This window comes from Rhododendron vialii, chromosome 2a, assembly GCF_030253575.1.
Source record: "Rhododendron vialii isolate Sample 1 chromosome 2a, ASM3025357v1".
In the NCBI taxonomy this organism is placed as follows: Eukaryota; Viridiplantae; Streptophyta; class Magnoliopsida; order Ericales; family Ericaceae; genus Rhododendron; species Rhododendron vialii.
In genome coordinates this window covers 18,549,410-18,621,498 of record NC_080558.1, presented here as the reverse complement: position 1 = coordinate 18,621,498, position 72,089 = coordinate 18,549,410, and the positions used below count along the sequence as shown (strand labels likewise).

At 36.8% G+C, this 72,089-nt stretch overlaps 3 protein-coding genes and 1 non-coding gene across 8 annotated transcripts in view; 2 read left to right on the top strand and 2 right to left on the bottom strand.

The window, feature by feature from the left end:
* The first annotated feature begins 27,036 nt into the window (after positions 1-27,036).
* LOC131311981 (uncharacterized) lies at positions 27,037-36,361 on the top strand. 2 transcript variants are annotated; one of them, XM_058339666.1, is made up of 17 exons: positions 27,066-27,342; positions 28,401-28,573; positions 28,708-28,815; positions 29,198-29,233; positions 29,465-29,575; positions 30,351-30,434; positions 30,535-30,653; positions 31,004-31,105; positions 31,677-31,793; positions 31,883-31,948; positions 32,186-32,252; positions 33,199-33,252; positions 33,500-33,589; positions 35,043-35,069; positions 35,226-35,252; positions 35,799-35,944; positions 36,098-36,361. In XM_058339666.1, the coding sequence occupies exons 2-16, from the start codon at positions 28,514-28,516 to the stop codon at positions 35,940-35,942; spliced, it is 1,212 nt and encodes a 403-aa protein (XP_058195649.1). In that variant the 5' UTR covers positions 27,066-27,342; positions 28,401-28,513; the 3' UTR covers positions 35,943-35,944; positions 36,098-36,361. The 2 variants fall into 2 exon arrangements, with proteins under 2 accessions (XP_058195642.1, XP_058195649.1); XM_058339659.1 differs by lacking the exon at positions 36,098-36,361 and having other exon boundaries at positions 27,037-27,342; positions 35,799-36,046.
* Positions 29,882-29,989, bottom strand: LOC131318215 (small nucleolar RNA snoR100). The gene has a single exon (XR_009197551.1). It is a non-coding gene; the product is annotated as a small nucleolar RNA snoR100 (small nucleolar RNA).
* A 3,701-nt stretch (positions 36,362-40,062) lies between the features above and the next one.
* LOC131311971 (secretory carrier-associated membrane protein 3-like) lies at positions 40,063-50,111 on the top strand. Its single transcript, XM_058339647.1, has 13 exons — positions 40,063-40,439; positions 41,676-41,732; positions 43,594-43,689; positions 43,798-43,860; positions 44,806-44,839; positions 46,001-46,126; positions 47,732-47,794; positions 47,906-47,999; positions 48,331-48,376; positions 48,469-48,536; positions 49,093-49,141; positions 49,240-49,305; positions 49,645-50,111. Exons 1-13 carry the CDS (start codon positions 40,380-40,382, stop codon positions 49,732-49,734), a joined length of 912 nt encoding a protein of 303 aa, XP_058195630.1. The 5' UTR covers positions 40,063-40,379; the 3' UTR covers positions 49,735-50,111.
* A 14,901-nt stretch (positions 50,112-65,012) lies between these two features.
* LOC131311948 (internal alternative NAD(P)H-ubiquinone oxidoreductase A1, mitochondrial-like) overlaps positions 65,013-72,089 on the bottom strand; it is a 10,253-nt gene continuing 3,176 nt past the window's right edge. For all 4 annotated transcript variants that reach the window (XM_058339635.1, XM_058339618.1, XM_058339613.1 and 1 more), the window contains 7 exons: positions 71,016-71,229; positions 69,942-70,102; positions 69,755-69,820; positions 69,513-69,676; positions 69,211-69,325; positions 67,997-68,176; positions 65,013-67,368 (listed from right to left, as the gene is read on the bottom strand). In XM_058339635.1, the coding sequence (XP_058195618.1) occupies positions 67,216-67,368; positions 67,997-68,176; positions 69,211-69,325; positions 69,513-69,676; positions 69,755-69,820; positions 69,942-70,102; positions 71,016-71,229 (1,053 nt within the window). In that variant the 3' untranslated portion in view covers positions 65,013-67,215. The remainder of the gene's footprint in view (positions 67,369-67,996; positions 68,177-69,210; positions 69,326-69,512; positions 69,677-69,754; positions 69,821-69,941; positions 70,103-71,015; positions 71,230-72,089) is intronic.

Sequence of the window (72,089 nt, the reverse complement as noted above, 5' to 3'; positions counted from 1 at the left end):
TAAAAAAAATCCAAATCTGTTGTAGTTGTTTCGCACGCCCCGTGTTTCGAACCTGAGAAACCTGGTATCCACACCTGCACGCCTACCGCTAGACCAACTTACTCTTCCGTGGATAATATAATAAGATCTAATATATATCCTATATAGCCAGTATATATACTATTATATTATATCTTCTGTAGTAAGTTTCTACTATATTTGCATATATCATATATTTACATCCTCTATATATATACTACATACGAATATAACACACATATATATACACAAAACTTCTTATAAGGGCGCCATTAACCTGTTAAGTTAAGGACGTTTTCTTTTCTGATCGAATTTCGATGTTCCAAGCTTTAAAATTCGATGTTCCAAGCTTTAATAACGTTTTTTTACCAAAAACTGATTCGATCGAGCCCTCTCCAGTAATTTTTTTTTTCGATTTCTCTCGGATACTCTTAAAATCATATTCTAAACACTTAGAACTTAAAAGAATGCATTTTTTTAAAAAAAATCAAACTTTCTTTTTTGCAAATTACACTATATATAGCGAATTACTCTTTTGCCTACAGACAAATTGTGAGACAAGAGAGGGTATAACATATATATTATATGTATGTACACTATATATATAGGTGTACTCTATGTAATATACATATCATACGTTATACTATATAGGAATATGGTTTCAAGCGATATAAAAAATACACATAAAAACACAATATCTCAGCCATTGAAATAAGTGATTAAGATGGTGTATTTTCATGTGTCCCTTTAAACTCCCTTATATACACATATATAAAATGTACATATAATTATACACAAGATCTATACTGTATACATACATATATGTTATATGTGAATACGAATAATTGCCAACACAAATATTTCATCGCCGAAAGATTTGACTTTTGCCGATGCACATTGTGTCGCCGAAGGTTCCCCGCAAGACTATTGCCGATGCAAAAATATCGTTGCCGAAATATTCAACTTTTGCCTATGCACAATTCATCGCTAAAAGAAAGTTTCGTCGGCAAATATTTCCCGGGAAAATATTTCCCACCAAAATTACTTTTGCCGACAACATTTGCCGACGCATTTATTTTTGTCGCCAAAAAGCTTACATTTACCGACACATGCTACTTTTTCATCGGTAAAAGCTTACTTTTCCCGACAAAAAATACATTGTGTCGGCATTTCGGTCGCGCTTGGTGAATTTTCTTGTAGTGAATCTACGTTCATTAATAGAAGTTGGTGTTTGTGTTGCTCGATCAGTTGTGTTGCGTGATTAGTTTACAGAAATCAGTTTCTAGATCTGCTCTCTCTCCCTCTTTCTCTCTTTCTCTTGTTTTATTCGGTTACCCGTACGGTTCGGGGATTACCCGAATCCCGTTTGGTTCGGTTACGGTTCATTCCTCCCCTCCCCATTCGGGTATCGGGGCGGATTTGGTTCAACTTTCGGTTTCGGGGATCGGGTACGGATATGCCAATATCCGCCCCGAATGCCATCCCTAAAATAAACCTAATACCTACTGATCAGTCAGAGCCCTGGAAAAAAAGAGAAAAAGCTGCGCACAAGGGGGTCCTCTGGAAAAAAAAGAGAAAAAGCTGCGCACAAGGGGTTCCTGGCGTGGAAAAAGAAAAAAGGCTGCTGCCGTGGAACAGAATTAAGGGAGGCGATCCAGGAATTGGTGTCGGCACGGGGCTGCCATTCTTTGGTTTGAATATTGTTTAGTTTCTTCCAAATTTTTCTTCTTCAAGTTATTTATGTTTTGCTTAATTATTCGCACTCCGGCATTTCGTTTTAATTGATGTTCTTTATAAAAGTTGTTTGTTAGTTCTTGTTTAATTTAGATCTCTTATTTATTTTCTGTATCAAGCAATAGAAACATGTTTCAAATTAGGGTTTCTTCTATTTCTTGCATAATGATTAGTGAGTAGTCGTTTAGGTAAGGTCGTGGGGTAATTAGCACACTGTAGTTAATTCGAACACTGCTCCTTTTATTAAACTATTAAATTAAACAATTTTCGATTGGAAAATACTTCGCGCGGACGAACCCGAGCATCGTCGGAGCTCATATGAACGGGGGAATGGGAGTCCAAAACTCATTCTTCGCTGCGCATGGGTATACGGCGACCATAGGGTCTCGCATCTTGCGGGGTATCTTTTTCAATCTAAAATTAAACGTTTTTAAGAACTCTAAACGGAGCAGGTTAATCCGGACTAGTTACAAGTGCTATGAACCCTACGACTGTACCTTCCTTCTATTTATTTGAAAGAATACGTCAATTTGTTAGTTTTTATTAATCTCAACCAAATCGACAAGGGGTGGCTACCTAAGAGCCAATTTAATTAGTAACAACCCGAATTTTTAGTCAGCACACATCACCGTCTTTGTGGATTCGACTCTGGTCTTACCGGATATTGTGCTACATCGGTCTCAGCCCTACGCTTGGGGCAACCCATTAATTTAGAACTTGAAATCGGTCAAGCACAACACAAAGCGCAACCCGTAACTGCGAATGAAAATTAGGCATTGCCAATTGAAAATGAAAGCTCAAAGTACATAACAATGAGGCCTTCTATTTAAGTGAACATAACAATTTGGAAGGTAAATCTAGGTCTATGGGGCTTTTTGAGTCTTTGACGCTATTGCCATATGGGGGGGAAATTGGGCATGATAGATGCAGGATTGCAAATTGTGAATGAAGGGTTTAACAATTCATGGCCGAGGCCCTGGATAAGGGAAACACTCACCCTTGAAATACTGTTTGGTGAAAGTACACGGATACCCCCTCAACTATGCCTTTTTTTTCACGTAGTCCCCCTAACGTTTAAAACCGCCCATACAGACCCCATCAACTACATGAAATGAAAACTTGGCTAACTCTGTTAACAGAATGAGGGAAAATGACAATTTTATCCCTAAAAATTTGCCCACACTGACCACCGCATCTATAGAAATTGTCCACATTGATCCCTTTATCTTAACGGTCTTTTTGACAGAAAGGTGCTAAGTGGTTGACAGTTATGGTTGAAGGGATCTGTATGGGTGATTTTAAACGTTAGGGGGTCTCTATGGAAAAAAAGTGATAGTTGAGGGGGTCTTCGTGTACTTGCAGTGTTCTAAAACAAGGAATTAATCATTGGCAGGCCTATCCGATTATGTCTGACTAATGATTAATTGCCGATTTCTAATTAATATGCACCTATTAATCCAATTAATCGCTCGAATATGGCCGACCGTCCGACTAGCACCTAGCGACTTCTAGAACATTGGTTACGCGGCGGAATTCACAAGAGACTAGTTAGCATACTAGTCCAAATGAGATAAACAACTCGTCGCAATAAGCAAATCTTGCGCACAAAAAAGAAAGAGAGAATATCTGCAATATTATTGATTAAAAGCTTAATAATTGAATATGTTACCACCCTTATTTATACTAGTTGAGAAATCCTATCTTAGGTAGGAATTTAGTAAGACAATTTCTTGCTAATCAAGAAATTATAAAGAAGAAAATAAAATAAAATAAAAGACTTGTAAAATCCTAAAAGGAAAGAAAATAAAATTCCTAGACGAAATCCTAAATCATGCCAAAACAAGAAGATTAAAAACTTGCAAAACAGGTAGCACAAATAAGATTTCCTAATAATATAATTTCAAAAATAAAATTCTAATTTTAAATAAGATTTTAGATTCTTATTTTTATAATTCTAGAATCATAAAAATAAGAATAAAATCTTTCAGAATCTTGTCCTACATCAGTCTCTTTTTTTTTAAAAGAACTCGATCTCGAGTTATCGTTGGAAATCTACCATCTTTCATGCCAAAGAAATAGATGCTTCAAATACTTCAACACCTTTCTTAACTTCAAATAAAAATTCAAGGAAAAGTGTACTTGCAATGATCTTTTTTCTTCATGCTTCAACTTGTTGACAAAATGCACTAAACGAATATTGGGAACCCAATCAAATTGTTGCACTCCAAGAAAATCGACTAAAGCAACATTAATTTTGTTATGCCAGCAATCATGATTTGAATCCATTCCGTGTATGTATACTCCAATTTGATTGTTGGCCGATTCTCTTGAATTTATGTTTTCGAACACCAATTTACGGGGGCCGATTCTCTTGAATTTATGTTTTCGAACACCAATTTACCGGGGGGGAAAAAACACCAATTTACCTTCACCAATGTTGCTGACCAAAATCTCCTCTTTGACATCAATATTAGTATCAAACACCTCCAACGTACAACTATTTTGGTCCTCAACAACTTGATTACTAATATCAATATTATTATTTTTAATATCAAACTTCAAATATGACCTTATCCACGGCTTCTATATTATTCGTCTTATCACCGACCTCCGTTTCAATTTTTGGTTCATCAACTTGAATCGATCACAACCTCTTTGACAACTTCTTCAACGACATCTTTGACAATAATGGTTGTATTTTGTTGCTTTGGCCCATATTTTTCCTTCAGTAATTCCTCATAGTTTCATGGCAAAAATCTCTCCACCAAAAGTCGTTTAATTCTCGACCATTCATGAATTCAACGCTTGCCCAATCGATCTCTTGACGATTGTAATTGTAACCACCATTGTAGTGCCGGGCCCGTACGCTTCAATAACAAAAACCTCCACCTTTGTCCGGAAGGAGTTTTCGTACACTCAAAAAAATCATCAATGTCCAATATTCAATCCAAACGATCTTCAAAAAATTCAAGACCACTAAATTTTGGTAACTTATCGTAATACCTGAAATTTGCTTGTCGCTTTATCGACTGATAATCATCATGGTTCTCGAATATCTCACTTTCAAATTCATTCCTATTATCGTAGTGATAACAAGAATATCCTCCGGAGACATTTTGGTGAATAGGTTGGTTGCCAATAAATCCCTTAACGCGGTTCCTATTCTGGTTAGGAGGTTGGCGATGGGCAAATCCCAACGCGCGATCCTTCTCAACCCTTTCTGGCCTTTGGCGATTTTATAGAGTTAACCCCTGTAGCAACTCACGGATCTCTGCGAACTGAGTGCGCGTATCTTGACGAATCTCGACTAACTGAGTGCTTCGCTCATACAACTGTGTTCAGTTATCCTCCATAATCTTTCTAAGGTCAGCAAGTCCACGACCAACGTCAATGGGTGTTTCTATAGCTGTGTTTAGTGCCATCGAACCAGGAAAAGCATGGCTCCGATATCACTTGATGCAGCGAAATTCACGAGAAACTAGTTGGCTTACTAGTCCAAACGAGATAAACAACTCGTTGCAATGAGCAAATCTTGAGCACAAGAAAGAAAGAGAGAATCTCTGTAATATTATTGATTAAAAGCTTAATAATTGAATATGTTACAACCCTTATTTATCCTAGTAGAGAAATCCTATCTCAGGTAGGAATCTAGTAAGACAATTTCTTGCTAGTTAAGAAATTATAAAGAAGAAAATAAAATAAAATAAAATAAAAAACTTGTAAAATCCTTAAAGGAAGGAAAATAAAATTCCTAGAAGAAATCCTAAATCATGCCAAAACAAAAAGATTAAAAACGTGCAAAACAAGTAGCACAAATAAGATTTCCTAATAATATAATTTCAAAAATAAATTTCTAATTCTAAATAAGAATAAAATCTTTCATAATCTTGTCCTACATCAGGGTGGCAAATTAAACTTAAACCCATTAAGAAACCCAAACCCATCTACTAGAAAACAAACCCAACCCAACCCATTTATTAGTTGGATTAGAATGGGTCTCAACCCATCTAATCCATTATTAATTGTATCTCAATTGCATGTTAATTCGGTCAACTTAAATGACCCAATAGGTCATGAACATGACCCACCAAAGAAAGCCTTCATCAGTCACTACTCACAAATTACTCCCCGTTAAGTCCGTTTCCAATTCAAAGTCATATGAGTTTTTTCACCGTTAATGACAATGTCAGCTAGGGCTGTAAATGAGCTAAGTCATTTGCGAACTATTCGAGGCTTGGTTCGGTAAGAGCTCGTTCGAGTTTGATTCGTCTGCTAAACGATCTGAACCTGAACCTCAATTCTAGGCTCGTTCCGCAAATGAGCCGAACCTGAGCCTAACGGTATTCGGCTCAGTTAGGTTCGCGAACCTATACTTAAAGTTAATTAATAATTCAATAGGGGTCTATTTGTAAATGTAAAAAATTTTAAAGTTGTGTATATAATTCAATACTTATTTTTCTCTTAAATTCTATACGATCAATGAGAGAGTTTGGGTTCGTTTGAGTTTAATGAGCTGAGTCGAATTAAACCTGAGTCTTGACAATCTCAATTCGAGCTTAGATTCGGCTCGGCGGCTCGATTCATTTGAGTTTTACGAGCCAAACTCAGCTAAGATGTTCAAGCTCGAATCGAATCCGAGCCGAACTCGAGCCAGACTAGTACCTTAACGAACCCAACCGAGTCGAACCCGAGCCTTGAAAAATTTTAACGAGCCGAACTCGAGCCAAGTTGTTCAAGCTCGAATTGAACCCGAGCCGAACTTAACAGGGTTTGGCTCGATTCGATTTGTTTACAGCCCTCCATGTATACTACTCCCCCATCCCCAATTTTTTGGTCCTAATTAACTTTTCATTTTTCACTGTCCAAAAACATTGTTCATATTTCAAAGCAACGGGCAAAAAGTGTCATGATAACAAAACCTCGATCCTTAACGACATCAATTTTTTATTGCTCAATTTACGAAATGTGTTTTTTGTGTGTGTGTATTCGACTCCCAATTTTCTGGAAGAAAAGAATAAAAAAGTGAAATGAAGTGAATAAAAAATAAGCAAAAGCAAACAAAAAAATGAGCCAGAGAAAAAATAGATCTAGCTTGAGAAAGCACCAATGATTAACAATCAATTTTTTTCCCGTTATTAATATGTTAATTTCTCATTTATAGGTCAAACTTTGTTACATTTTGACATTATTATAAGATAGTTGAAAAGGTAGCAAAACTTAGGCTCCGTTTGTTTCGATATAAAATATTTTTTTAAAAAAGAAATTTCAAATTTTTATTTTCCAGTGTTTGTGTAACGCCCCGATTTTTGAAAATAAAATCGGAGGTTTTAAATATTGATTTCGAAAAATTTATTGAATTAAAATTCAAAATCCAAACCGGATAATACCCTAAAGTTTCGTCTATTACAAATTATCGCAGAAATACTGAAAATAGTCTTTGTGGTAATAAACTAAACAAAATAACAGAGCCATCTTCTAAGTTTGATACGGATCCCAAGCATATCCTGGCTCAGCTCCCACCTCTGGGTTCTCTTCAGCATAAAACTGTTCACCTTCAGGATTTGGTGTCTCTTCTTGATTATCTGCAAAATCTGGCACGGAAGCCAGGCAATCCGTACCTGAGTGAACAAGTTCACCCCGAAGTATAATCCAACCCAACTACCCTTCTTACTTTACAGTTAGCATGTAACAGAATAATAATAGTGCGAAAAAGTAATACAGAGTTTGTTCCACATAAATCAGTTTATTACTATCCATTAACTTGACGTGTAATCTAAGATCTCCTCCGCGGGATCTTTCCTCCCCAACCGCTAGCTACACCCTGTCCCATGAGCTCACTTTCTTTTGTTGTCGCGGATTGCACTTCAGTTATGTACCTAGCGTGTATCCCTCTCATTACAACAAAAGAAAGCTTATCATGCCCGAATCATAACTAGGGTTCGCTTATCTTATATACCACTTCACAATCATCACTGGGCTTACTTTGCCAGTATCAATACATCATTCATCATTGGGCTTACTTTGCCAATCATCATTCACCAATCAACACTGGGCTTACTTTGCCAGTTTCAAACCATCACATTCAACTCATCACATCTCAAAATCCCGCCTGCAGGCATTCTAAAGAAAACAAAACTTTCCAATTCATCCATTACCTAGCATCGTCTAAGTGAACTCTATTCGCATACCATCCCATGTCTCTAGGGTCCAATCTAGCATTCAATTAAGCAGTGATGCAATATACCACAAATCAATAATAATTAAAACAATTACTAAACAAAGTAATCACGCAACTTATTATGAACGGGCCGTTGCCCTTAATCTTGTATGGTCACGCTGTCAATAATAAAGTAAGATATTTAAAAGAAATTAAAAGGAAAAGTTTCTGGGCTCTTATTAATTAATTCTAAGGTAATAGATTAATTCAAAACTAATTAAATACATTAATTAGATAAAAATATTGAAAAATTTATCATGACCTTAATAAGAGTCCTACAGGTCCTATGCAACCAGTTGAGTGTCAAAAGTTGGGTTCGGAAGGTCACGAGATTAATTTAAATAAAGACGTTTAAATAAGGTGGCCGAAAGTGAAGTAAATGGATAATAAATAGTTTATAAATTTAAAATATGCTACTGTTAACAAAACTTCATCTTCAGAATATAGAGAGTCTAAATAAAATTATTCGGGCATTTATAATAAGGTTATAAGGTCGTAAAGAATTTTTAATCGGAAAGCACTGTAAAAATAATAATAAATAGTAAATTAAATAAAAAAAATATGCAATTAACAAGATAACATCTTTGAGGTGTGAGGAATCAAGGAAAAATAGTTTGGGTGTTAAAAATATTATTTGGAAGGTCGCAAATAATTTTCGTTTGTAAACTTTGATGGATAACGAACAAATAATTTAATAAATAGATAATTAAATAAAAAAAATATGATCTTAACAAGTTATGATCTTTGGAGTGTGAAAAGTCTAGGAAAAATAGTTCGGGGGTCGAAAACGATGTTTGGAAGGTCGAAAAGTCGTTTCGAACCAAAACAGTGAAAACCGCAAGGTTGGACCGGTCAAAGGTTGCGGCTGGGGCCTCCACCGCAAGGTCAGGCCTGGTTCTTGCGGCCCGAACCTTGCGGCCGCAAGGTTGAAGGCAGAAAGCGTATTTTTTTGTTTTGGGCTCGATTTTCGATGCATGGAGCCATAAGGGCTATTGGGTTACGCATAAAAACACTAAATATACTTAGAAGAATGTTTGGAAGGGATTATACTACCTTGAATTGGATTGAATTGATTTAAAACCGAAACTTGAACTTTTGGGGAAGATGACTTCGGTTTTGGCGATCGGGGGACCTTGGGCTCGAATTGAACGATGCTAGGGGGTGCTTGGGGTTGAGGGAAGTGATTGGAATGATCAATTCGGGTTTCGGGTGGCTTTGGAATGCAAACCCACTTTTCTCTCTCTTTCTTTCTCTCTCTAGAACTCCATTGATTGGAGCTCCATTTTCTCCGAATTCTCTCTCTCTCTGGACTGGTGGGGCGTGGGGAATTTTTTGTATGCCCTAGGGTCGGATTAATGGGGTATATATAAGAGAATTTTTTTTATAAAAGTTGATAAAATTGAGTTTAAAGAGGAATCAAACTCTAGGGCCTGAGATGGACGAAAAATAGGGTTAGGGAGGAAGTAGAGATTGAGTAGGAGAGGGAGAGATGGAAGGAATTTCGTAATTATGCATGCATGCAATTAAAAGAAATTAAAATAGGATAATTAGAATAGGATAATTAGAATAGGAAGATTCTTATTTGTATTAATCTTAAAAAAAAATTAATTCCCTTATTAATAACACTAATTAAATGTCATTATTATTAATTAAAATTTTCGGGTTGTTACAGTTTGGTTGGCACTTGAAAAATATTTTCAGAAATCGACAAAATAATATAAAGAGGGGGGGCTTAAACAATGGAGAGATCTAAGAATATTGGAATTGAACGTGGATCGGGACGGATGATCGAAGAAACTAAATAGTGAAAATTGCAGTAGAAAATAGCGGATTCATTTCGGCAAATAACTTACGAAAGATTTAAGGGTAAGTCAATTTCATCTAATTAATGAAAAATATTTTACATGTAAAATGTTTTCATCATTTTTTATACAACCAAACATCGGAAATTAGGTAAAACATTTTACCAGAAAATATTTTACGCCCAAACAAACGAAGCTGTAGAGCAAATTTTTTTAAAAGCATCGCACATTTTTTTTGTATTTTTCATCCTTCGGACATTTGGTTTGTGATTAATAAAATCTATAAAGACTAGTTAATTTATTCTAATGCATGTTATTTTTTTGCTTCCTCAAAAAAAAAAAAGAAAAAGAAAAAGTAGCAGCGTTGGATTTGATTTGATGGTCCCAATATGGTAATTTTAGTCATTTAGATGTATACGAGTAATATGGTCATTTTCGTGTATATGAGTATTTAGTCATTTTAAAATTTTAATATATGTGTATGTAATTGGATTAATGGGCGGGTCGGGTTTGATTTCAAATAAATGGGTCAGGTTAGATATGGGTAATTAAGCTCATAACTAATGGGTTCTAAATGGGTCAATGACCCATTAAAGATCCAACTCACTTACAATTTACCCAATTTAGCCCAAATTCGTCCATTTACCACTCATAGTTTTAGACTTTTAGGACACCAATGAAAGGGATGAAGATCAAAACCAAGGTCCAGAATGGACATGCAGAGTGTAACTACTACAAAAGAATAGAAATCCACAAGGGAAGGATAAAAAAACAAAATTGAATCAAATTACAGTTCCCAAATTGAAACAAAAGCCTAATTTTTTGGAACAAAAACATCCAAATAAAAATCAAATGGAGAGTCAGAGGGATCAAAATCATACCGGAGTAGGAATTTTATCAACTTAGTGACTGATCCCATGGAGGCCTGAGTCTGGTCTTTAATTTGTGTTTGGGGATGACGATGGCATTGAGAGAGAGAAGCGATGAAAAGGTGGCAATGTAACAACACTTGGGACTACATTTAAATTATTTAATCTTGGCTGTCAGATTATTTCACTAATGAGATGAGATGGCATGTATGTTCTGGTTAAACAAGTGTGATAGATATGGGGAAGGGATACATGTGGAGATGAACCGAGTCTGCTTCACTCTCAACGGACTCAGATCCCCTCCACAATCTACCGGTATATTTTCACCATAACATGTCAACACATCAAATAAATAATCCAACGGTTCAGATTAAATCGTAAACCCAAATTTAGTAGTCCTGAAGTTACAAGACGTCGTTTCTTTTTTTTCCTACTAACTTTATAAGATTGGACTATAGCTTATACTCTCCTTGTAAACTTTTGAAGTATTGAGATGCCGATGTGAGGTGAATGGATGGGGTCAGTTAAACACCAAAAAAGGAAAGAAAGAATGATTGGGGTCAGTTCACCTCCAGACCCTATCCTCCGTAGCCCTTCAAACAACTCAGAAAGAACGAGTACGAAGATACAGAGTTAGGGTTTTGAGGAGAGCAGTGCGCTTACCCAATGCGAGGGATAATCCTCCCTTCTATATAAGAACTCGTCCGGGTCTCAAAAAAACGAGGATCTCTCGTCATCGATTCAGTTTATCCTACACCCCTAGATAATCTCTTCTTTCATGCATGGACGTGATGACGAATGCATGTGTGATTTATTCTTCCGGTCTCGCTACATGATAATTGCGCCCTCTTGAATGTTTGAGTTTAGTCCGAAGGGCTCATCCCTTGGGAGTTCTTACTGGACGGTTCCTTTTTGTCTTTCATTACCAATCCAAACCCATCTCATGTCAAATCTTATCCGCATAAGCCCCATTTTAAGTGAAGTACCCAAAATATCCCTTTTTAATTCCAGAATCTTCCGCATAAGCCACGACCTTCTTCAGGAACACCTGTCCCCCAATCTTCTCTGCAGCAGCCGAAACCCTACCCACGTACTGCCCCATCAGATCATCGAACACCACAATCGATGGATCCATCTCCATCACCCTCTGGCAACACACCTGAAATTGCCTCAACCACGCCACGGCCGATTCCAACCTCTCCACCCGCTTCATCGACTCTTTGCTCTCGACTTTCCATTTTGATTGATAGAGACGAGGAGTTAGGCTTGGAATGAACAACAATAAAATGGTTGCCTTGGTTAAATGACGATAGATCGTACAGGTCTTGCCGTTCTTGATCTCTCCATTTTGACATCCAATCGAGATGGGTCTCCAAGTTTGGAAGGTGTTGCGAAAATAAAGGATCAAACCAAGAACACAAACACACACATAAACACATAGACAGATTTAAGTGGTTCCCCAAAATCAGGTACGTCCACGGGAGTGAGCCAACGAATTTCTATTATAGAGGAGGAGAAGGATTACAAAATCACTCAAACTCACACTCATTCACAGACTGATACAAATCCATACATATGCAGCTCTCAAACTCTCTCTGATTTTCAAATGCTCTCTCATTCTGTTTTTGACAGAACCTCATAGGAGGAGCTCGGCTCCCTCCCGAAGGAGGAGCCCTCAGCCCCTCACACTGCTCTACTCTCTTTACACTACCTCACTCTCTGGTCTCTCACTCAAGAGAGATACTCTTACGGAAAACCAAGGCCTTCAATTTATAGGCCATTCAAAGACTTCCTATTCACAAGCCATGCCAGACACGGCAATTACTCCAAACCCATGCCTGAGATTTTTTCAGATTTTAGGCGTGCCTTTTGAAGTCTACAAAGGCTGCCACCTCTATACAATCTTTGACCAATGAGAGAATTGGAGCCATACTTCAGCAACCCATGTGCTGATTTCAATAGAAGGAAAGACTAGATAGGAGGTATTGGTTAAATATGTTTCTTGTTTACGGAACTCAAAAATAGAGTCTCTCTTTTGAGATTCTCTCTCTTAATGTTTCAATTCGGAGCGTATAAATGATATGATTATATAAGTATAGGGTGCATGTATTTTTTGCTCTCTTTTTTTTACTTTGAAAAGCCGAAAGCTACTAAAGCAATTTTTATTTGATTCTTTTTTAAAGCGAGGTTTGATGATTTGGTTCAAATTTCATTTGGGTGTGAATTTTGTATTTTTCGAATGCGTGAATTCTTCATTTGGGTGTGAATTCTACCTTTATCAAACTTGTGAATTCTTCATTTGTGTCTTTTTTGAAGGTTTAAATTTTTAATTTGAGTATGTGAATTCTGTTTTTCTGTGAATTCTTCATTTTTTGAACATATGAATTCTTCATTTGGGGGGTGGGGGTGGTAGAGAGTGAATTTTGGGACGTGAATAGTGTGAATTCTGCATTTAGGGACATGAATTCACACCAAGAATTCACATCAAAAAATTCTTGGTTTAGGGGCGTTAATCCGATTTGGGAGAGATGAGTTTTCGACGTGATGACGACGCCTATCGGCAAAAAAAGTTAAATATTTATTTACCTCGTGTAAATATTTTCCACACAGTAATATCTTGGTTTTTGTTTGCAAATCTACTTTGGTTGTTGCAAATGCACGTGTAATCTATTGAAAGAATCAATCTATTGTGCAGGTGAGGTGTGAATTTTGGTGTATGAATAGCAAAGATGAGGTGTGAATTCTATAAAAAAAAAAAAAAAAATTGGTGTGAATTATGCCTATGTATATGAATTTCACAAAAGAGTAAATTCAACGAAGGAGTGTGAATAATGCAAATGAGGTATGCATTACAAGGTGTGAATTCTGCAAAAAAATAATGTATTGGGGCAGAATTCACACCTTTCAATTTTTGGGAGTGAAAATTATTGGCGTAAATTCTTGGGGGTGTGAATTTTTTAAGGTGTAAATTCTTAGATTTGTGAATTCTTAAATGTGTGAATTCTTAGAGTTGTGAATTCTTGGAGGTGTGAATTCTTAGAAATATGAATTCTGCAAAAGGACAAAATTGTAAAAGTACCTTTAAAAAGGGTATGGATGTGACAACACTTACAAAAGAAGGTCTGAATGAAGCCCCAACAAAAAAATATGACCGGTCAGGAATTTCCCGCATCGCTTTGCCCTTCGAAGCCCGATAGCTCGCGGATGTCCATTATGCCACGTCCATTTTGCAGCCCGGCCCAACCAGGTCTCGATCGTCTTGCCATGTACATTTTGCAGCCCGGCCCAACCAGGTAGATTTGGTCATGTCCATGTGAGCCCTAAAGGCGAGGCCTTTCCGGGCATGGTCCAGCCAATTGGCCCCATGCACTGCCCCAATTCAGTATGCAAGAGGGGGAAATAAAAGGAGAAGGAATACACTATCCTTTACTCTTGTTTGGGAGAGAAAAAGAACAAAAAGCAAAAAAAGAGAGAGCTCATAATGTGATTAGGGAAGAAAAAGGAACAAAACAGACAACCACCACAACTACCTCTTTTTCTCTTCAGTCCTCTATACTTGATTCAAGAAGTGAACTCCAAGGTAAGACTTTTTCAATGCAACAATTAGAGAAAAAAAAAATATATCTATCTTTTGAACAACCCGTTTTGTAGAACATAAAAATATGTAATACTTTGGACTGCAATCTTATTCACCCATTTAAAAGTGGGTGAAATTACACCCACTCCGTATGGGGCCTAAACCGAGCTCAACTTCGATGATAGGAGTCGTTCGTTTCGTAGGGCTTGATTCTGACGGTTATTTCTAAAAAAGAAACATAATCTTAATAGTTATGTATAGGTAAGTCCTTGATCCAAGCTGTAAGACTCCGTATTAAAAATAAGTTGAAAAAAAAAGAAAAGAAAATAATATTCATTCTGTTTTATTCAGAATTAAAAGAATAGAATGGGTATTAGTTATGTTGTAGTTTCTAGAATTGGGGTTATTGATTAAGTAGAAAGTTTGTTGCATGGGAAGTCTTGGTGGCTAACAAGTTTGTTTGTGAGCACGTGAGGTGCTGGGAATTTCGTGCGAGGCATATATAAACTTGAGAAACAAGACAAAATGGGGGAGGGAGGAGGGGTTGGTTGAGTTGGGACCAACTCACTGGGATTAGTGGAATTTAGGCACAGGAGGAGGTTAAGGATAATAAAAGAACGGAAAGTGTGTATGGAGTTGTATTGGTAACTTGGTTAAGGGTTTAGAAATTGGATTTGATGTTTATTGTGGGAGCTTTGAGAATTTGGGTTGGGGTGTTACAATCTCATAGTTAAGAGCGAGATTTGTGTATGAAAATTTTGTAAATAATTAAGGAAGTGGTATTGGCTTTTAGTTAATTGTCGGTCAGCTTATATTGGTTGGGTGGCATAAATGATCCAATTTTGTTATGGTCTGACCGTGGTGCTTGTGGGTGCGGATTGTTACACAAGCATTCAATTCTTGGTCGAACATTCTAAACCAAAAGAAGTGTTCTTGTTGTTCTTCTTGTTCTTTTTTTTAATCAGAAAAAGAAGTGTTATTGTACCAAATATTTGTCGATATGAGATTAGGATGACTTTTTTCTCAGAATTGCCTAAGAACCCAAATTCTACGAAATGAACGGTTATTATCAAGGGGAAGTGAAATATGTTGTGAGCTCCAACGAAAGTGGATTATGTTCACCAAAACTTTTTGAAATGGTGAACAAAATTACACTCCTGCGATGATATTACTTAATTTCAATTCCAAATTTATTTTTCCCTTGGGTAAAGGAAATTAGTCTTAAGGTACAAGTGATCATTCAGGGCTCCCATAGTACAGTGTCCATGTGGGACTTCCTAAGTGATACTCTCAATCATTTACGTACGAAGTTACAATTTTTGCACTAAGGATATAATCGTTCACTCAAATTTGTTGGATAATTGAGAGATAAAAAGTGACCCACATTATATAGTGACAATATTTTATTTGCATGGAGCACCACATGATAATAGCACGTGTTATTTTGGGACTACCCAATAATTGGCGTACTAAGGCCTATAGACTATGATGAGGTCAAATCACTTTCAGTGAAGACTTGCATACAGCCCATCGGGAGGGGAAAAGTCCATGTTTGCTCAACCAATCAAGCGAAGACAAGAATGTTGAAGGTTACACGCAGGTAAACTACCCGATCTAATTATTTTGACCTAGCTGCCACATTTAACTTAACCAAAAGGCTTGTAGCCAGCCTAGCGGTTAACTCCTAGTATTTCCCACAAAGGAGGGAGGCCGGGGTTTGAGTCTCAGCAAAAGCATTTGGGGTTTAAGGATATGGATACTGTGGACTAAATTAGCTAACTCTCCCGTTAACTTACACAAATGTATTTAATATTGACAAAATAAAAAATAAAAAATCTTGTAACTTACGCAATGTTTTTTTTTTTTTTTCCCCTAATGATAGAATTTTGTTCCCTCCCCCAACCAAAGTACCATGGCTTGATTTGGGCCTACTGCCTCTCTAATCTCCCTCTAATTATATACATACATACATATATATATATATATATATATATGTGGATATATTGGCCTTGATGTAATATTCATTAATAATCTATTCCAGTTGTTATTTTCATGTATCCAAGTTTCAATGAGGCAAACATATGTGCTAGCCTTGCGATCAAAGGTCAGACATAATATATATAGTAATTAAGCATGATCAATAATGAGGTCATGTTTCCGCTATATTTTTACCTACAACTTTTAGCTTCTTCTTTTTTCATTTGGTCAACGGAAGAAGCATATTTATTTAAACAAGTCATACGACATCTACAGATTAGCACCGAGTACTGATTAGTCTATATGGCAATTACGGATTTTCATCTGAATACAGAGATATAAAAACACAGCAAAACCCTAAAACTAACGAAAAGAGACGGTTACCCTAGAAAAAAGAGGCAACTCCAGATTTAGGTTTCCCGAAACACAGCATATCCTTTAACAATTCTGTTTCCTGAACAGCAAAATAAAATAAAATAAAATAAAAACAGTTTTGTTTCCACTAAACTTTTTGTTTCTAACTTTTTTGTGGTCCCTTTAACAAATTGTAGACAAGTTTTACTTGGTAAGTGCTGCGACTTTAAGTCTAGTGGAAACAGCTTGTTTACTTGATACGTAAGTACTAAAAGTTATCAAAAACTTTTAATTAATTTAGTGAAAACTACCCCCAATAGTGAGGGCATATTATTATTTATATGTGCAAAATAGTTTCTTCTTCTGTTTCCGAACTTAGCTGCAACTTTTTGCAAAAGCTTTCTACGCATCAAGAACTTTTAGGTTCGGAATGTTTGATCCCCGTAAGATTCGAACATGCATGTGATCCCATAAATGACAAACTCTTATTAATTTTCTTATACCCATGTACTACGTACATATTTGTAACTTACACAATTTTTTTCAATTGATATGAACATGCATGCTAAAGTTCCTTGGCTCGATTTGGGCATACTTCCACTTGTTATTTTCATGTGTCCAAGTTTCAATGGAACACACACCCTATATGCTAGCCTACCGTTCGATCAAAGTTCGGACATAATAGTAATTAAGCATGACCATTAATCTAAATCAATTCGAACCTCCAATGGTCAACCCATATATAATATGTTCCAAAATAGTTTCTCCTCTTGTTTCGAAACTCGTAACTCGATGCCAGATAGAAATAATTTTACACACATCAAGAACAATATTTAGGCACGACGAAAAGTTTTATTATTAACATATCGAAGTCCAGATCCAGATTCAAATTCACATCGATAAGTACATTTTAAGCACTACTTACTATCCACCATTCTTGATCAATAGGATTATAGGAACATGGCTTAGCAAAGCAGTCATAAATACTACCATATGTAAGTACGTAGCCCGTACATAACGTACAGTCAACTCTTATCAGGAAAATAAAAATAAAAATAAATTACCGTAGAGTCAACTCGTTCCTAATTAAACTCTAGATCTCCTTTTGGGATTGGCAAGGCCTTTAACATATAGTACAATAAAATGCACACAAGATGGTATAGATAATGTCAAGCCGACCACAAAATGATCTAGCTAGACTTGATATTTGGAATTCGGGACACAAATCCCAAAACAACAAGATGTGGGAGGGGCGGAAGGCATTAATTTGAGGTGCGTGTAAACTGATCAGGGACTGCTCGTTTTGTACATCTTGATGTGTTTATTGTCCGTGCAAAAAATTAGGTCGATCGGAGGTTATTATCCAACAGAATGAGGCACATTTTTCACAAGACAAATGGACAACCCTTCTCTGATTGTTTGTTTCTCTAGACAGGTGTGATTCTACTGAGTCTTTGTTGATGTTCGATCAACCTGATTTTTAGCTTGAATCATGAACACGTCAGGACTAGCAAAATTAACGACTCGATCAGATTGACCGTTGAATGTTACTATGGTGGATATCGTTTTGTTGGGCATAAAGGGATCACATAATAAAAGATCACACAAGACGATCTTAATTGATTCCTCATTTACGTACGATTTCTTAAGTATAATAGGCGAGAGAACCAAATTAACGAAGAAATGTTTTGTATTTTTTCCCGTAAATATGTTAGGATGAGTGAGAGACAAAGCATGAGAGATAGGGGTATGTGCAAGGATGGAACCAGGGGGGTCTAGTGGCGGCGGCCGCCACGTCAAGAATTTTAGAAAATGCAATTATTATATGTGACAATTTTTTTATCCCCAATTTATATAGTCTCGCCACTGCTAGGTTTTTTTCCTTATTTTTTTTATTACATTCTAGTCATAAATCTTCTTCTTCTTTTTTCAAGAAAGGAGACCCAAAAAGTATTCTAAAACTAAATTCAATGGGCCAAAGTGAAATAATATAAATGATGATGTGTAATTAAGAAAAAAAATTTCACACTCTAACCCTAAAACAACTAAACCTAAAAAAATTAAGGAAATTTAATTATTATGCCATTATCGATGCCCAAAATTAAAATTAGTCATTTTTTCATACTCCATGTGTAAATGACAAACATCATTTAGTTTAGTTTTTGTTATGTTATTTTATTTTTTTCTGGAGCCGATAACTATTAATAGTGCAATGCATTTTTGTATTGAGGATCAGTCTTTACGAACTTTATCTCGACTTTAATTGAATCTCTGCTAATAAACAGTGGATGAGATCTATCTCCAAATTAGTCGTTCTATTAGGTTGGATATCGAGTCATGCAGAAAGATGAGTCTTCAAGCCAGCATAAGGAAATTAATGAGTACGATGATACACACACACACACACACACACACACACACACACAGATTTTTCAGTGCTTCGGGAACACAACCACGTGGATATTCTTGTATTATTAATTTAGTTTACTTTTGCTTGAACCCAATCAAATCTACGACTATGACTATGCAACCAAAACTAATGAGCTAACCAAGATTAAGAGTGATCAATCTGATTCAAATATAGCCAGGTTCATTAGAAAACATTATTTGGAGACAGCTGTATTCCTTACTTTTTATAATCACGTATATCTCAGTGTCTCGTGCCACTTTTAATTAATTAGTTGGAGATAGATTCCTTAAATTGTCTTTTGAGACCATTCCAACTATAACATTCATAAGATCGAGAATTAAGAACCAGATCAGAAGTTACTATGGGAGGATTTCTTGACCTGGGAATTATCTTGCTGACAAGTACGTATGTGTACTATTCAAATAGTCTTGGTCTCTCTTTTTGGTTTCATTTAATTGAGAATGATGGTTTGGTGTCTAATGAGAGAATATTATCAACTTATTGTTGAACAAGGGAATCAAAAAGGACCGAATGAAATTCATTTTCCCACTGAATTAATAGGTCCCCACTTTATCAGCTGGTGGCAAACAAGGGCCTCATACATTGTTATTGAAGCTGACTGCAGAAGTCTTCACTGAAAGTCTGCTAAAATAAACAAACGAAATGTCTCAAATGCACAATGAATGAGCTTATCCCCACACATAGTCATTCTCGTATTTGAGAAGGATTGTGTGTGGAATTTTTTTGCTCAAATCCAATATTGGAAGACTCCGCACTTCATTAATTTGTTTGTTTGTTTGTTTGATTGATTGAAGATTCGTCCATTTGGATTGGAGAAGCCAGTAAATGTTTTTTTTTTTTTTGTGTGTGGAAATTAGTATTTTGCGAGACTTGATTTAAGAGAGAGTTTTGGTTAAGAGTTTTTTATTGCACTTTTGGTGAGAGAATTTATAATAAATGGCCATACACTATAATATTGCATCATTATAATGTATGACCTATAATGACTTGCGCCAGCTGACATGCTAACCAAGGATGGAACAAAGGAGGTCTAATGGCGGCGACCGCCATGACAAGAATTTTAAAAAATGCAATTATTATATGTGACAATTTTTTTTATCCCCAACTTTATAGTCTCGTCACTACTAGGTTTTTTTCCTTATTTTTTATTATATACTAGTAATAAATCTTCTTTTTTTTTTTTATGAAAGGAGATCCAAAAAAGTATTCCAAAAATAAATTCAACGGGCCGAAGTGAAATAATATAAATGATGATGCGTAATTAAGAAAAAAATATTCCACACTCTAACACTAAAACAACTTAACCGAAAAAAATTTAAGAAATTTAATTATTTTGCCATTATCGATGCCCAAAATTAAAATTAGTCTTCTTTTGTACTTCATGTGTAAATGAAAAACATCATTTAGTTTAGTTTTTGTTATGTTCTTTTAATTTTTTCTGCAGCTGATGACTATTAATATTGAAAGACAATTTTTTTAATTTTTTTAGTATACATTTCGCCATTGCTAGGGTAAAATCCTAGTTCCGTCCTTGGGTATGTGTGAGAATTTATGTGTCCAATTTTGTATTTTGATGAACAATTATCCATAAGATTTTTTTCCCACCAAATTTTACCATTTCTTGTGAACTACAGAACTAGTCCTAAAAGTAAGAGAGTTAGCTCTTTCGCCCCATTTTCACCCTTTCTCTTCCAAACATGACAAGATGGAAGTGTCCTTTTGATTTTATCTTTATCTATAATCTGGCACAAAATTATGCACACCACATATAGTTTTTGCTAAAGTTTGAGGGACATAAAAAGCGTAAAACATTGGATTGATCCTCTGTTGTCTAAACTAATAAGTTGTAGTTTAGGAGTTATAACATAAATAAGGACGGACCAAAATTTTAACTTGTGAGATGATCGATTTAAAAATTATTCCACGACATGAATCTAATAGTTCCCTATATGTATGGAATAAAGGGATAGAGCCATCGTTTGAATTCGGGTAGGGAAATAAACCAATCACTAATAATGACATCATTCTATTTAATATTACTCCAAAAAGTGCATTTGTATATCTTAAGTTAATCATCTATAATACCTTTAAAAAATGTTCACACGTGCATGTTCTAATGATCTATCAAAACTGTACTCGATGTTCTTTTGAATTCTGAAAAAATCATTAGAGATTGAATGTAGACTAAATTTCAGAACAATTTCTCTTCTGTTATTATACCTAATGAAATTGTCCAATTACAAGAATTTAAAAACTCCATCGGCATGCATGATAAAGGGACCTTAAATCTCCAATATTCCCTTTTTTTTTCCAGTCAAACGGAAATTCAAATCTCCAATATTCTCCATCCCTGTCAGAATAAAGGGACCTTAAAGAAAAAAAAGAAAAAAAAAAGAAGTAGAGTGGACCAAAGAAAATGAGAGGAATATTGATAAGTTGTTAATGCAATAACAACATTGCTACAAGCCTACAAACATAGAAAGAATAACACAAATCTGAATACAAATATGTTCGAAATTGTCGGATGCAGGTGGATCCTGCATAATATATATATATATATATATATATATATATATATATATATATATATAGATTCAATCAGGTAAGGGCGCTCTTACCTTGTTAAGGTAAGGACCTCCCATTTTCCGATCGAATTTCGATGATCCGAGCCGCTCAATGTGTTTAGAACGTGATTTTAAGGGTACTCACAAGAAATCGGCAAAAAAAATGACCGGAAAGGGCTTTATCCGAGCAGTTTTTGTTTGTTTTTTATCGAACGGTTCAAATAAAAACTGTTCGAATGAAGCCCTTCCTAATATTTTTTTTTGCTGATTTCTCGCGGGTACCCTTAAAATCACGTTCTGAACACATTGAGCGGCTCGGATCATCGAACTTCGATTGGGAAAAGGGAGAAAAAGGGAAGCCCTTACCTTAACAAGGTAAGGGCGCCCTTACTTGAAGGGGACTGTATATATATATATATATATATATATATATATATATATATATATATATATATATATATATATATATATATATATATATATATATATATATAGGAGGTTCACACACATCAAATAATTTTCGATATATCTTCAATGAGATATGTGGACTTTTGTTTATATCCGTAACATTTTGGTGTAGATAGACTATATTGCGAGACTCGCTCGGAGGAGAGATCATTCAGTGCCTTTGAGTCATCACGTGGCGATGCCTTCAATAATTTTTCCTCTAGTCTAGGAGACTAAACCTCTGTTTGGGTTAACGTGCTGTGACTGCTAACCTAACCCATATAACAACTTTGAAAAAACACTTCAACCTTCCCCAGCTCGAACCAGACGCGTAAATATTACTCCATCACTAGTGCTACTTAAGTGGCCACGAGAGAGAGAGAGAGAGAAAGAGAGAGAGAGTAGCTATTAGAAAAATAAAGAAACCCTGGAGGCTGGAAAGGTTCAAATACATGTGTACGGGATACACTTAGGTATTTCTGATAGTGAAAATTTTGTATTTTTATTTGTGGTTGTTAAATAATTCCGGTAGTGAATAAGTTATTGAAAGATGTCAAGTTATGTTCCGATAGTGAATAAATTATTGATGGGTTTGTGAGTAGAATTACAGTAACACAAAAAAAATTTGTTGACAATTTTTTTGTTATTGGAAATAAGATAATAAAATACTGAAACTTTTTTATTAGTGGAAACGAAATGATAAAATGGGTTAAGTTTTTAGTGTTTTTTGTTAGTGAAAATACTCCTTGAGAAAAAATTACTCCTGTAGTGTTCTGTATTCGGTTAGTATAGTTGCATGCGTTGTAGTAATTTGTCCATGGGATGAATTTCCGAACATATTTCTCTGTCCAACTTTTCTACAGCGACCGACTGGGTGGCTATCGATTCTGCACCGACGGTCTTGCGGGACCCACTTCGGATTTCGCACAAATAATTCGGGTCGTTTAATAAAAAAATTTTAAAAAAACCCAAGTGAGGTCGCAAAAAATCAACTCAATCCAATATGTATAGGTGTTCGATCAAATCTTTTCATTTTCAATCTTTTCATTTTATTCAGATTTTTCGTGCGGGACCCGGAGTGGGCCCCGCAAAGCCGTCGGTGCAGAATCGGTAGCCACCCAATCAATGGCTGTAGGTTTCTCGTTCCCAATTGTTAGTTATATGCGTAATTTTTTTGAATCTTGGTATACCGTTTACAAGATCCCAAAATCATTTACAGGAATACACTATTTTTTATTTGAACATTAAAAGTTTAAATTAACCGAGGTTAGCTGACCAGAACTCCTGTATCTCAAATCGAAAGTTTTGAATATCCCCACGGACTCCACCTAAGTGTGGATGTTATTCCATTGTACTTGTTGGGATTATTTATCCCCCCAAATGGCAAATGGGCTATTAGTTGCGTTGGATATGTAGTGACTGATGACTTATTTCCAATTTACTATAATTCTGATACTTGTATTTTTCAAAATTTGTAATAAAAAATCTGAAACTTCTTTTAAAAAATGGTCTTGCTATTGTCAGCCCACTGGGTTGACGATAAACAAACTATAAGACAAGAAAAACACGTATTTCTGTATATTTTTTATATTCTTCAATATACGTTCACATACTCACTATTGTCAGGCCATTGGGCTGATTTTAGAATTGTCCTTTAAAAAAAGACTTACAACAATTTGAGGCCAAAGCTTCTTTTTGGATAAACTTTTCCTTTATTTCAAAAGGGGTAGAAGTTATGTAAAGATCACAAGGTTCTTGCCATGGCAACGTACGTACTAATTAATTAATGCTATCTTTTTGTTTGTTGAGCGATTGTAAGAGCACAATAATCTGACCGACATTTTGCACGATATGTTTACGTGCAACCCGGAGACGTACTGTGCAGTGTGTTGTGTAATCTCAATCGTTCAAAAGTATTTTAGATAGTCCAGATGCAAATGAAACTTAACTCTTCTTCAAAAAAATTTTATATAAATCTAGATCATTAATTGTCAAAATGAATGGCTAGTTGTTGAAAACAAATAAAATCTGGATCATTCATCCCGTCGTCATTGAAACATTGCCGCCGCCTAGGCTGCTTGTGTAAATGTTGTAGTAATATTTTATTGCGTTACTTTACTCTTATGTACTTTTTTTTTAATCCAGCAGTGTTACGCTCATCGCTTAATATTTACCGCTCAACATCTTACCATCTGTCTCAGCAATCAATGATCCGAATTTAAAAAAAAAAAAACTTTTCTAGCTTGGCGATTTTTCTAAAAATCCGAGCCATCCAAAATACTTTTAGACCGTGAAATTGAGAGCGGTGGGTGTGGGCTTTTGATTTTTTATCTGGCCACTAACCCATTCGGCTAAATAAGTTAACTTGCTTATTTTTTTGTTCTTATTCAAATTTTTTTTGTATTTGTTAGTTTTTCGTCAAATTTTTGGGGATTATTGCATCGTCATGACAAGAAGAATCTAAAAAGTAAAAAATTACGATCGAAACATAATTTTTTTGAATAAAAACAAAAATAAGCCAATAAGCCAATTTTTTTCGTCTTTATTCAAAAAAATTTGAATTTCGATCATAATTTTTTACTTTTTAAATTACTCTTATCATGACGGTGCAATAATCTCCAAAAAATGAAAAAAAAAACTAACAAATATGAAAAAAAATTAAGTAATGACAAAAAAATAAGCCAATTGATTTATTTAACCGAACGGGCTAGCACTATATGATACAACCTATAACATAGTTATATTAAATGCTTCTTTTTTGTTGCAAGCTTTCATCTTCTTTCTTAAGCAAAACGGCTGAAGTAAATCCTTTTGGAAAAAATTAACCATAAGGACAGTAAAATAATTTCATTTAGAAAAAGGACGTCAGCAAAATAATTTTCAGTGGAGGTTTTTCAACTTTTTGAGTTTTTTAGCCATAAGGCCAAAACTTGTTTGGGCACTTTCATAGGGTTTTAGGGTGCACTTTCTTATTATGAGGTTTTAGTGGTTTAGGCACTTTTATATATAAGATACATTAGAATTTTAGGCACTTTTATAGGGGACCCTGAGATTTTAGGTACTTTCATAGGGTAATATAGGGTTTTAGGCACTTTCATAGGCGCATTTGTCCTTATGTTTGATTGCAAAATGTGCTCGTCCTTGAACTCAAAAAACTTAAATATGAGGAATTTTTTGCTAAGTCTCTTATGCTTTTGCCTGTATTTCTCGTATTTTTCTGCGGTATCCTATAGTTACTAATGAGTAACATGTTTGTCTATTTTGAATAGTACTAATAATTAAAATTTTGAAAAGTCAAGAATACTATAAAAATACTATAATAATGGTTGCTGCTAATACTTCTTAATTACAACAAATGGAAGTAAATGTTTTTTCCCTGTATTTCTCGTACTTTTCTAAAGTATCCTATAATCAATCAATGTGTAACATTTTTTGCTTGTTTAAAAATCACGAAAATCCTAAAACTCTACAACAATAATGGCTATGGTTATGTTTTTCTTTTTAATAGTTTTTTTGGCATAATAACATTGCAGAATTATTGTTCTAACTTTATTCGATTTTTTTTTTTTTTTTTTTGCATTTGTAAGTTTTGCACCGATTCTTTTGGATTATTTGTTCAATACGACTCTAGACGAGAGAAATCTGAAATGTAAAAAAATATGTTCAAAACTATTTTTTTTAACAAAGAAAACAATAACCAAAAACAAATTTCTGTTTTTTATTATTTTCGTCTTCATTCAAATGTTTTTTTAGTGTTGATCATAATTTGTTTACTTTTCAGATTCATCTCGTCAAGACGAATCAATAATTTATGAAAATCGACCCACAATTAAGAAATGCGGAAAATTGTTGAATTAAGACAAACTAATAATCTTTCACAATTATTAAGTCAAAATTGGTCATGGTACTATTATGTATTTCCTAAATTGGATTAAAAGATTAAGGCCGGAGTATATACAATAAGGCCCTGATTGGATGCAAGTAAAGAAGGGAATAGGTTAATACTAACCCGGATGAGGGAGTGATGTGACACTTTTGTCTTGGTTCAACAAAACACACCAAGATGATTCATCCCAAGTCACTGTTGTGATGATTTATGGAGGTTTGGAGGTGTATTATTTATGGATGCCTCAAAGGTTGTCCATATTTACTGGAGGATGAGGCCCTCCCCCCAACCTTATTCCTCTATTCAACTACAAACAATTTTATCCGTAGCTTATCTCTTATTCAAATCAAGTATTATTTTATTTTAATTTTTAATACTTCATCTAAATCAACAACTTTTTTTTTATCAATTATACATAGAAGTCACATCAATATGGATCTATCTTCATAAATAATATTTCCTTAGTCCCTATTTAATTGTCCACTACAGTTTTGTGTACATTTTCAATGGCTTATATCTCTCGACGTATATTACGTTTTATGTTTTTAAAATAATAGTCTTATAAAAAAAATTGAGATCTATTAAATAAGATCTATATTACATATTTTTAGCAATATACATTGAGAGATATAAGCCGTTGAAAATGAATGCAAAACCGTAATGGACAATTAAATAGGGACAGATAGAGTATAGAAAGTCTACCCCCATCGCTCTGTTTCGTTGCTCTCAATCTCACCGTCCAAAAGTGTTTAAGACGGGAAGAATTCTTTTAAAAATCAGAACCATTAATTGTCGAGACGAATAATGAGATTGAGTGTTGCGGTGAGAGAGCGATGGAGATAGCACCACTGTAAATAATACCCCTACTTTTTTATCCCCTCTATAAATAATACCTCCGTAACTCATTTCCATCTAATCGAGTCATAAGTTTACAACCACATCCAAATTACACGATGTGATTTGAACGTGGTCGTAAACTAAAATTCTGTTCTGTTAAAGAAAATAAATTTTTATTTTTTAAATTAAAAATAATTTTGTCTTATAAAATAAAGAATATTTAAAAAATAAAAACCTTGCCGAAACTTATCTCCATACGCACAATGTCAGTGTTGTCATCGTTGGAAACAAGAGAGTCGAAAGGGACAAAGATTGTTTGAAAACCCCACTGCATTGTTTTTTCCCTTTCTATATACAGTCGACACGAATTTCACCTCGGCGCCCTCTCTCTCTCTCTCTCTCTCTCTCTACCCCCCATATAAAGTGGCGCCTCCTCCCCTTCCGTCTCTCGACTCTCTCCCTTCTCTCTCTCTCTCTCTTCACAGTTCAGTCTACCGTATTAATCGCACCCACACGCGCGCATACGACCTCACCGGACTCCGATTCCGGTCGCCGGAGTTTTCCCATGCTCCTCGTCCAGCTGGAAGATCACGTGATTTCCGTTATTAATCACGCGTCCAATCGCAACGGTGATTTTTTCCCCCCGTTTAATCTCCGTTCATTTTTTTTTTTATAATTGGGCTCTGATTATTGGTGTGCTCATAGTTTGTGAAATGACCAATCATTCCGAGATCTTGTATTATTAGTGTTATTAATCGAGATGTTTCTTTTGGACCTGATTTTTAAGTTTTTGAGTTTCGAGAGAATATTTGGTATTTTTTGGGGGTGAATATGGGTGGTGACGCAAAAGTGAAGGTTGAGGATTTTTATTTTGGAAAACCGGATGTCCGGCTAGTTTATGCAAGCCTCGACTAATTCCGAGGCCCTGAAGTTAATGACCGGGCAAACCCTCCAGTTGAGGATTGTTTGAGAGCTGGTTGATGTTTTAATTTTCAGCAAGGATTTCAGTAGTGTTTGTTTAGGATTTGAGAATCTTGATAAATGATTATATCTTGTTCAGTTTGTTTTTATGTGGGTTAATCTGGAAATTTAAGTTGATATTTAAGCTTTGGTGATTAACAAGAAGTAGTAGTTATGTTGTCGTTTCAGATTTGGTAATCCAGAGCATATCTACGCTATATTTTGGGCATGTTTTGGCCCCGGCTCTCTCTCTTTCTCTCTCTTATTGTCACTCACACACGCATTGCTTGTCATTTGCTAAAGCTTTGAATTATCAAAACCGGAAAAAAAAAATTGATATCAGCATTGAGATGATTTTATGCTTGAGATTTGGGTGGCGGTTCCACCAATTTATGCCACGGTGGGCATTACCACTTAAAATATAACATCTTTAGTTTGAAAAATAGTATTTAATTTCTAGTATTTCGAGATAATTAGTTTAGAAATCTTGACAATTCTCGAACAAAAAAATTGTTGTAGGCAAGTGACCTTGATTGCAAAATAATTTGTGGTAGGCCTGCAAAATAATTTGTGGTAGGCCAGAATGACATTAAGTTGGTGTTTTTGGAGTAATGAAGTGGGTAACACCCTAAGCCATTAGGTGTTCATTAATATTTTTTTTTTTTTGGCTTGCTGTGTTAATACTTAATACTGACCAAATGATCTCTTCAAATAATTTGGTTGTCAGGTGTTCGATTGTCCACCCTCGGCTCTGGAGCGGCCTCTGAAGATTTATTCTAGTTTTAATCTGGCCTATTGATTCCAGCATGTTATGAGAATGCATTCGAAGTGTATCTGTCTATGGCTACAGTTAAATCATGGAGATGGATGCTGAGGAAAAGACACATATTGTTTGACGGGGTATATTTTATTTATCTTCTTGTAATTCTTTTTAATTTCGCAATCTTGGTAGATGGACTGAATATCTTGTTTGTGTTAATCTATTATGGAAGGTCATTTATAGAGTATTAAGTAATACAATGGTAGTGGTGCAGGGAGCATGCGGAGTCAAAATGAAACAGCTGCCTTTTCTGGGAATTGTTTGTACAGTTATGTTGTTCGTAGTGTATAGAACCACTAATTATCAGTATCGAGAAACAGAGGTATGGTTACTTTGCCCACTTTTAGAGTTTTAGGACTTCTATTTGTTGATTTTGTGCATATATGATCCTTGGGATAAACTTCATGGCTTATTGATGCCGTTGTAAATTGTGGGTGTTTATTTGAAGATGTTTTGGTAGTGTATAATAGGAATATATGATTATTTCTTGTGAATGGATTCCCTTTTGTGATAATCTGAGCAAAAAGTTATCAACTTTGGAACCTTGTGCCAATTGATACTTTTCATCACCTGCTGCTCTATTCTTCAAACTAGTTTCTTGATTGATATATCTTATGCCTTAATGTTTCTAACTTGTAATGCTTCTGATGTTGGGGCCATCTCTATCATTCACCCTAATTCCTTTATCGTTCTTTTATCATCAGATGGACGAAAAATTGAATCCCTTCTATACCTCAAAGGTAATAATTCAAGTTATGTTTCTTTGCTAGTTGTTTTGTTTTTAGTCCCGTATTTATTAACCTTGCCAGATAACCTCACCTGCTGATTTGTATTAATTAGATCTGATACTTGATTTTGCAAGTTTCTGAGATACCTTCTGTTGTTTTATGGAGTTGCACGTGATGAGTAGTTCATTTGTTTTGTCCCTTTCATTTACTTCTGCCTGAGCTGGTGCTGATGCTTTCATCCAGGATATTGCGGCAGCTGTTAATAGTTTGAGTAATTTACCTCGTGGCATCATTCAAGCTAGGTCAGACTTGGAGTTAAAACCTCTATGGCCAACAAGTAGTTCAAGGTCAAAGGTTAGGTTCTGTCTTATTAATTCTCTAGTTTCAACTCTCAAAATTTTGTTTTGAGCAAAGCAGCACGGATACGCATATGTGCACGACACGACACGAAGACGGACACACGATTTTTCAGACACTAGGACAGGGACACTTTGGGGGATACGTTACAACATAACCCATCTAGTCCCCAATCATTGGGTGTATGGGGGATGATTGGAGACAGACCTAACCTATAGCAATATATGCACAAAGTGGCTGCTCTCAGAATACCATTAAAACAGTGGCCCCCTTAAACCTCCAAGAACCGAGGAGCTACAAGGACGTTTTGTTGTAGAACCATGCCTCCAAATCAAAGCCAAATGGTATCAGAGAGGGCAGGCCTAGAGACCCAAATCAATTTATGTGTACATTACCATGCTTCCTTCATTGATAGTCCAGAGCATCGGTATGCATAATACTTTGGGGGATACGTTAAATACATAAATAAGTTCGTATATTATACGAATGTATTTTTTCATATTAAAGACAAAAAATCCAATAAAAAGAGTATGTGTTCGGTATGTGTCCAACGCAGAGAAAACAATTATGTACTCGGACGTATATTTTCACGTGTCTGGTCCGACACTTCTGCAATACAAATACGAAAGTCCTGGAGACGTGTCCGTGCTTCTTAGGTTTTGATTCATGCATTTATCTTCAAGTCATAACTTGCTTTTGTAATTTTGTTGGTTGTGCAGATGATCATTGTTTCTTATTTGTTGCCATCATATCAATTGTCTTGGATTTTCAGGTTAACAAATCAAGCTCTCATAACTTGCTGGCAATACCAGTTGGTATTAACCAAAAAAGAAATGTTGACACCATTGCTCGAAAGGTATAGCTGTTTTCAATGTTTTACATTTGAAGCTATAAAAGTATTTTGACATTAACATGCCATAATGTGGATGTTATTTGCCTAATTTTGGTGCATTCAGTTTCTTACAGAGAATTTTACGATTATATTATTCCATTATGATGCGAATGTGGATGGATGGTGGGATCTTGATTGGACTAAGAAAGCAATTCATATAGTTGCTTGGAACCAAACAAAATGGTAAGGTTATATTTCTCTGTTGGGGGCTCATGAGTTTTTTTTTTCAAGTTGTTGAATGTGCATAGATTAATTGTAGTATACAAGTTTGAACAGTTACTCTGAAAAGGGAATTTGAGTCTTCAGATAGGATGCTTTAAATCAACGATATGGGTGTAATTTTCTGACTTAAGAGATCTCAGTGGGATACCGATCAGATATTTGAGTCCTATTGCCTTTTTAGTGAAAAGCTCTCTCCCTCACTTTGTATCTCTCTCAGTTTCTCTCTTTGGGGACACCCTTTTAATTGAGCATAATGTAAAGCAACACTTCTAGTCCCAGAAAGTGATGTGATGATGTTTGTTTTATTGCAGGTGGTTTGCAAAACGCTTTCTGAATCCAGCTGTGGTGTCTGTTTATGATTATATATTTCTTTGGGATGAGGATTTGGGTGTTGATAATTTTCACCCAGGAAGGTATAGCTGACTCTTTTCTGACAATCTTTCTACATCCTAGATTGATGTTTTCCTCCTCGAAAATGTCACATTTTTGCCAATAAGTATTGTGTGGTTCTACTAGTAAAGACGTAAAGATCTTTGGCTCTGTTCCACAAAATTATACAATTTATGTATTCTGTGTACTTATGCAAAACTTGGCAGATCTGGTGCCATGCACATTGTCCATACTCTGCTTCACCATCTACATTTTTTCTTGTTTCTCTTTAGGTTGGTTGTTTTTTCTTTTCTCCAACGCACACAATGCAAACGAACCAAGTGCGGGCATTTTATTGTCTAATTGCATGCCTCTTGAGTTCTTCTTGCACCCTTTGTAAATAAATGGATTATAATTATATTCTTTGTGCATAGCATGTGATGAAACTATTGAGAAAGAGCTACGGTAGATGTTGAAAGTTTTCGTTCTCCAATTCTTTCTTTCATTCATTCCTTTTTTTTTTTTTCCTTATCCGAGTTTGTTGAGGATATTTTAATCACTTGGGTCGTCAGTCTTTTCATAGAACGTATTAGAGTGGCAGTTTTCCTATTACAGATACTTGAAAATTGTGAAAGCAGAAGGACTGGAGATATCTCAGCCAGCTTTAGACCCAAATTCAACTGGTATACATCACAGAATTACCATACGCTCAAGAACAAATAAGCTTCATAGGTGAGTGAGATGGCCTTTGCTGTTTTTTGATACAATGCTCCGTTTGAAGTCTTGTCATGTTAAGTCTAGCATATTTTAACTTGATGCAGAAGAGTCTGGGAAGTTAGAGGCAGTACGAAGTGTTCAGAGGACAGTGAGGGGCCACCATGCACTGGGCAAGTTATCATAACACCCATATTCTGGCCTCATTCATCTTTCAATATTCCCTATTTATAGTTGCACTGTCTTTTTATGCTGATTCTCCTGTTAGCACAATTATCGTGCAACGCTTCAAGGAGTATTTCAGTTCTATCCAAAACTGCATAAATATTCATAAATCATGATTTCTGAGTAGATTGCAATGGAAAATGTTTTTGTTCACTAAAAATGAGTAGTACGCTTCATTGTTGTAGATTTGTGGAAGGAATGGCTCCAGTATTTTCAAGATCTGCGTGGCATTGTGCTTGGCATCTTATACAGGTGAGTTTAGATATATTTTCCCTATCAGAACACCTTGAATAGGGTCCTAGGTGCTACAGGATGTGGCAGGACGATTAGTCGGCTACTAGGTGGGGTTAGTCCTCTAGGCGGGACAAGTTGGTGGGTATACTTCGTAATTTTTTTGAATTAGGGGTTAAAATATGTGATAGTTTAAAGAACAGGGTGTCAAGTGTTATTTTACTGAAGAAAATTATATTTAATGACGTGAGTTATCTCGACAGTCAACATCCCTAAAATGCAGATTAAATCGCAGCAACACAAACCTCTGGTAAAGTAAAAATTGTGACTAAAATGAAGGCAGTGGCGCAACAAGTTCACTTTTATGCAATGTTCGATGATGAAGAGTCGAGGACTAAAAAATAGTTTATGGGTGTAAAACTAAACATTAAAACATTTGGTTTTGATGGATGTAGATAGATGGATGAATATTTGATGTTTTCATTTTGGATGTTATTTGTCCTACTTGTACGTTGGGGATGGGGAAATATCTGGGAAAAGAAACGACTAATCTCTAGGCGCCGACTAATCGGCGACTAATCAGCCTAGGCACTAGACACCCCTCCGCCGCCTGACTAGCGCCTAGCGACTTTTAGAACCATGGATGGATGCCTTGTCATTGACGACCAAATGCAAAGTGATGGCTACAAACTTTTAAACTTTCATACAATATTCGCTTACAAATGGTGGTGGGTATATGGGAAGGAGATAATTTGTATTGAGTGCAACCTGCACAATGCAAACATAGTTTAGCACTTCGGAGTGTGTCTTTGGTAAGAATGTCGAAATTAGTTTATTTTCTCCATCGGGTTCTCAAAAGGTATTTCTGCTCCCTGGTGTGTATTTGGAAGTAATGTATACGTGCATTACCAGTGTGTTGGGTTCAAGCCCAACTCTAACTTACATGCTGCTGCTACTTTTTTGGCAGAATGATCTTGTTCATGGATGGGGAATGGATATGAAACTTGGGTATTGTGCACAGGTCAGATTTACTGAAATTTTCATGTGATAATGTATATCTGGTACTAATGGTTTGGTTCTAAGTTCTTGTATGGAAGTTCCATTTCATCTGTTTTTATTAAGCTACAAACAGTAGAACAAAACCATTTGCTGTGCAATTCCTTTTTCCTTTTGGATTTTTCCTTTGCTTCTCTTAGTTTTTCCACTGAAATGTTGTACTTGTATTAGCATGTAGCGTGGGTGTAATTGATAGAATTTGTCTTTTACAGGGGGACCGAACAAGGAAGGTGGGAGTAGTTGATAGTGAATACATTGTTCATCAAGGAATACAAACTTTGGGTGGAGCACCTGCAAGAAAGGTCATTTGCTCAAGCTGTTCCTTTGTCTTCATTTTCATTTTAGCAGTGAATGCTCCATTAAATGACTTGACTTTTCACTTATTTAACTGCTAATATGTAGCTTCTTGAGTCCATTCTTTAATAATTACTTTAATTAATGAGTAAGGTCTGTTGACTTTTCTGTTTCTAAATGTTGATCTCTTGGTCGCCCACTTCTAAAATTCTAGTCTGAAGTCACATCGCCTAAGCACCACTATATGTTGTCTATTCTCAGCCTTGTTTTTTAAGGCTCTGTTTGTTTGGGGTGAAAATATCTTCCCCAAGAATATTTTCCTAATATTTGGTGTTTGGTAGCACACAAACTGGGGAAAACCTTTTACAGGAATAAGATTTTGCACCTAATGGATTTACGGCTCTCATCTCTGTAAGTCCTTTTACAGATCTGGTCTCTTATTCCTATTCCACCATTGCAAATCAACAACACTGGGCATGAATTGAAGCTTTCACTCCCTCCGGATGCCTCTAAATGTACCAAATACCCCCAACGACATCTCTCTCTCTCTCAAACACACATACGCATATAAATATATTAAACAGCCCCGATCAGTACTTCCTACATGTGACTCTCTCTGTCTCTCTCAAATCAAAACACTCTACTTTCACTCCCATTTTATTCTTCTCTCTCTCTCTCTCTCTCTCTCTCTCTCTCAAATCAAAACACTCTACTTTCACTCCCATTTTATTCTTCCCAAACAATCACTGCCCAAGTTTCCAGCGAAACCATCTTTTATCAAAACTTCAAGTAGGAATTTTTTTTAAGGATGTACCAAACACCCAAAAATAGAAGTTCAAAATTGTTTGGCTTGAAAATATTTTTGGTTGTAAAATGTTTTACATCGAAACAAACAGAACCTGAGTTGAAGCTATCTTCTTGATTCCAACTTCCAAAAAATCCAAACAGTACCACATAGAGTGCAATTTTGTTCACCCTCCTTAAAAAGGGTGAAAATTACCCTCTCTCCTTGGTTGAAATGGTGTGGACTCCACCACAAAGTGATGTCATGCTTATCATGCAATACACTTTTTGGTAAGCATGACATCACTTTGTGGTAGGGTCCACATCATTTCAACCAATAGAAAGGAGGGTAATGTTCACCCTCTTAAGTGAAGGGTGAACAAAACTCAACTCGTACCACATAGGCTCATCTGGATCTTTGATCTTCTTGTGGAAAGAGGTTCAAATACTTTTGACTAAATGAGAATTTGTGTTACAGAAAAGGGATAAGTGAAACAAAAATGGATTAAATTATTTGTTTGCATCTCTACCTTCATATTCATCTATTCATGTTTTACAAATCTAGGAGCACCGGGAAACTAGCGGAACTCACTAGTTTTATTGTTCTGGTTATTGTTGTCATGTCTTCCTCTAGTGTCTCCTCCCACACCTATTAATGTCTTCTCTATGTTTGTGTAGGCTTCAAATCCTGAAGAATCGGTGAAGGTATGCTTTTATTTAAACCAGAGTTGTTTACCTGTTCCTTCATTTTTTTTTAATTTATAAAATAAGGTTATTTTCTCATGTATGTCATCCATTAGGATATTTTAACATCTTAAACAAATGGAATTTCCTGACTCGGTTTTCCCTCCTGATTTTCAGAAACAAACGGTTGATGTGAGAACTGAGGTGAGACAACGGGAACTTTTATTATACTCTTTTCATTTTAAGTCTCAGCGCTGTTGACTAATATCATCAAGAACTAAAATGCCTGTCTGGAATGAAATTTGTGAACTTATGGAGTAGTTAGTTTCAAAAAAAAAAAAAAATCTTATGGAGTAGTTGACCCGCCTATAATACCTGTGGTTTCTTTGTTTTACCTGTGGCTCATCAAGAGAGGGGAATGTGATAGGAAATCAATTTGAATAATTTTATCTCATCTTTTGCCTATAGTTTTCTTATCCCCTATATAAATCAATGATCCGTACATGACGTTGGTTTCTGAAAGGTAGGTGGAGGGAGAAGATACGAATGGCCTGTTTGTTTTGGAGATTTTGGATTTGGATTTTGGGTAATGACTAGAGAGAGATAGAGAGAGAATTTATTGAGAATCATGCGCAGGGATGGAGTCCAAAATCCAAATCCCAAAACGAACAAGGTCTAGACTTTTAAAACTGTACATCGTAGGAACTTTGTAATGAAACTTGGTGTTAATGTTGAAATTGGGTTGTGCAGATAAGGAGGCAGTCGACATCTGAGCTTCGACTATTTAGAAAGCGCTGGGAACAAGCTGTGAAAGAGGACAAGAACTGGGTTGATCCATTTGGTAGAAGAAAGCGGAGGAGCAACCAACGGTTTTACCAGAGACTGCACATTTGAGTGTATTTATTTGATATCTCATTTCAACTGTTTTAGGCTCTTTGTTACTGCAATACCTAGCAATTTTGTCTCTCAAAGTGAATCTCATCATTTCATAGTTTTCAGCTTTTCCTTGTTTCTACTTCCAGTTTTTTATTCCTCCTTTTACTCGATAGGTGCTTTTCTGCCCTAGAATCCTCAGCCCTCCCAGTGCACTTCTAGCCACAATTTTGACTCACGAGGATTAAGATTGGGGGATATTGAGCTGAGAATTACCCATCTGGTGTTGGGGCTTAAGTTGGGGGTTCAACATCTGTGAAAACGTGGTTCAAGCCTCTAGCCGAACCATTCTGAGAATGATTTGGTCTTGGTTTTGTGAAATTTGGCTCGCAATAAAGCTAGGGTCCTGATCGAGCAAGATGTAACCATTAGAAGCAGTTCGGTTGGGAGGGAGGGGGGCTGCTGTCCCCGAATTCGGGGCCCACTCCGGTCTCGATCCGATGATCGGAAACGTTCACTTCGTAGAGCTCGTCGAGTAGAACAATTATGCAAAAAATCAGCTTAATTGGATATCATTAAGTACTTGATCGGAACCTTTTTATCTTAAAAAGAATGAATCCGAAACACTGAATCAAATCCACTGTAACCCATGGACTAAGAGTTATATGGGCTCCGATCAGGTACTTAATGATATCCAATTAAGCTGATTTTTTGCATAGTTGTTCTACTCGACGAGCTCTACAAAGTGAACGATTCAGATCATCGGAGCGAGACCGGGGTGGGCCCCAAAATTGGGGCAGCAGCCTCCCCCGTCCGTTCGGTTGAGGGTTTAGGTTTTCGAACATCAAGAAGCACACCGAATCTGAGTTGTTCATAAACCATTTCCTTTTGATGGTTATTACTAGTAAAATAGGTTTATCAATGTACGTTTGAGAATTTTGTATAAAAATTCTGTCATACATAGTAGAGTGGTCCATTTGAAAATGAGAACTTGTGATACAGGTTTTTCATGTCTGTCTTCCTCTCAATATTTTTTCTGGTTTTTCACGTTTTTTTGTTCGGGGGTTTTTTTTTTTTGGGTGAGAAATACTTGAAATGGGTCTATGACAACTGAGAGCAGAGTTCATCCAGAAGAATACCATACAGAGCGTAACAAAAAAAAATTTAATTTTTTTTTTATTACAACCGGTCAGTACAAATATTTGAATAACATGAACCGGGACATATGCGCACAATTAGACTAGGTCCAACTAATAAGCCCATTAAGGAAACAAATATTCAATCTTTGCGGCCGGCAAAGCTTGACGAGAGCAATTTTGTTCACCCTCGCGAGGGTAATAAGGGTATGCTCATTCTGTATCGTACTAGAATAATCGGAATTGCTCATTTTATTTGGATTCATTTGTTAGGAGACTACATTAGCGTTCAGCTTAATCGGATATTGGGAAGTGCTCGATCTAACAATCCAAATTTTCAGTCAAGAATTTGAGCGAAGATAAACAAACTCCTAGATGAAGAAGCGCTTACCGATATTCAATTGAGCTAAATTTTATCATGATCTCCTAACAAATGAATCAGGAAAAATTGAACTGTTTCGATTAACAAATTAGGACACGTGAACAAAATGAGGGTGAACAAAATTGCTCTTAAAATTGACCCCCTAACCTCCCCTATGGAAGTTTATAAGGATGGCTAATTGAGTTAATCCCAGTTGATTTACAGAGCAAAACAATTGTTAATGATTTGTGGTCAAATGATGATTAAATAACTTAATGAATTACTAGTAGCTAAATAAAATGACGGCCTCGGTATCAATTGACTTCGTGAGCTCTGCAGGCCTGGTAATGCTGGCCGATATTTTAATTAGGGAAATTTATAGAAATGGTCTTTCTAGTTTCACCCGAGTTTTATTTTTGTCTTTCAAGTATCAATTACAACTCTTTTGACCTTTAAGTTTGATTTTCGTACCAAGTTGTCCAATTGATAACATCTGTCAGCCAAACTGGACGGAAAAAATCATATTGAAGGCAGACGTCATCAAGTAGACCAACTTGGTACGAACTGCAACGTCCAAACTGACATCAATATGATTTTTTCCGTCCAATTTGGCTGACAGAAGTTATCAATTGGACTAATTTGGTATAAAAATCAAACTTGAAGGTCAAAAAAGTTGCAATTGATACTTGGAGGACAAAAATGAGACTCGGGTGAAACTAGAAGGACCATTTATATAAATTTCTCTTTTAATTATTTTAGAAATATAAGAGTTTTAGTTTATTATTTTTAAAATTAGTATTTTATTAAGAATCTTTCCATTTTAGTATAAATTGTCTAGAATATTGGGTTTTTTTTTTAAAATTAGGTTGATTATATTTTCCTTTCTATTGTTTTCTTGTTCTCCAAAAACGTAGATTTAGTTTTTCTTTTTAGTATTTTTAGGTTGTTATAATTGAATTGTAAGGCTTAGGGCAAGGTGGTTGTTATTTGATTAAAAAAAATTAAGAGTTTTCTCAGTTATGTGTGTTTATAGAGGGAATACCTCTAGTTCAAACTTATTCGTAATTGCCTTTGTTGTTCGTTTCTTCTTTTTTAACATGTCTCCCTACATCACCTGGTATTTTTCTCTGGAAAAAAAGAGTCAACGCATTACGCAACAAATATAAACACCACCTTTTGAATATATTCCAAAGATTTGGAATTGTCTGAAGACTCTCATCAAAGTCGAATATTACGCCTAAGCGAACGAAGTAATTAATCCACGTTGCCAACCTCATGCTCTAGATTAGACTGATTAGTATACCGTCCTCGGGGATGAGACAACGAGTGATGATTGTTTCATCCCTAGTGATGGTGGCATGAAACCTAGTTAGGGTTAGCTCATTAGGCAGACTTTTTTTACGGGCTAAACATGTTTATTTTCTCTTGTATTTTGTAAAGGAAAATAAGCCCGTTTAGCTCTGTGGCAAAACTCGGCCAATTTTGACCACATGAAGTATTACTACATTAGCAAAGCGTAGTAGGATAAGGGGATAAGCACTTCGTGAGATCCCTCATAAACAAGTTCTCCCTCGTCACACTGTATGTATGCCCACTCAAAGCAAATCTCGCGGAGATCATTACGAAGATCAAATCGCCTCTTACAACGTTTCACGTAACCTTAATGTGATAAAATAGGGACAATGCCATTGGGTGAACTTTTGCATATTTGTATCTCGAAGTCAAAGTTGTTAAGGTCTTTCAATAATCGATCTTCTCTCTTGGAGATTTTATTCGAGTTAATCTCCGAGATTTTATTCGAGTTAATTATCAAAAACGTCCTGTTTTCGGAACCGCTTGAACAAAAGTTATTGGAGATGGTTTTTCTTCCAGGTGAAACTGGAAAATATTACAGTATCCAATTTTATAGTTTTCAAAGTCAAAGTTGTTAAGGTCAATAATCGATGTTTCACTCTCGTTATGGGGATTTTGTTCGAGTTAATTATTGAAAACGTCCTGTTTCCATAACCTATTTTTTGCCTAAACAAAAGAACCAGTCTACTGGCACAGCAAATCTGTGCACAGATTTCTATATGGGATCCACTACGGATCCCACACAAGTGATCCGAGCCGTTCATCATGTTTAAAACATTTTTTCAAGGGCTTCCGCCAAAAATCAGCTCAATCCGATACCTATAAATGCTTGTTTTAATTATCTAACTTTTTATGCAAGTTTTTAGAGAATGAAAAGTTAGACGATTAGATCAAGTACTTATAAGTATTGGATTGAGCTGTTTTTACGCGGGAGCCCTTGAAAAAATGTTTTAAACTAAATGAACGACTCGAATCACTTGTGGAGGACTCTTAATAGGCCCCACATAGTAATCTGTGCACAATCTGTGCACAGATTTGCTGTGCCAGTAGACTTTCTGTAAACAAAACTTATCGGAGAAGTTTTTTTTTTTTCCCGGGGTGAAACTGGAAAATTTTCGTGTCTCATAGAATCCAATTATATTTCTTCAATTAATTTGGAAACTCTTATTACTCCGTACTTTTTTTTTCCATTTTTTCTCAACCCAATAATATCTGTATTCTTATTTATTTATTTATTTATTTATTGGACTTTTCCAAATTCAAATTTATCATGCTTGTCCTTTCCCCTCTCACAAAGAACCTTCCCCTGCCGTTTTCCTCCTCTCTCTCCTCTGTACATTTCTTTCTTGTTTTTCCCATTTTCTAACACCGGGCCGGACAAGTCGTCATTCCAAACCTCATTGGCACTCTGACCAAACCCGTTTCCTCACCTCTCTCTCTCTAGAATTCCTCACCTCTCTCTCTCTCTCCCCTTTTATTAATTCTCAAACCCCAGTTTTCAATTCCTTCTCCTCTAAGCTTTTCCTCAACTCCCACTGCATTTCATCACATCATATATAACTTTTTGCTCTCTCTCTAAAATTGTTTCTGCTCTGAAAGTCGTCGCCCATGGCCGGCCGTTTCGATCGCAACCCCTTTGATGAAGAACAGGAAGTTAACCCCTTTGCTGTAATCTCTCTCTCTCTCTCTCTCTCTCTCTCTCTCTCTCTCTCCCCCCCCCCCCCCCCCACACACACACACACACACACACACACACACAATGTATGAATGTGAGGAATTTGTAAGTTTCGTGGTTTATGAGTGCACAATTCCAAGTTAACACTTGCTATCACGAGAATTTGTCAAGCACTAGTATTTTTGATCTGTTAAGGCTTTGATCATTAGTTTGACCGCATGATAGGCGTAGTTTTCGAAGTGAACTAGTTTATGAGCTATATTATTGTTTGCTTGTGATTGAACTCAGATCTCCACACGTATACGAATACGGATGAATCAACGAGTTTGGTGGTTCATGAGTGCACAATTGAAGTAAAAACAATCTTAGGGTTTTTTGTTCAGTTGATTCTTGGTTAATCTGTTTGACTGCGTGATTGGCGTATACTTTGTGGCGAATTAATTGTTAACTTGGTTGCTTGGTAGTTTGAGCATTAATATCTTGTTAAAAGTTGTAGGTCTCGCTTGATTCGTGCAATATGTAGCAGAATTGGTCGCTTTTTCAGATTGTATAACTGTTGCTGGCTGTAGTTGACTAGGTTGCTTGATGCAATTGGTGGTTGTTTGATTTTGACAATTCTACAGTCAACTCCGTTTTTGATCTTCCGGTGATGTGTTAAGAGAGGATTTTAGAATTGTTTAAGGCCATCTCCAGCCCTTACTCAAACTTTTATAAAGTATGGGTCAAAATTTATGTGTATGAAGCATTTCAGTGTTGAATCTCTTGTTTAACCAGAAATATTAGCAACTAACTTGGCGAAGTGGTAAATTGAAAGCAACAAAATTCCTTGCAAAGTTTGAGTATCGCCCTTGATTTGACTAAAAAATGAGTAGAGGAGTGGAGATGGTTTTGTTGGGTTCTTTTTTTTGGGCTGAAATTAAAATTCCGTGCCATAGGAAAGGTCCGTAATTTGAAACAATTTGATTTGGTGTTAAGTTTGTACTAGATGACATGATTCATTTATATTTATTGCACTTTTTTTTATTTGTTCCTCTTTCAATGGTTGTTTGAATGATATATTTTTTCCCATGCTTTATGATGGGGCGGATGGTAGCTTGGAACTTTCCTTCGTAGAAATCTTACTTGTCCAAACGAAAAAAAAAACCTTCATTGGGATTTGCTTTCATGTTATTTTACTACTAATCGATATGTTTGTTCGACTTCCCTTGTTAATATGATTTTACTGCCAGGACCAAGTAGCTAGGGGAAAAGCATCGGGGCAGTCCAACTATGGCGGAGGTGCATTTGTAAGTTTAAGCTTCTTTTCTACGTAAAATCCTCTTGGAAACTTCTTTTATACTATTATATTAACTGTGGTGGAATGGATATCAAATGGGACTTACTTGTTGGCTTCTCTGGTTGGAACTTGATTTTTGTGTTTTCCCTTTGTCAGACTAGCATGACTGGAATCCTTTCTATTTTTATGTCGTTTTAGAAGTTAGTTTTTCTTCTATTATGGAGAAGTCTTTGATGTTGAACATCTGGGGGACTTTAGGTAGAAGTTCTACCATGTGTAGAAGATCCTTTAAACTATTTGGGCATTTTTTCTGTGCAACTAGTCGGCTGTGGGAATATTCAATCGCAATGCCCGCTATGTAGCTGAGGAAGATGCAGCCGTCGGGAAATGCATGAGATATTTACCTAAATCAGTCTCCCCTAACATTATTTTTTGGATTCCGACAACAGTTCCTGGGAGCAATTGTTGTATTACTAAAGGTGACAATGAAGAGCACAGAGCTGACAACCTGAACTTGGTAGCCTATGATGCACGGACACAGACACGGGAATTTAAAAAAAATGAGGACACGGACACTGCGGGGGACACGCCACGTGTATATTTATTTATATTTGTTTTTCAATTTTTTTCCAAGTTTAAATGGAAAAATGTGGAAAAAACGAAAAATCCATAGTTCCAATACCATTCAAACAAAACAAGACATCCATAAGTTCAATACAACCCAGTTGAAAAATTACAGTTTGACTTCCCCAAATTTTTTTTAAAATGACACTTTGACCCCCAATTTTTTTAAAAAAATTACACTTTGACCCTCGCGTGTTCCCATCGGTGTCCCCCCGTGTCCCTCTCAAAAATTTTAATTAAATTATGGGACACGCCATCCCATACGTGTCCCCGCCGTGTCCCCTTTTCGACCCTGCAATACGTCAACCTCTAGAGGTGTTGGTGCTTCATAGTTGGTAGGAGTTGGGCCACAAACTTGTCATCGCAGAATATTTTGATGCTGTTAGTTAATGACATGCATGATGCATCAGCAAATCATGTCTTTAAATGATAGGAGTTGGGCCACAAACTCGTCATCGCAGAATCTTTTGATGCTGTTGGTTAATGATATGCATGATGCATCAGCAAATCATGTCTTTAACTGTATCATTGAGTTTTACCCCGGTGACTGGATAAACCTCAAGTAGTTATATAGGCTAAATATGCTTACAATTGTGGATGCTTCATTTTAAATTTTAGTTCCTGCTGTTGCTCTTATTAACTTCAGTTCAGGAAGCAAAAATCATTTTCCTTTGATGACTTTGACATTATTTATTTGTGAGCAATTAATTTGTTCTATGTTCTTGTCACTCGCGAGTCTGTGACCCATCTTGGTCGACCCGATCATCGTATTGGCACAAAGGCCTTTCCTCGAAAGTTGCAAGGAAAGTGCATATATGTATTGGCTGTTACCGCTTCCTTGGATAGTATCCTGTCTGTTCAGTTAGGAGGTTAGTCTGAAACCCAACTCACCGATATCCAAACACTTGTGTTTCTGTGTTTGTTTCCAATCCGGCATGTATGTGTGTCTTTGAGTTGTTGCTGTAAGTGGCATATTACTCTGAGTGGTTACATATTTTGATTAGTCCAGCAGCTATTCCTGTTTTATCGACCGTGGTTGTAGTTTTTTATTTTTCATTTATTTCATTACACAATTTTTTTCTGAGCTATTTCGTTTGTGTTTTTTGTTGCTTGGTTTTTTTTCTCACACCATTTAAATCCACAATAATGCATGTTTGTTGACGTCGACTAATTTGGTTTCTTTAAATTTCCATGTCCCTCTCCTGTTGGTATCTCACATTTTTTTATTCTCTTGCTCCGATTTCTAGAATCCAACCTCGAGGCTTTCCCCACTTCCTCCTGAACCTGCAGGTTTCAACTATGACCGGGATGCCCCAATTGATATTCCTCTTGACACAAGTACGGTATGTGCAACTTCCGAAGTTGGTAGAGACAAAATGTGTATGCTATGAGTTTGTATTTCCCCACTCGCATTCTATCAATTTTCTGATTTAATTGCTTTTGATGCGCAGGATTTGAAAAAGAAAGAGAGGGAGCTTCGAGCTAAGGAGATTGAACTTACCAGGAGGGAACAGGTACTCCTGATGGAAATCATGGCTTTATGAATACAAGATCACTTAAAGGGAATATAGACCTACATTGTTCTGTTGCCTATTTGCCCATCTTCCACACTTTTGCTCCGAATGGATTGTTGTTTTTTTCCTTTCACAAAGTTTTACACAAAGTTTGGGTGCCTGAGAGGGAATTAAGGTGCTGCAGCTAATAACTACAGGCAATGTTCTAAAACTCGGTACTCGGTACTCGCTCGGCTAGCCACCTTGTACCTTGGAGGCCGAGTACTCGGCGAGTAGAAATTACTTGGATTTTTTTTTATATGTTCCCCAAATGATATTCATAATGCATAATGAGAAATTCAATGTTCATAGTTCAAACCAAGTACAAAATTACTAGTCCGTTACAAAGTTTAACGTTCAAACCAAATGAAACCAAGTACGAAATTAATAGTCAATTACAAAGTTCAACGTTCAAACCAAATGAACAGCAGCAGTCGCTTCAAACAGCAGCAGTAGCTTGATTGGTGTGTTTACTCTATTAGGGTAAATATAAAACTATTCTGAAATTACACTAACGACCCTTCAAATTTAACATATTATGTATTTTACACCATTTTTTCAGTTTTTTTTTCGATTTTCTCCCCACTTCCGAGTAATCTCGTTTTACCAAGTAATCGGTACTCGCCGAGTAATGCCGAGTAATCGGCTGGTTGAGTAATTCCCACCGAGTAGCCTTAACTCTCCTCAGCTAGGCACCGAGTACCAAGTACTTGCCGAGTATTTCCGGGTTTTAGAACACTGACTACAGGGAAATATTATGGTCTCATGAGTGTTAGATTCAGAAGTACATATCAAATCTACAGAAATGAAGTGTTCTTCATTCTTATTTTATAAGTTAGTTTTGTATATTAGTTGCGTGCCTTCTTTATCATACAACTCTTACCATAGATTTTTTGAGCTATGCAGGACGTAAAACGGAGAGAAGATGCTCTAGCACGAGGTGCTTTTTAATTTTTCCCACTCTTTCTTTCTACATTTTGTCGTTCATATGTTTAGGCCGAATACTTGTATCATTCACACATCCTCGAGAAATAGAATCTAAGTGTCCACTGGGTTTCTTAGTTAATTTCTTTTTTCTCTAAAAAGCAAGAAGCTACCAAAAAAGTTATGGTGGCATATTCCAGGTCAACGAGAAATATCACTATGATTTTCTAATAACTGTTCAGGCATTCCAGTTTAGTGCATCTGCTAATATGTTGCTCATGTTTCTGACCAAGGTTGTCAAATCGTGAATCGAATAGAGAATCGAAATGGTCATTTTCCAAATCACGAATTGAGTCGGAGCGATTAATCGCTCCGATTCGGTCATGATTTCTATAATGCATGGAAAGATGTTTATTGTTTAGGGTAACAAAAATGTATACTATAAATGAAAGTTTAAGACCAAAGTCAATAAAAAGCTTTCTTCTAAATGATGATTTGATAATAATGTGGATTAATATGAAAATAATGTGGATTAATAGGTAAGCTACTTCTATTGCAACTTCTAAGAGATAAAGATTCATGAATCCTACTTATGGTCCTTTTTGCGAAAAAGAGTGAAAATTACAAAACAAACCTTTAGAAGGTCTATTGGGTGGTTGTATTCCATTTTTCTTTGTTATTTGCTATCACTCTTGTAATAAATCTCCCTTTCTTATTTCTATTGCCCATTTATTCTGGAATAATCTTTTTAGGAGGGACAATTTTACATATTTCTGCCAAATCCTTCTGCCTATAATACTCCATGAGGAGAAACATATGGCTTATAACTAAAGACCTTAAAAAATAGTCTGAACCCTTTTCCAACAACCAAAAAGCAAAAAAGAGTAAAAAATGAATTCATGAAATTAAGTGAATCGACCGATTCACCAATTCACCGATTCGGATCACCGATTCACTTACGATTCACATCTATTTCCGATTCAAGTAGCCTATTCGTATCGATTACCCACTGAATCGTATATGATCGTACGATACAAATCGTGAATCGTATCAAATCGTATGATACAAATCGTGAATCGCACGATTCTAACCACCATGTTTCTGACCATAGGCATCTAAATATTCTGTTATTCTACTGAGAAGTTTGTAACTTGGGTTATTTTCTCTTGCTTTGCAGCTGGTGGTATTGTTCTTGAGGACAAAAATTGGCCACCTTTTCTCCCAATCATCCATAATGATATCGCAAATGATGTACCAGATCATCTACAAAGATTGGCTTATGTTGCATTTTCAACGTGGTTGGGTATGTCAACCTCCAATCGTTCTGTGACAGTTTTATCCTTTTTATATTATTTTGTTGCATGCATATTTCTGTATCCCTGTGAACCTTTTTTGCTGATATAGTTTTAAGTTGCAATATCTTGTTATTTGGATTGACAATCATTTGTGATGTTTTAATTTTATGCCCTCTAGTGTTCTCATCCCACAATTACTATATCCAGGGTCACTCTGTGCTATCTTGAGGCATGGTTCTCAAAACATGGAGCAGTCTACAAGCTTTTCAATCTTGAATTTTGCAGAATTCAATTGCCAACGGGAGTGGAATATATATATATACGGTTCAAGTGACGCCCAAAAAAACACCTCAAATCTCAATCTCATTGTTCCCGATCAAATTTTTATGATCCGAACTGTTCAATGTGTGTAGAATGTGATTTTAAGGGTGCCCAAGAAAAATTAGCAAAAAAAATGGCCGGAAAATGCTTGATTTGAGCAGTTTTTATTTGAACCGTTCAATAAAAAACTGTTCGGATCAAGCCCTTCCTGGTCATTTTTTTTTTTTGATTTCTTGTGGATACCCTTAAAATCACGTTCTGATCACATTGAGCGGCTCGGATTATCAAAATTTGATCGGGAATTATGAGTTATTTTTTTAGGTGTTTTTTTGGGTGTCCCCGGAACCGCCCAATATATATATACACACACACACACGGTTTGTTTCAAATGAGCGGGTTCTTATTTTAGTTAAAATGCAAGCCCCCTTTCCTGTTCGAATTTCGATGATCCGAGCCGCTCAATGTGTTCAGAACGTGATTTTAAAGTACCCACTAGAAATCAGCAAAACATATTTCAAGAAAGTGTTTGATCTGAGCAGTTTTTTATTGAACCGTTCAATGAAAACTGCTTGGACGAAGCACTTTCCGATCATATTTTTTGCTGATTTCTCACGGGGACTCTTAAAATCACGTTCTGATCACATTGAACGGTTCATATCATCAAAATTCGATCGGAATCTATTAGGTCCGCACTTAAGCTAAGTAAGGGATCCCTTACAAGAAGCTATTTTGGGCGTAAGACCAGCATATTACTGGAGGAAGTGGACAAAATGAATGGGGGTCGCATATGCCTTAAGTTTCTTTTTAGGTGCTGCACTTACTATAGTATCATCTGTGTCACTGTCCATTTTCTATTGTATTCCGTCCAACCTCTACACTTACCGTAATGTACAGTAATATTGCCTTTGTGTGCCCCTCCACCTGCTTCAACTTAACTGCCATATGAATTACTTGGACAACCCCACCACTCCGTACTTTTCCTTCCAGATCTATGAGATATCTGCTGTGTTATTTTATAATGGCACAGTATCAGGATTTGCTGAATCTCCTGTTCCATCCAGTCTAACCTTCTTGGGATTATGAGTTGGGTGTTTGGTAGGGGATTACATGCCTTATTCGTGATATCAGCAGTAGAAACTAGGGCCATGATGGGGTGCAGTCTAGGGTCTTAAGATAGTTGGGCTGACTGCTTATGCTTAATGTAATGATCCTATTGCTCTCTCTGTATCTAGAATTTATTTTACTTGAACCAAGTAAGGGTTTGCACTGATTGTATATACTGATGAATGCAGGATTGTGTCTATGTCTTTTGTGGAATGTCATAGCTGTTAGCGCGGCATGGGTTAAGGGTGAAGGTTAGTACGGAAAGAATTATGTCCTATCCCCTATTTGTTTTCTCGATACTATTACCCTTTAATAGAACTATCTTCGCTGGTCACCAAGACATTTTCCATTTCTCTCTGTAGGTCCAACAATTTGGTTTCTTGCTGTCATATACTTCATAGCAGGGTGTCCACTGGCATTTCTGTTATGGTATCGTCCACTCTATCGTGCATTTAGGTACTACTTTTATGTTTTTCATCAACTTTTTTTTTTTTGTATCTGTTTGTTATAGCATATTTGAAGGTTATTGATCATATAGGAATCCATGAAGTTGCCAAGCGAGCCTTCTGGATGGGTTTACATGGATGTGTGATGGTTTGTTGTTTCACGAAAATATTAAGGTTAAATTTTAAGAGTGGACTATCATGTGATTATATCAAAGCTTTTTCATGTGATGGATCTCTTGTACAACAGCCATCCTGTGGCTCTGAGCTGTGGCTTATTCCCAAATTGCTTGTTCCTCCCAGCCTTATGGTGCTTTTACTTAATAGCGGAACGTTTGTTACAGGACTGAAAGTGCTATGAAGTTTGGGTGGTTTTTCCTTTTCTACTTGGTAAGCTTTCATGTATTCTGATTTGGGTCTCCATATATCTTCTCTAACTTGTCATAGAGGATGCCTAGCTCAATTTTTGGCACTCTGTACAGCTTCACCTTGGTTTCTGCATTTTTGCTGCTGTTGCACCTCCTATTGTTTTCAAAGGGAAATCCCTTACGTAAGTTCTCTCTGAAGTCTATATCTCAAGTCCGAAGTCCTACTACATCTTTTGTATATAATTTATTCAAGTTATACAAAGTACTCTCTCCGTTCCTGAAGACGTGTAATTTTCGGATAGAAAAATTTAGTACTTCCGTGCATTTTTAAAATTTTTTGACACCAAATTAAAGAACTAATTGAGATATTTTTTGGTGTCAAGAAATTTTTATTTTTTTATCAAAAAATAGTACGTCTTTTCATTGTGGACTCTTTTAGGAGTACTCTTTTTTGGCGGTCATTAAGGCTTTCTTGATTATCCCAATTGTTTCGAAGCAGATGCAATCCAGAGAAGATTTTTTTTTTCCTTGGCTTTGTTTCAATTTGGTCGGCTGTGAGTGAACTCGTACAGTGGTTTCTAGCTAAAGATTGATGTAGTTGACTTAGTCTCTTGTAGTTAGTTTTCATATATCTACATGACAGTTAATTTCACGTGTATAAAATTGGTTCTTCTTATGTAAGTGTTTATTCAGTGATAGAACATCTAACGGTTTGGCTTGTGTGGTCCTTTTGAGCAGTGGGATCCTTCCTGCAATCAATGTCATCGGCGATAGTGCTATAGTTGGGGTAAGCTTCACTCTTTTTGTCAAAACGTTTGCTTTTTGGTATTCTGTTTGCCCGAACTTTTAATGTCATTGTTGGGTGATGGAATTCCTTCTGCTCAGATATTGTACTTTGTTGGATTCGGATTATTCTGCCTTGAAGCAGTGATCAGCGTCTATGTTATTCAGGTCTGATTCTTCAAAACTCCATCTCAACTTTTCCTGACCCTCGATTTTTTTTTTCCGGTACTAATGTTCTCTGAAATTATTTTCTGTATTTTCTGGTGTTTGGCGGGTGCCAAAAAAATGTCAATTGAGTTGATTTTAGCAGAAGAAGTTTCACTTTTGAAGGTGTAAATTTTCTTTGACACTACCACCACTATCACCACCCACCACCTCTACTGTAGCCACTAGTGCTTTTCTGGCTTAGGCTACATTTGTTTGGTCGAGAAAACTTTTTAACATGGAAAATGGTTCCTGTTTCTTTTTGTTTTGCTTACTAACCTCGTTTTCTTCCTCTGGGTGCAGCAAGTATATATGTATTTCCGCGGCACTGGGAAAGAAGCGGAGATGAAGCGGCAGGCTGCAAGAGGGGCCATAAGAGCAGCAATATCATAGAGGTCCAACTCAGACCTTGTTTAATCGCGATCTTGGACCAGATGACGTTGGCCACTAAAAGAGCAGATAGAGAAATCAGACGCTACTGTAAGGAATTCGTTACGCTTTTTCCCATTGTTTGTGTACTTTTGTTTTACATTGTTTATTACTTGGGGACAAATTATAGATTTAGATGAGCATATGTTTTTTATTTATCTACTTTAAGAGATTGTGTCCTCTGTAAATCTGCTCTGTCACGTTGGGTGTGTTTATTCTTCTTTGGGCTTTTCTTGCCTTCCTGACTTATGTCTGGTAAATTTTCTGCAAATCTGTAAACAAAGAATGAATCTTAATCTGCGTACCATGTATTTTTTTTATGTCAATCACGTTAACCGTCATAAGGACTCGCGCTCTTCAACGGTCTATTTTTTCTGATCAATTGTACATCCAATCGTACTTTGATTTTCATTCAATTTTAATCTGATGTGGGACTGAACCTTGGGCTGGCTTGACATCCGTCCTTGTTGTCACAATCACCCCATCTCAGCCGCGTTCCAGGTTGGTTGCAGCCATGGAACCCACACATGGGATTAGGATTGTGCTTTGATACATCTGATTGTGCTTTGATACATTTGTAACAACTCGAGCTCCTAATAACCAAGCCAATGGGCCTTGCAACTCGCTCCAAGAGTATGAACTAGGTTGACATGCAAGGAGGCATGGGTAGAGGGAGAAGAGATCACGTGGGGTCAAGTTGACCCCAAAGACTTTCAAATTTCTTTGTCTATCAATTAAAACTCTACTCCAGTTGAAAATTTGACCCCACAAAATGTAATGAAACGTTTCCTAAGAATGAAGTCTCCTTTTAAATTTCTGATTTGGCTAACTATCATCTAATAGAATTGGATAACAAACATACGTGTGTATACACACACACAAAACTTCCAATAAAGGCGCTCTTAACTTATTAAGTTAAGGACAATGCTTTCCCGACCAATTTGTAAGAGCCACATAATATGTTCAGAACGTGATTTTAAGAGTACCCGTAAGAAATCAGCAAAAAAAAGACCGGAAATGACTTGATCCGAGCAGTTTTTGTTTGTATTTTATCGAACTATTCAAATAAAAACTGCTTAAATCATCCCTTCCCGGTCATTTTTTTAACTGATTTTTCGCGAGTACCCTTAAATTACGTTCTGAACACATTGAGTGGCTCAGATCATTGAGATTCAATCGGAAAAAGGGAAAAAAGGGGACGTTCGCATTTTATTTAAAATGAGGACGCCCATTAGCTAAAAAAAAAGATTGGGAAGGGCTCGATCGGATCACTTTTTGATAAAAACGCTATAACCCTTAAAATCACGTTCTGAACACATTAAGCGGCTCGGATTATCAAAAATTCAATCAGCAAAAGGGGACGTCCTTATAAAGACACCCTTATAAGAAGATTTATGTGTGTATGTATATGGATTTCAATGCACATTTAGGAATTTCATGCACTTTGCATATATATTAAACTCTTTTGCACATTTTGAAAAAAAAAAAAAACCCTCTTTTGCACATTAACCACAGCCCTAAAGGTCATCGTTAGTTTTTTTCCAGATTGGTTAGGTATTCACCCCACTTCTCGAAATTTTTGGCTCCGCCCCTTCAAGAGGAGGATTTGGCTGTTAGATCGGCTTGCCTCTTAGCTAACAAACCATAATCATTGAACATGTCATCATTAGAAATGATAAGTAGGAAGAAAGGTAATGTTCACACTCTTAAGTGCAGGGTGAATAAAACTCAACTCGTAGGGAGGAGTGAGATAAAGCTGTGTTTTGGGGGTGTTCAGTAAGATAAAGCCCCATTTCAAAAAAAAAAGTAAGATAAAGCCCATTATTTATTTATTTTTGGGAAAATGACGACCAATGAAGTGTTTTGATAATTAATAGCTGTCAAGGACATTTTCAGCATTAACAAATGTTCTTAGCATGTTCTTAGTGGGTATTAATTATCAAACCACGTCCTGAGCTGTTATTTTCCCCTTTTTTTCCCGGGATAAAGCCCATTAGAATGGGGCCGAAAGTAGAGTTTTTGCTAAAGAATGGGCTTTGGATACACCCATGGACTCGCAGCGAACACAATGGATTGCGGCCCATTAGATTGTCACTCCTCTATCTCTCTCCTATAATATCCACTACCTCTTAGAGCATCCACATCAATTTTTTTAGATTTTAGACTAAATTACACCTTAAAAACTTACTTTATTACTTTAGCTACTAATTTTTAAAATGTCTACTACATCAAGCTCTCTATATTAAAGCTATTCCATTTTAAAAATATTATTTACCCTCACTCATTTGTCAATTAAATATTTCTTGCTGAGGGACCTGTTTGGGGCACATTAAATGGACAAGAAATTGATTATTTTTGCGGGGCCAATTGCGAGTCTTACAAAGATGGTTCAAACTGTAAGTCAATCTTATCCATGGGTTCCTGAAAAAAAAAATTAGTTCAATCCGATATCGGTAGAGTTTTAGAATTAGTAGTGTGTTTCAGAACTCGTAGGATGCCCTATAAATTTTGAAATAGCCCTTATTGATATCGGATTGAGCTGACTTTTTTTCAAGAACTAAACAAACAAATTGGAATAGATGGAGTAGAATAGATGCTCTGTTGTACCCTCGGGGCGTATTGTCTTATACTTTAGCAACACATATTAGAACAACTCAAAATACTAATGAGTAGTTTTGAAAGCACAAATTAAAATTTCCAAAAATTATTTAACATCCTAAAAAAGAAAGCATATACTGAATGTGTGGTGGCTCGTCTGTGCTTCGGGCGGTGTACAGGCGGCGTTATTTCAGATCTAGTTAGTGGCTTGGCTTTGCCTCGGAGGCTACGATCGTATGATTTTAGTCCATTCGATGTTGTCTCTTCTCGGTCTAGTTTGTCACTGGTTCCTTCTTTCCCCATTCAACCCTCTCAATACGTGCACGCAGATCCGGAAAGTTTGGGGTTGACAGAGTGTGAGTCAAATAAAAGAGAAGGAAGTTGGTGCTTTTATTTTCTCCTTTCCAGTTTGTATTTTGTTTGGTTTTAGATTTTTTCGTTTAGGGAATCTCTCCCCCATTTTTTCCCCCAGTCCGACAGTTTGTCCTGGTCTGATTTTCTCAAATTCAGTGGGTGATGGTGGTGGGTATGTTCTGAGTTTCAGAATGGTATCCAGTGCTCGCCGTCGTCGGCGTTTGTTGCGTCATGGGCTAGCTAGTGTTTGGCTTGTGGTTTGCAAGGTTCCAGAGTCAAAACTTGAGAATTTAGGTCTCATGTTTGATTATGTGACTAAGGCCAGGATGCAGTCATGCAATAGGTACATCAAAAGCTGTACAACAGCCACACACAGATCAATATTGTGCTCATTTCTGGTCCTATAAAGATAATCAGAGCAACTAATTTTATTTAAAATATATGATCAGTGTCCTTTTAAAAAATCATCTCAATCCGATATCGGCAAAGGAATATACAAATCATCCAACTTTACTTAAGAATTCAGGCCAAATTTTGAAGCAAAGTCGGATGATCCGTAAACGCTCTTACCAATATCAGATTGAGATGATCTTTTACATGGACCCTAAACAAAATATTTTGAACAAAATGAGTGACTCCGATCATCTTTATAGAATCCGAGACGAGCTAAAAACAATTTGTGCACGGCGTCTGTACAAGCTTTGCTGTACTAATATCATTACTGGTCAGGATATTGGTTGGCTACTTGGGTAAAGAAGGGACAGAGCCCACATGGTCCCTGTCATCATTTTCTTTATTTAATACTACAATAGTATAGTAACATAACAAACGCACCACGTGATTATTATGCAGGCATTACCAGAAATTCGAAGCCCTTCTTTTCTTTTTTCTATTTGGATGGAAATGGACAGAAGAACATCAACTCCACTTGCTTTTTTAAGTATAGAGAAATGCTCAAGAAAATAAAGAACAACTAAAGTAGAGAGTATAAAATTGGCATTCGACATACCCTAGAAAAATAATTAGCATTTGGGAATATCTTGCCTCCTCTTTTCATCTCCTTCTGAAATTTGACAATTTTTTTGTTTAACCAAGGAAGCTTCTCTCCCTGCTCAGTATATATATAAATATAAATTAAACGGTGTTTGTTCGGGTCTGTGAAGTTCACCACGTCGTTTCATTTGCGATGATTAGAATCATTTCTAATAGACTTTACAGCTGTAGCTAGCTACATACAATTAGGGCTGTAAACGAACCGAGCGGCTCGTAAGCTCGGCTAGTTTAGTAAACGAGTCGAGTTCGAACCCGAGTTTTTGGCTTGTTTAGTAAACGAGCCAAAAACTCGGCTTGTTTGATAAATGACTAAGCTCGGCTCGTTCGACAAAAGCTCGGCTCGTTAAGGGTCGTTTGGCTCGATTAAAGAGGTTTGTTTGGTAAATGATTAAGCTCGGCTCGTTAAGACTTGAGCCAAGCTCAAGATTTTGGCTCGTTTACACCCCGCATACAATAAACAAAGCGATATGATTTGGATACGTCTTCGTAAAACAAATGGAGCCCCTTTTTATTTCGAAGAAATCATAGGGATGGACGTGAAGCTGAATATTGGCACCACTAGATAAAACGTTTTAACATGCTCATTGGAGCGCTAGTATACTTGCTAAATTACCACGTACTTCCGAGACTTAATTGGGAGCCGACGGTGCCTCCATAATGTGATTCATCTCAAGGTAAAAAAAATTGTGATCCGAACCGTTCACGTTTTAGAACCTGACGAGTATAAGACATGCACCTGCAAAATAATCAAGTCGATGGAATATAATTTATTTTGGAGTACAATACTAAAATTATATTGGTTCCTCCTATTGGCAGCCTGATAGGCTAAGAAAATAACAAACAAATCACATACTCTAATACTTTCTTTATACTTTTCAATTCACTTTCACAAACGGTTATATACTTTTCGTAAATTTCACACTACACTTTAAAACATTAACGATAGGCCAACGGACTGTTCGTAGCATTTTCCACTTGTATTGTATTAGTTGTTCATTTTTTCTACAACAATTTTTGGCTTCTCGATGTCCAATTGATTTGTTTTTTTTGCAGGAACATTTTCTTGTTGAGCTTACGATATGAACGATTCGGACAATCTTTTGAACTTAAAAATGGCACTTATTTTAAGGATACTGATTTTAACGCTCCAAAAATGTACGCAGACGCTCCGCTTTGTATTGAAGCGCCTGCGTAGAAAACTAAAGCATCAAAATCAACTTCCCTATTTGAAACTCAGCAGCCTAATGTGCCTCCCGAGGCACAGCCAAACCCAACTCCCATACTTCCCACATAAGTTTCTGCCTTCTAGGCTCTAGCATTTTACTAAAAAGTGACTACACTAATAATCACTAATGGAGAGAATCAATGGAGCTAGCTAGCTAGCTGTCCTACAAATGCGAATGCAACTTTTTCTTTTTCTAATCATCAAATGAGAGCAATGGGTGGTGGGAATGCAAAGAACCGTCAAGATTGGTCACCAAGTATTATTCATAACAAAGCCAATTATTTTTCCAAAAGCAAGGGCAAATATGGAACCTTCACCCTTATAAATACTTACCGCATCCTAGCTAGTGAGACCATAGCACCACACTCACCAAAACCAGCTACCCAACACAACACACACACACACACACACAAAAGTGTTTTCAAAAACACAATTCTATACCATCATCAAGCACAACCCGGCCGCCACCAAATAGAGATGGCAGATGCAAGGAGAGAGGAGACGATCGACCGTCGGAATTCGATGGGGGCAGAGAGGAGTAATTCGATGGGGGCGGGGAGGAGCAATTCCGGCCGTCTGATCCCGAGGCGGGGACAGGTGAAGGCGGCTATTGTGGTGGGTGTGGCCAATTCCTTGGCTTCTCTTTTCTCATCCAAGAACATGGGTTCCGGTCAATTGTGCCGCTGAATCAATTTCTAGAGAGAGAGAGAGAGAGATTGATTACACATGTACAGAGTGGTTTGGGTGCAATGTAAAATTTCCACTACTGGTGTTTGGAATTAATTTTGGGTAATGATATTATTGATGATTCCATGACACTTTTTGTCAGATTAATTCGTATTCTCATTATACTTTTGCTGATATTATTTGGGATTACTATTTATGTGGTTAGATTTATTGGATGTTATGGCAGTGGCTTTGGCCATCGAATACGGAATACCATGTGTGCCTACTGTCTATAACATGGTCCAACGTTAAACAAAAAGAGAAGGGACTTCTTTGATCACGCCTAGAGAAAATTGCAACCTTTGGTCGCACCTGAACTCCCTTACAATCTAGAAAAGAAAGAAAGAGAGTGCATTTAGCAGCCTAAACTAACCTACAAAAAATATTCCAAGATCATAACAATAATTGCTTAGTGTCATAGTTAGGGGCCTTAACTTAGGGCTGTTGAATGAACTAAGTCATCGGTGTTTGATTTGTGTTCAACTCGCTAAAACCTCATTTTTTTTAGTTGGCTAACGAACACGAACTAAGCTTGAACGCTTTGGTAAAATAATTTCAAATTAAACTAGCTTTCACAGAATTCTCACTACTCATACGATAAGACTATGTAGGTGTAAACAAATGCTCATTTAGTCAATCGAGCTTGCCTATTAAAACTAGTTTGACCTCAACATGATTTTCAAACCAAATCAAGTCTGAGTACATTTCTAAAGGTTGTTAAGTACTCAAATAAAATAAAACTTATTCAAGGTTTTATTATTCATTTAGTGAAGTAAATTCAAACAATGGACGAAGTGCTTTTTTTTTTTTCCCGAAGATGACAAAGGTACACTTAGGCATGTTCTGTTGCTAAGAGTACTTATTTTTTTGAATTAAAGGTGATGTATTAATATGAAAAAACGACATATCTCGTAAAACGAAAAATAAATACTTGAAAAATAAAAATCTCAACAAAACGAGCCCTTGTTATCATATTTTTTTCCCCGAATAAACACTGCCCCAGATGACAGAAAGAGATATACTATGATAAAGAGGCACTCTCATTAATAGCCATCAGAATATTTAACTAATACTCAATTATATATTCTTCAAGTGGATGCCCATGTAGATGAAGGCAAATGGCAAGGAATTCTCTGTGTTTTTTAAACTGTAATATATAATTAAGCGCACCCGCAAAAACAATCAATAATTCAATGGTACCGACCCCGTGCACCGAGGGTATATATATAGGTTGGTGTGTGGGACTCTCTTTCCGGTGCCTAAAAGAATTTTCCGAATGACTTCGCAAAAAAAAAAAAAGCTTAATCGAATAACTACAAGTATTTAATCCAATATACTAATTTTTCATTAGAATTCAATATCAATATAGCATCTTGAATTCTGAATGAAAATTTGAAACATTAGATTAAGTACTTACCGTTATTCGATTAATCTGATTTTTCACAAAATCACTCAAAAATTTAAATAAAAGATTTAGATTATTTGTCTGGAATTCGAAAATGAACCCCACGTACCGATATCCCATAAGGGTTGGTACCCATAGAGGAACTGAAATAAAATTTTGCCTAAAAAACTTCATAGGTAACCATAATTGAGAACGACTCCCATCCATTGAACCTTAATAGCTACGGTACTAGAGTGTGAAATTGAAAGGGAAGTCTCCATTCATTGTACTTCCTCTGTTTCTTGGTGTAGCTCTATGAGAGAGAGAGAGAGAGAGAGAGAGAGAGAGAGAGAGAGAGAGAGAGAGAGAGAGAGTTTAGCAGCCATTATTCAACGAGTGGTTAATTACAAATGATAGTGGTTGTGATATGACACCAATTACAACACTTTTAGCACATGTGATAAATATAAAGGACATACTGTATATACCTTTGAGATAATTTTAAGCACTTTCTTTTAAAGCATCTGCATCTTGTCCAGTCATCACTCCCAAAGGCCAAGAGATCAGTGTTTTATTGCCCTGGTTGGGTCATTTCAATCAATAAAAGTGGAACATCTGTCCTTGATTTGTTAAAGAGATGCCGATGTCACAATTTAATTCTTCGCTTAGGGCATCTCCTATGCGTATTCTATATCTTCAGCTCTCTCTCCATTCCTCCGTGTTGGAGGAATTAATCAATCCAATTCATCCTTTATATTTGCTTTCATTTTAGAAGATTGGTTTTAATACTTCATATGTGGAGGATAAAAAATTTATGAAGGAATGGAGGAATAGAGGCAAAAATGGAGTATATTGGATTGGAGAGGTTGAGTTTGGTCCTCAACTCCGAATTTTTACTTTTTTTTTCTTTCGTTTCCAATTGAAGGGATGGAGAAATAGAGATGTGTGGATTGAAGTTAATAGGAATTGTAAAATCCTTCAAAATCACTTTTTTGATATAGAATTATATTTCGATCTTCCAAAATGGAGGAATAGAAATTGTTGGATTGAAGATATCCTTAAGAGAATAAAAAAGAATACGAGTGCATACATCACGTGCGTACGGGGTACGTAAGAGAATCCCGGCTCCTATTTGGATTTTGGAATGTTCAACGAGTTCCATGGAGTAGTATCCGTTTGGATCAAGAGCTGAAACGTGGATTAAGATTTGTTCATGGACCGGTCTTTATCCGTGGTCAAGTACATTCATTTGGGTCAAGAGCGGAAAAGTAGTTGGGCACCACTACTAGTAGTTGGTTCGAACCCAACATACGGTAGAGACAAGTCCCGATTTTCAGAAACGATAAAACTCGCATCTCCGCAATAGCCTCCGAATGAACTGCTCATATAGTTAACGGAAGAAGTACAATTCTAACGGCGACTTCAAATTATCAGACTACCGAAGGATATGGACGCTTTATGAGTGTTGCATACCGAACCCGATTTTCAAAGATGATAAAACTCGCATATCCACAGTAGCCTCCAAACGAACCACTCATATAGTTAACGGGAGAACAAAAATAAGCATCACATCAATTGCGCAAAAGTAATTTTATTCCATGGAAAAACCCAAATGTGGACTAAAATTTGTTCATGGACTGGTCTTTATCCATGGTTAGATGCATTCATTTGAGTCAAGAGCCGAAAAGTAGTTGGGCACTACTACTAGTAGTTGGTTCGAACACAACTTTATCAGAGAGTCCCTTTCACCAATGTGAACCCAATCCTATCTCCTTGTTCTGGCTCTTTCAATGTGAACACAACTTTGTGAAGAAAAAAAAAATTGTGTTGCTTCGTCCTCAAACAAAAGGGAAAAAAAAAATGAAAAAACTAAATGTGAATACAATAATTGCATGCAGTAATTGATCAAGTGAGAGCATAACAGTAAGTAATGGGTTTACCTTTTTTTCCAAACTTACAGGTTCAATTCTGCCTCGGCTCTAACATGTGAGCTTCCATATTGGTTACTAAAAATGGTTGGGGTCGTAATTCTTACATTTTGGGGGGATCTAAGGTAGCGTCCTGGGCCTTATACTCCGAGATGGGCTCTAGTTTGATTTTTAATGTTGACTAAAAATAATTAGAAAAATGACGGCTTAGGACGTATTTTGATAATTAATACCCGTCAATGACATACTGAGAACATTTGTTTATGGAGAAAATGTCTTTGACAGATATTAATTATCAAAACACGTCATTAACCGTCATTTTTCCATAATAATTAGAGTAATTGAAGATTTACCCGATCGATGAATTTAGGGCAAAAAATAGACAAGTAGAGCGTAACTTATGCAGCGTAAGTTGATTTGAACACTTCATTCTAATAAATAACAAAACATCACATGATAAAATAAAAACAAGACACATGAAGGTCAAGATGGTCAAACGAATTGACAAATACTCCATGTTTGGACTACTATAAGAAATGGAATAATCCTCGACCCGTAAATATAGCCAACACCGGGGCAGTTTTGCGAACCTTGGCCTATATATAGTATCTACGCATCATTTTCGTCTCTCTCATCTCTTCATTGCAATATCGCCAGTCACCCCCGCAGAAACAGAAATTAAACCAACAAATTAAGAGAGAGAGAGAGAGAGAGAGAGACAGAGATGAGGAGAGGGGAAGATATGATGACGAGCAACATGGGCGAGAATTTCAGGAGGAGCAGGTTGCCTTGTGGCCGTCCGATCCCCAGGCGAGGCCAGGTGAAGGTTGCGATCGTGTTGGGTCTGGCCCAATCATTCGCTTCTCTCTTCTCTTTCAGTTCTCGCCCCCACTGAATCGGTACAGAGGATCCACTTCCACCGTGTTGAACTGCGCCCGACCCCCGATCTCCCCGTGTTTTTGTAGAGAGAGAGAGAGAGAGAGATGAGTTCGATTTTGAGAGGGTAAGAGAGAGTAAAACAGTGTGTTTGATGTACCGTGAAAGTTTGCGTGGTAATATGATGCTCCTTTTTGGCATTTGTTTCTCTTCGGATTGCGATGACATATGTTGAAAGTTTTTTTTTGATCATTTTGTTTCTGATTTGTGGATTTATATTGCGGACGGAGATAAAGAAATGCTCCTCCATCCGGACACAGATGTAATTGAAATTATCCGATGCACGAGAGTGTCACATGAAAGCCGTGAGTTATAATTATATCTTATGTGGCTGTTAATACAACACAGATTCAGATAATACTGTGTTTGAAACCGTTCAATGCAGACATACAAACATGCATTGGATGGTCCAGATGAAAACAACTGTTTGTTTGAATCGGGTATTTTTAGCATACTGCACAAGTACTAGATTTCCAATTTATCTTTGTCATTTAAGTGATTTTTTTAAATTTCTATCTAATTCATTAAAAAAAAATTGACGAGAAAAGAAAATTTTAAAAGGAAACGAGTTCAAGCAAATCCGTGAAGCTTACCCAAAGAATTGATTGGGTGAGAGCATGACAATAGGTAAGAAACTTATCCTCTAAGAGTTGGTGGGGTGAGAGCATGATATCACTTAAAGAACTTACTTCCGAGCTCACACGAATTTTACTTTACGTTCAATAAAAGACCTCTTGGAATCATTAGAGGTTTGTCTAGTCGTTAATTCGGAATTCTTAAGTAATTGAGAAAATGACGGCCCAAGACGTATTTTGATAATTAATACTCATAAAAAACAAGCTAAGAACACGTCATTGGTCATCATTTTCCCTAAGTAATTGGAACCTAGAGAGAAACCAATCACCTTCCCCCTCCTCCTTCCCCCCTTTCTTTTCCCTCTTTCCCCTCTCTTTCTCTTACACAATCACCATCCCTCTCTCCTTCTCTTCTCGATTTACTCCCTGTTTTCATTATGGCGAGTTCCCGTCGGTCTTCATTGTTGTGTGTTGCTAATTTCGGGCCTAACGGCGTTGTGGGTCTCATTGGGTGGACAATCTGCTATGTTGATCTACTTTTTTCCTGCCGTCATTGTTGCGCTTCATGGACTCGACCCCTACCTCCTCTTCTTATCCCGCTATTTCTGACTTGCTTTCTTGTCCTTCGTCACGAGTTTTCATGGGAGGTGTGGCGGCGGTTTGGAGTGGGCGTGAGAGTCGGGGGAATCAGACGAGGGGGTTTTGGTTTGAGTACTAGTTATGTTTGGAGCTCTCGTCGGTTTCTCTCTTGGGGGTTATCGGATTTGGTCTAATAGCATAGCGGAGGTCCAACAGTGGCTACCGTTAGTGACGGTTTGGTTGTTGATGTTAGGGTTTCTTTTTCTGGTTGGGTTTGTCCCATTAGGTGTGGGTTTATCCCATTAGGTGTGAGCTTATCTCATTGGATTTTCTTGGTTGGTTTTTTGCCAATTGAGGATTGAGATCTCAGACTGAGCACAAAATTGTTTTTAGCTTAGTTTAGGAATATGATGCTGTTCTCTTTATTCCTGTTAGTCTTTGTAAAAATTTCAAACATTAATAAATAAAAAATTGCCATTCAACAAAAAAATCAAAATTCTTAAGTAGTCAGCATGCACGTAAACTAGTCTGAATGGCTAATGATAAAAAAAATATGGAGGTTGAGTTTACGCTATTTTTGGTGTTTAGTCCAATAAATTTCACTATCCAAGACAACTCATTAATTTCCTCTTAAAATTTTCACTATTTTTAATGGAAACAAGTGGCATTTTAGCATTAGTATGAAGACTAAAGATATAGCCCTTGCCTTGAAAACCGATAGAGTTCTGAACAAAGAACTATTGAGGGTTTGAATCCCTATCTCTCATTATTCTCGGTTTTTTTTTTGACAAAAGTGAAAGATACTGCACTGATAAAGCCTAACGTCACTTAAACAAAGAAATTCATTATAGATAACTTGGACAAAGCCAAACTAATCATCTAACTGATACAAAACGATAAAGAATGAGGTGATTGATGTCTTTCATCCCCAGCCTAGGCATGGCCTAACATACCTTCTGCTGAGTGAAAAATTCATATATCCTATAGCAATCTCAAAAAGAGATACATTGCTAGCCAAGAAAAAAAAAAAAACAAGAACTCAGACGATCAAATGAACTTCGACTAGAAATAAATACGCTAATGAATTTCTAGCAAACAACCAATAGATGCATATTAATCTTCTTAAGCCCGATTAGTAAACAAATCACCCAAAGGCGAACTTTATTACTCTCACAAGGAGAGACAAAACTTCTCCAGATCTTGCTCTAAATCCAGCCGTCCAAAAACCGCCTAACGGATCGTAACCCTCACTGCCTCTACCACTGCTGCCACAAGGGTTCCGGCAATAGATTACATGCGGACAAACAACTCCGGTGACAGCGAAGCCCGCCGAACAAATAGAGTCAGATCTGAGGAAGGAAAAAACGAAAAGAAAAAAAACTATAAGAAAGAGGGGGAAGAAAGAGAGGAGAGCGGATGGAAGAGGAGGAGCCTGGGGACCTCCCCCGACAGAAAAGCAAGGTGATTGTGGTTTCTCAAAATCGCATTAGAACTCTCAAAACCCTAGGAGGAGGCTACTGTTAAAAAACCTCATTTTTCTCGTTGAAGAGAGTTGTTTTTTTTGTTAGTTTTTACCGGACCGGTACTATTTTTATGATTTCGTTCTTAGAAATTAGTTAAAAAAAAAAAAAACAATTCTGATGAAAAGTAACCATTGCAAAAACATTTTACACTTGCGAAAGCGTTTTACAATTAAAAAATGCCGAGTAGGCGGGTTGAGGGGAAAAAAAACAAAGAGAATGGAACGCGTGAAGCCGTGAACTCGAGAAATTTTTCGGTGCCGGGTATGTATATTCACGTGGTATCCGTTCGGCATATTCGGACCGTCTAATATACTTTTAGACGGTTCAGATTGAAACCCTCTCTCTTCTCTTACCTCAACACTTTCTCTCTTCAAATCTGAGCAGTTCAAAAATGCAATAGATGGCTCGAATGTACCGAACGAACACCACGTAATACAGTGTCAAGATAGATTATTATTAGTTGGCCACTTGGGTGGGTTAGGAAGGACAGAGCCCACATGGTCCGTCATTATTGCCACTAGATGTTTTTCTATTACATGATTATACATTTTGGAACATTATGCTAAAGTAGAACAAATTAAAAGTAGCACGTGATTCTTATGTGGGCATTGCCACGATTTCATCATCCCCACTTTTCTGAAACTGATGAAACCTTACCAAATTTGCAATGGAATCATCATCGCTCTCAGTTCAAAAATAAAAAAATCATCTTGCTGAAATAACTTTTTTACGAAGGTTATTTAAGGAGACCTAATCTTGTGCGTCCAAAAGTGTTTTGGACGGTTCAGATTGAAAATCAATTTAGACCGATAAAAACATTTTTTAACGATCAAAATTAAAAACAAATCTCAACTATTAATTGTCGAAATGGACGGGTGAGATTGTACGAAATAACTTATTCACGGTTCCTCTGTGAATAAGTTTCTTCCTATCCCGTCAAATGTGGTGTATCTAAGCAGTTTTAGAGTAGGCTTCTAATATGTACATGTATATAATCACCTAACATTGCTCGGTGTAAGAAAAACGAAACTTTAGGGGTTCAGTTCTGTGCCGGCCCCTTCTTAGTTATAGCACAAATACTTGGTCTGGGCCTAAATGGCTAAAGATCTTTCTCTTTCAGCTTAGCTTTGTTTGTGCCTGCAAAAGTAAGAACCCATCAGAGGTAGTAGTCGGCGGAGGAATGGAATTTGGTCGAAAGGGCGATTTGGTCAGAGTACCCTTCCGACCAAATCCCAGCAAGAGAACAAGAGATTTCAATGGATGAAAAACTCTAGTGAGGTTTAAGTGTATGGAAAGTATAAAAACAGAGAGAGAGAGAGAGAGAGAGAGAGAGAGAGAGAGAGAGAGAGAGTTTATGCTCACAGAGTTCGGGTCAGACCCCATTTTACTTTTTTGGTATCGAGCTAACATCTATTCGGAAATTCTGGAGTACTTGTAGTGGATCATCTATTGGTGATGATGCTTTTTACTTCTTCGGATGACAATAAATGTCGTAATTTCGTAGTAGTGCATTTACATGCATGCTTTGTTATTTTGATTTGAATTAAGCTTGACTCCTTCGTTATTACTTCCTTCGTTCCTTTTTGTTTGTTTGAATTTAAACTTTTTAAGTAGACATGTAATGATTGCATTTATATTCAAATTAAATCCCATCATTTCATTTATTATTACCCCTATATTCTACTACTGTGCAACAATTTATTATTTACAAACAAGGGATATTTTTGAAAAATAAATTTCTACTTCTAGTTATAGAAAAGGACTAATAAAAAATCCCGAAATAAAATAATGAACTAGCAATTAGGAATGGAGGGAGTATTATTAGGTAAGATTTTAGGCATTTTGGGCTTGGCTTTAACGTTTGATCTAGACTTTTTAGGCCTTTGGATTGTTTGAGCTATATTGTTTTAATCTGGGCACTTAAGACCCTCAGGTGTTTATTAGGCTTTGTCCCTCTTGCTGTATTTTTCAACTTTCTTGGTTGGATATCCTTACCATTCCCCTAATAAAATGTTACTTTTTCCCATAAAATAGAAAAAAAAGGGAAACTAAGATTTCTAGTATCTTTAACATGAACATTAGAAGTGAAGTGAATGTTGGGAGCAAATATTTGTGACCGGAAAATGACCACAGACTATAAAGTAGGAGTACTAGTACGAGTATCTTGCTAGTGTGAATGCCTCTCGTTTTTTCCCTTTTGGTTTGGGTCCCAGTCCAAAGAAAGTGAGTGCGAATGCAGGAAGAGCCAAGACTGGTCACCACATAAAGATGAATGATGTTATTAGTATTTCCAAAACACAAGGGTAAATACAAGTGTTCACCTCCATAAATAGACAACCCCCCTCAGTTATCTCAACACAGCACAAACCCAACTCCCCACCAAACTCTGTTTTAGCACAACACAGCTCACCACCAAATAACACTCACTCACCACAACCACCACCATATAATCCGACAGAGATGGCAGATGGAAGGAGGGAGATGATCGGCGGCGGGGCGAATTCGATGGGGTCACGGAGGAGTAATTCGGACCGTCTGATCCCGAGGCGAGGACAGGTGAAGGCGGCTATTGTAGTGGGTGTGGCCAACTCTTTGGCTTCTCTTTTCTCTTCCAAGAACCTGGCTTCCTCTCAATTCAGCCGCTAGCTGAATCAAATTCCAGACACACAGAGTTTACAGATGTACATAGTGTAGTTTGCGTGAAATGAAAACTTTTTTTTGAAGTCTTTAATTTGCTTTGCAATTAATTTTGCTATGGATTAGTACTTTAGTAAAGATTTTTTTCAGATATCCAGATGAACTGAGCTCCCCTCGACTCAACAAAGCTCGACTTTTGTTTCCTTTTTGTTTTTTATCGGCAAAAATATTATTGATAACTCGATAAGGGTACATCGAGGAAAGCATTGAGGAAAGAACACCTACAATAAAGCTCAACTTTTGTTCCCTTGCTAGAGTCTACTCAGATTTTGCACGTATCAAATACCCCAGCTGAGATCAGATAAATAAAATAAAATAAAATAAAATACTAGGTGAGATAAGGAAAGTTTGAATAAGATTGACAAACAGAAATTGTGATTTGGATTTATTTTTAATGTTCGGGGGATTTGATTATAATTCAGCTAATATATGTTACTTCTATGTCTCAACTAATAGAGACGGCCGTAGAAGTGTAAATATTGGATGGTCTTACTGAGTACTACGGTCACGAAGGAGTAAGTTTAGCTCACCAAGCGGCTATGCAGACTTAAACCCAAATATTGAGGGAGAAATTCTGCATATTTACCTCTTAAACCAACCAGGTGGTCTCTTTGGTTAACACTTCCAAAGAGGAGTAGAGCCCCTGGGTAGTACATCCTGTGCTCCGCTCTGTAGTCGCGTTTATTTATTTATTTTGGTACTTCGGAATATGTGTAGTCGCGTGTTGACTTGTTATGCTTTGTGCATTGGCAAGTCAAGACTGGTTGGAACCGTTATTGGGTCATAGTGCGCAACGAGGACGTTGAACCGTTACTGGGTCATATAGTGCTCATCGAGGACGTTGCGTATTGACATAGGGAAGAATGTGAGAACCCAATCATGACCCTAGGTTATTACTTGGCCAAAATTTTTGTCACAACCACCGCGCGATGATAAGATTTCCTAGTTAGTTTGAAATCTGTAGAGGGTTGGATTCCCTCTTCCAATGTAACGTTCGTGCTCACTACTTGCGATGGACTTGTCAAATCGGAGCCAACAAGATTCACGTAGCATTCGTGCTCGCTACTTGCGATGACTTGCTGAAATCGAAGCCAACAAAGAATCTTGTTTTATCAAACCATAATCATCTTCCAAATGTTGAAGTTCTCAGGCTTCATCTTTTAGGTCAAATTCAAGTTGAGAAGTGAGGAGAACCTACTTACTATCTTCGAGCAAATAATGTGTGCAAATTGTTATTATACATTAGTTCACATGATAGGATGTTAGTATGTGACTAAGTCTGATAAGACGATGGTCGATGCTACTTTATCAGTCGAACCCACGACCTAATTCATCCTTGGAAACCAATCACAAGAAGAACCAATTTTATGCATATCCACTTCTCATTTGAGCAGAAAAAGAGGATTGATATAACCTAGCCAGTGTGCAAATGATAAGATGGACCAAAAACGACTTTCCTACCTGTCTTACACTACCATTTTGAGTTTACAAAAAACGTGAATAAATCTTAATGGTATGACAGTTAACCATTCGACAATTGCACAAAATAACTACTTTTTCACTTAATTCTAATTAACATGATTAGTTGAGGGGCGCGCGTAAGTTGGCATGGACACCCTGAACCGTTGAACCAAAAAAAAAACAAAGATAGCCACTACTACAATATACATCGCACAAATACCTGGGAAATGACTATTATCTCCTTTAATCCTATAATAACTACTAAAGGCATAAACTGCTCAAACATTGTGGAATAGGTTTATGGACTATTAAACTAGTTTTGAAGCTGAAGAAGAGCTGGTAACTGGTCCAACAAAAACGTTTGCAACACTCGAAAAATCTGAGACTAAATCTGATCGATTGATCATCAGATCCTCGAGTTATCTCTACCAAAGACTAGAGTGGTTGCCCAGTTCACGGCGACGTAAAACCGGTTCCTCCAGCTGACAACACGTGTCAAGTAAGCGGAGCGCCATATCAGCCAGCTTAGGAATCCTGCTAGGGAGACTCCCTTTGCATCCTGTTGAAATGAAGATGAAAAGTTATCAAATGGCTCTGAAGACTTTTGTGCAGTTTGGTATTGTTTTCTTTCTGATGTTTTTGTTGTTTTTCGTTGTTCCGTGAATAAAAACAATAGTAAAAGAATAAAATAACAGACACCGTTGCCATATTATTTCATTTTTGGAAGGAAACATTTTTTGCACTTTCCAGAATGAAACATCTTAAAAAGTGATACCTGTAAAATGGGGCCTGTCAAATAACTCTTTCGAGAACAGTTCATGAAAAAAGTTGCCAAATGAGGTTTTTCGTATTTGTACAAAGAAAAGCATCAAGAAATGGCTTTTGAGAGCGATACTGGTATGCATTTTTTCAAGACAGTACATCGCAACTAATTTTCTTACTCTGTTTTGGATGCAAAGTTTCTGCATAAATTCGTGTAGTGTCGTAAGAAAGTGTCAAGACGGAGGGAGCATTGCTCCCGGAGTAAGGAATTATTTCCTGCTTTGCACTCCCACTCCAAACTTCTTGTTGACATAAAGTGTTTGGAGTCCCAGTATATCACTCATGAGTACCCCATGTTATGTGAGAGGAGGGAGCATTGCTCTTCGAGTACCCAAAAGCTAACCGTGTAAAACATCTTAAATTACCTTGGTCTGGCGAAGATCAACCAGCGCCTTATAGCGGCCTACGGACGCCATGCTTCCGAGATGGTTGTAGACAAAAGGCTCTCCCAAAGAAACATCCTTTGCACTGAAAGCCTTTCCACCATTCTGCTTCCCAATTTTGTTAAACAACTCCACAAGGTACTTCCCTTCCCTTTCTGCAACCTGTTCCAGAATTACGGCCATGTGATAACTTTTGATGTTAGATCCTATCCGTAAATGTAAATGACTTGTTTTGAAGAATTTACTGTAGAAAAGTAGGCAGCTGAATTCTACCATGTGTTGGGTAAGCATAAGTGAAATGAAAAGGGAGAGGGAACAGAATGCAAAGTGGAATGGAATGAATTAGCTAATTCTCACTCCGTTGACTGGTTGTTCATGTTAGAGCTTGTCCCACAACAGTAAATAATCACCTCCAAAACTAGTATACAAGCCTAGGCGGCCTGTTCACTCATAACCAATTGGTTTTGAGTTGGATACTTTAATATGGTATCAGAGCTAGGCTTTTGGATAAGACCCTATGTCATTGGTGGTTGATTCTTCCTTTGTTTTTCGTTGATGGTTGATTGTTGTAATATGTATTAAATTGCTTGTTTACCTCGCAATGTGCAAGTCAGGGGTCGCACGTGTGGGAGAGTGAGCTTGTCCCATATCGGTTAATAATCACCTCCAAAACTAGTATACGAGCCTGGATGGCCTCTCCACTCATTTTTAATTGCTTTTAAGTTGGATGCTTTAACAGTTCACATAGAATGACGTCTGAATGGCATACCCATTCGTATCCCCACATCTTGTAATACTCATTAATGGCGCCCTCGGTATCACATCTTATTCTCTTATTTGCTTATATTGTGTCTCAATCTAGACACATAGAATGACATGAGAATTGGGATGACCATTGCTATGATAACTGAATAAATTTTATGAGTTAAAAAAACATGATGATGGAGGTAGAAACTGAAGAAGGGATTGTCATGGCATGGGTGGTGGTAATACAAGAACCGAGAATAAGACTAAGAGCTAGAATGGGCATTCCGTTTTTAAGCCCATTCGTACATGCCAAACGTTTTGTAAGTCCCTTCTTACACTTAACAGAATTAAGCAGCAGTACCACAAAAAGAGAAACAGAGAAGTAAATGCTCTATGAAGATACATATTATAGTGGTAGAAAAAACTGGAAAGAAGAAGGGGTATCTGACCTGTGCTAGAGCTGGAAGCACTTGCCTCTGTGTTTGTTCAACAAAACCTGCACAATCTCCAACTGCGAACACATCTTCAACCGAGGGAACGCGTAACCATTCATCAATGCCAATTCTATCACACCCAAGAAAAGAAAAATTAATTAACGGTACCCACATTAGAACTGCATAGAAACAGAAAAGGAATACATTAATTTGCGGGCCTATAATTTCAAAAAAATGGAATCATCAAGATGCTTTTAGTTGCAAAAAAGCATGAAAAAAGACGAAGGTTAACTTGGGAGAATTGCAGGTAAGTATACCTTCCACCAGGGGATTTGGGAAGGTTAAGTGATTTCACAAACTCAGAGGGGCCAACCCCAGTTGACCAGACCAAGAGGCCGTAAGGAACATCACTCCCATCACTAAGAACAAGCTTTCTGGGATGAACCTCTTTCACCACACCTTTCACGAGTCGAACACCACTCTGATACAAAGTTTCAAGGGAAAAATTAAGTGAAATATGTATGAAACATATTCTGTTACCAAGAGAAATCCGAATTACCTTGGTTAAGTGTTTTTGGGCATATTGGCGTAGGCTGACATCAAAAGATGACAAAATCTCATTTGCCTGGTCAAGGTAAAACATGGAACCAATGGTTAAGAAAGTAGTCATTCCGATTCACAATCTGGATTTCTTGGAAAAAATTCAAAAAAAGAGAGATGTATCAATAGATACAAATCTACAATACCTCAATGAGGGTGACACGGATGTAATTTTTCACATGAGTATATCGATCTTTGACATCTCTCATGATGAAATCACTCAATTCTCCACTGAACTCTACTCCTGTTGGGCCACCTCCAATAACAACACAATGTAACAGACGCTCCTTTTCTTCCTCCGTTATACCTGTAATATGAAGGCTTATTAGCAGTAATTCTTAGGATATATAGCTTGATGAATCAGGGACAAAGTAAGTCATTTTAGTCGCCAAAATACATATGCAAATGAAGGCCACAGGGTTCTCCGGATGGATGATCTCTGATAAGCTAGTAGCGATGGGCAAGTACGGCTAAACAAGGGAAGACTTCAGCTTACAGCCACATCATTTCAGATTTACATTTTTGTGTACCATGTTAAACAGAATGGGGTACCAAGTACTAACTCTGATGTCAAAAGCAGCTAGAGACTAGATAAAGCAACTACAACAGCATCTTCCCCCAAACTTAGAAAGCAGACAACTATGATTACTGTGATAACTGTTTTCATACATATTTTCCAAGGACGAGAACGAGTAAAACTAGATATGCAATCAGAAGGAACAAGATTAGGTAGCCCTTTCTACTAATAATTAGCTTTAAACCTTGTGTGTTGGATAGAGGATTAATCAATGCAAGAATAGGGAATAACTAGACCTCATAGTACAAACTTCCAATCATGTCTTGTCTTATCTTATTTGTGGCGTATACAGAACCATCCTGACCGTAAAAACGGATATTATTCTTTTTCATCAGCTGAATTGATTCATAACATTTTTTCATAACGGGTGGTTTCAAGACTTACCATAAGCAGGTAAATACTTGTGAGATATAGGGAAAAAATGAGAAGAATATCACAATAAATTGTCCACCCTCTCATTCAACTCCTCTTCTAATATGTCCTCCACATGGATGGCCTTTGGCATTATCATGTCATCCTAAAAACTTAGTATAACGAACTAACTACAGTTCAAGAAGTGACTAATGAGTAATGACAAAGATAGTTAGCAGTTCCAAAAATTTGAGTACATGTTGAAATTTGCAATGGAGCCATTATCAATCACCTGGATTTTCAGAGAGCATAAGGTTTAAGAGAAGCTTCTTCCTGATTTCCTGTGCATGATATACTTCTCGAAGGAAAAAAGCATGTTCCTTCACTCCCTTAATACCAAAGGTCAAAGGCTCAGCTCCAGCAGCAATGACAAGCTTGTCATATGCGACTTTGAATTGGTAAGGCTCCTGAGGAAGTCCATTACTGCCAGCTGTCTCACAGTACACCTGATTCAGTGAAGCCGCATTTGTAACTTTTTAGAGTAAGTGAAATCACAAAGCAAAATAGTTTAACCCTGTGTGTGTGTGTACATTTGTACATACTACTATATAAGCTAATTTGTGAACTGTATTCATATTCCACCAGTGGCAGCTCCAAGAACATTCGTCGTACACATAACAAAAATTGAACTCACTATAATGATATTACTGTTACAACAAAATGGATGTGAACATATTAAATTTTGCAATTGCCCTCACTCGAAATACACAATTTCAAACCATTGCACAAAAGATGAGGTCATCGATAGTTTCACAAACAAGATTAAGGATATATCTCGTGCTTCTCAATCACCAACAACTTCATAGCAGAGAGCGTCAATTCCACAATTTTCATAGCCAGGTGATAACCAACTTCAAATCAAGATCACCAAGAGGAACTGGATGGCCATAAAACAGTCATATGGTGGGCACAGCATTAAACACTACTCCTCCATCCCTTAATCTTATTCCAATAAACGATTTAAGGATGTCACAAAATGTTTGTCCTCGTTGCAAAAGTCAAGTAAAAAAGTGCGTGAACTTTCAAAGACAAACCCTTATAAATCAGTAATACTATTTTTAAAGGTGAGAATTTAAGCGCAATGTGGGGAATCAAAGCTAACTTTCTACAGAGGCATGTCCCCTTAGAAAGTTGAAACTCCCAAAAGTGTCCAACATTAAGGATGAAGGGAGTAATTGTTTAAGGACTTCATTTGATGTCAAATCGGTGCATGTAGTAGTGAAGGACGCTAAACATTTGCATTATGTTGTTTATGGAGGATAAAGTGTGTTTTGAACAAAAATTTCCCCTTAAATAGTTATCCACT

Bases quoted from the DNA above. Each gene is read 5' to 3' on its own strand.
- LOC131311981 (XM_058339666.1), top strand. From the start codon at position 28,514: ATGGCTACAGTTAAATCATGGAGATGGATGCTGAGGAAAAGACACATA. The intron at 29,576-30,350 runs GTTAGGTTCTGT...TTGGATTTTCAG, and splicing joins CAAGTAGTTCAAGGTCAAAG to GTTAACAAATCAAGCTCTCA. The intron at 35,070-35,225 runs GTATGCTTTTAT...CCTGATTTTCAG, and splicing joins ATCCTGAAGAATCGGTGAAG to AAACAAACGGTTGATGTGAG.
- LOC131311971 (XM_058339647.1), top strand. From the start codon at position 40,380: ATGGCCGGCCGTTTCGATCGCAACCCCTTTGATGAAGAACAGGAAGTT. The intron at 43,690-43,797 runs GTATGTGCAACT...TTTGATGCGCAG, and splicing joins TTCCTCTTGACACAAGTACG to GATTTGAAAAAGAAAGAGAG. The intron at 49,142-49,239 runs GTAAGCTTCACT...CCTTCTGCTCAG, and splicing joins GCGATAGTGCTATAGTTGGG to ATATTGTACTTTGTTGGATT.